Raw genomic sequence first — 72089 nt, 5'->3', positions numbered from 1 at the left:
GAAAGTGAAGAGGAACTAAAAAGCCTCTTGATGAAAGTGAAAGTGGAGAGTGAAAAAGTTGGCTTAAAGCTCAACATTCAGAAAACTAAGATCATGGCATCTGGTCCCATCACTTCATGGGAAATAGATGGGGAAAGAGTGGAAACAGTGGCTGACTTTATTTTTTTTTTTGCTCCAAAATCACTGCAGATGGTGATTGCAGCCATGAAATTAAAAGACTCTTACTCCTTGGAAGAAAAGTTATGACCAACCTAGACAGCATGTTGAAAAGCAGAGACAGGAGACACAGATTCTATTCTGGATCCAGGAAGATCCCACATGCCTCAGAGCAAGTAAGCTCATGTGGCACAACTGTTAAGCCTGTGCTCTAGTTCCCGGGAGCCACAACTACTGAGCCCTTGCGCTGCAACTAATGAAGGCTTCGTGCCCTAGAGAGAAGCCGCACTTCTCTCTAGTTTTCTGTTGTGCCCTTCCACAACAGGAGAAGCCACCACAACGAGAAGCCCGTGCACTGCAGCTGCAGAGTCGCCCCTGCTCACTCAACTAGAGAAAAGCTCATGCAGCAATGAAGACACAGCATAACCAAAAATAAACAAATAAAAATATTTTTTTAAAAGATAAAAAGAGTGCAATTGAACTATATTAAGTAGACTGATATGCAAATGGGATAATAAAGAGGTAAGGGAGGATGTACAGTTGGTGCTCCTGTGTGAGCTTCGTGGATCTCTTTGGTTTCAGCCAGAGGACTTTGGGAATCTACCTGGAAGGAAGAAAATGGTAACCATGCATGGAAACCCAAAGAACCACTTCTTAATTCCAGGAAAGATACTCTCTAGGGACCCCTAGAGGAATCTGAAAGGGCTGGACTCATAGATGTGCTTTTTGGGTTATGTGTAACAAAACCAGATTTTTACCCTTAACTGCTGTGGTTATATAAGCAAGGAGCAGACAATCTTTATGCAAGTTTATGATCTATTTTCTCCATAATGCCATAATCCTGTTGCTTTTTTCAACCAGGCAATAAAATAGTTTTAATGAAACCAATAAAAAATTATTCCCCCTGCAAACATCTGGTAATCCTCAGCTCATGACCCAAGGCCCCGCAGTTCTGGGTTACTGAGTAAGGGAATTCATTCGTGTTATGTTAAATGCAAAGGGGATTCCCCAGTGTACTCTGATGGCGACAGAAGCATATTAAGAACAAATAAAAATAGCAGCATAATTAAAACATAATGTAAAAGTTAAGAAGTTCAAACCTCAGCTTGTTCTGTTGTTTATCCTGAGGTCTCATGAGGGGAGAAGTGTCAAACATTTTGCTTTTTGAAGAAATCTCATTTTAATGTTTTAAATTAAATGCAGGCTATTTTTGTGGAATTAGTAAAATTTTGAAGTAATTAGAATTATGCTACTTCGATTTGCTTCTTCCCTGAAGATTTTTAAAAAATAATCTGACATATCCACATTACATTACTGGTGCCAGGTCATTCACCCAGTGCCAGGGTTTGGGGTAATTGAAGGGGGCACAGAGGCCCCCATGTGTATCACATGAGGTGTTTTTGCAACCTATAGAGTGTCTACCATTCTGTGGACTCTGGTCAGGACTCTGGTTCAGGATTACCATGCAAATTTCACAGGGGTTTACTAGCCTCAATATTAGAAGATCTTCATTATTTGCTTTTTTGTTTCACTTACTTTTTATCATCATTGCCACACACATAACTAACAGGGCAAGAGGAGGCAATCTTGATGCTTACCTGGTTCAGGAGATTTGTCTTGTTTGGTATATCATGATATACCAGTAAGTTCAGCATTCTGCATTTCTGCCCACGTTTTTTTAAACTGAGGCATAAAACACATAGAATGAGGCAAATTGAAGTGTATGTTTAAATGAGTGTGTGTATATGCATACACTTGTGTAAACACTACAGAGATTTAGTGTAGGGCATTTCCTGATGCCCCTTGCTGGTTAATGCTATCATCCCAGAAGTAACTATTTTCTGATTTCTCTACATACAGAACATATACCTTTGTATTTGACTTTCTTCTCTCAATACCAGGTTTGTGACATTTATCCAAGTTGTTTCATTCATGAACAGTTTGATTTTTTTTAATTTTCCATGCCATATTCCACTGGGTGAATCCACCACATTTGTTTATTCTCAGTTGATAGATTGCTTCCAGTTTATGACTTTATGAAAAAACCTACTCTGAAGACTCATGTATATATATCTTTTAGTGGATGGACATAAGCATTCACTTCTCTTCAGTATTTAACCAAGACTAGGATTGCTAGGGTGTAGGTAGTTATAGGTTTAGTTTACTAATTAACATTTGCAAAGTGCAACTTTTAATTGGTCTTTGTTCTCGCTAATATTTAGTATTTTCCTTAAGTTACAGGAAGCTATAAAAATTGTACAGAGGGGTTCTGCCTATCCTTTAACCAGTTTCCCTTGGTATTTACATGTTATGTAACCATAGAACAATATCACAACCAGGAGACAGATGTTAGTTTCATATAGAGACAGATATATAGTTTCATATAATTTTTAAAATTTTTATTTATTTATTTGGCTGTACCGCTCTTAGTTGCAGCACACTGATCTTTCAGTTGAGGCCTGCAAACTTTTAGCTGTAGTATGTGAGATCTAGTTCCATGACCAGGGATGGAATCTGGGCCCCCTGCATTGGGAGTGTGGAGTCTCAGCCACTGAACCAGTAGGGAAGTCCCCATATCATTTTAATTACATATGTATATTTGTGTAGCCAACACCCCAGTTAAGATGCAGAACTATTCCAACACCACAAAGATCTCCCTTCTGCTATTCCTTTACAGCCACAACCAACCCTTTTCCAATTCTTGGTACCCACTAGTCTGTCATCCATTTCTATGGTTTTGTCATTTTAAGAATGTAAGATGAATGGAATCCTACAGCAGTGACTTTTTAGATTGGCCTTTATCAGTCAGGATAACATCCTTGAGATCCATCCAATTTACTGCGTGTATCTATGGTAGTTCCTTTTTACTGTGGAATAGCATTCTGGGACAGGACATGACCTCAGGTTCTAAGGTACTAGTCTAACAGAGGAGAGAAGCTGTAGTTGCAAATGGTAAATGTAATCTGACTTGGATAATTTTCATCAAAACTCATAGAAGTCATGAAAAATAAGCAAAAGATGATGGTGATGATGGCAATGACAATCAGAAACGTTCGACTGAAAAAAAATCTGTTACAAACCCCTACTGAGTTGTTACCAATGTCCACAGCAAAACCAATACAATATTGTAAAGTTAAAAAAAAAGTCCCTTTAACCTATGTTCTTGACATTTCCTAGAGATAAAATTAAAGAATGAGAAATGGAGAGAGATTCTAAATGTAATGTCAGATTTGAGGATGCTCTCTAGCTTACATTAGATGGCTGGCAAGGTTTATTAAGTAAAAACAATATGGCAATGACAGATTTATTTATTGGTTTGATGAAACCTATTCTGTTACAAAGATGCTTTAGATATTTTATTTCCCTTTTATCAGTAAGCCAATTAGGAAGATGTTATGATTGTTGAAGCTTAAAAATGAGGAAATTGAAGCACCACAGGTTAAATAATTCACTCCAGGAACATAGTAAGTGGTGGTGTTAGATTAAACTATACATGGTGTTAGCTGAGGCTATGATTATCTGGGCTTACTTACAGGTCCTCCAGTCTATGCCAGCTTTGACTAGGAGCTTGCTGGGATTGTCAGTCAGGGTATCTCAATTTTCCTCCATATACCTGCTTCATGGGGCTTGAGATTCTAACAGCATGGTGCCAAAGGAAATATTTCAAGCATGAATGCAAAAGATGCAGGTATCTTAAGGTTCAGCCACTGAAATTAGATAGCATTACTTCCACTGCATTTCACTGGTGATAACTGCCACAGGGCCAACCGAGATTCAAAAGAAAGGCATACTGACAGTATGGACAAAGAATTTGTGCCTGCTTTTAGTCTACTCTAAGTATTGGCTAATTCAAACAAGAAAATGATCTGAGGCAACTGTTGCTTTAATAATTCAGGACTGTTTCTTAAAATATTTTAAAAATTTTTAAATTGGAGGAGAGTTGCTTGATAATGTTGTGTTGGTTTCTGCTGTACAACAATGTCCATAAGCTATAATTACTGTATTGGATCCTTGCATCTGATCTGATATTTGCTATCACTTCATTTTATCTTAGCCAACCAAGTCTGATATTTAAAAATAGAGATTTAATTATTCAGTAGAATTTCATGAATAGAATTAAGATTTCAAAATACATTATTGTCTAAGGTGCAGATGGTGACTGCAGCCGTGAAATTAAAAGATGCTTACTCCTTGGAAGAAAAGTTATGACCAACCTAGATAGCATATTGAAAAGCAGAGACATTACTTTGCCAACAAAGGTCCGTCTAGTCAAGGCTATGGTTTTTCCTGTGGTCATGTTTGGATGTGAGAGTTGGACTGTGAAGAAAGCTGAGCGCCAAAGAATTGATGCTTTTGAACTGTGGTGTTGGAGAAGAGTCTTGAGAGTCCTTTGGACTGCGAGGAGATCCAACCAGTCCATTCTAAAGGAGATCAGCCCTGGGTGTTCTTTGGAAGGAATGATGCTAAAGCTGAAACTCCAGTACTTTGGCTACCTCATGCAAAGAGTTAACTCATTGAAAAAGACTCTGATGCTGGGAGGGATTGGGGGCAGGAGGAAAAGGGGACGACAGAGGATGAGATGGCTGGATGGCATCACCAACTCGATGGATGTGAATTTGAGTGGCCTCCGGGTGTTGATGATGGACAGGGAGGCCTGGCGTGCTGCGATTCATGGGGTTGCAAAGAGTCAGACACGACTGAGCGACTGAACTGAACTGAACTGACCTGAAGGTGAATTTTAGAATAATCATAGCTTCACAACGGCATCAGGTATGGACTTCTCATCAGTTAATCCTCTACTCCCTAATACCCCTAAAGGGATATGGGGGTCCTTGAAGGACCTTGTGATGTTTGAAGCAGGGCTACTAAGTATTGGAACTGATTTTTGAAAAACATAGTCAGAATTTAGTCATGCAAATAGTGCTGTTCCTATGTAAATAATTTTCTTGGAACTTCAAAATTATTCTAATAATACTGCCTTATTAAAAAAGAATTTCTGAAACAATTATTCTGGAACTGATATGAGAGTTTATAACACTCACTTTGAAAATCCTTGCCTGTTATTTTTTTTCTTTTTTCCTTTTGTGTGACTAATTTTGTAAGTGCTATGAGCCAAACAGACCTGTCTGATGAATGTGATGTGGGGTCAAACTAGGACTGCTGGTTTTGATGCTAAACAAACTAATGACAAACATTAGGAATGTCATGACATTTCTAATGACAAACTAGGAATGATGTTCTTGTTGCTTATAAATTGGCTTCTGATAAGCAGTTCCAAGAAAAACATCAAACATGTTTTAAGTAGTATCTCCCTATTAAATTAGTGTGCCTTTCAGGGAGTCCATTTTGAAAAAAGCAGCACACATTTGGATGTGTAAATTCTGGTATACTTATTCAAAAAAGCAGATAGGTTACTTTATCTTTATCTTATGCCTATCCCCTCCAGTATTCTTGCCTGGAGAATTCCAAGATCAGAGGAACCTCGTGGTCTACAGATCACGGGGTTGAAAAGAGTCAGACATGACTGAGCAACTAACCCTTTCACTTTCTTATATCACTTACAGTCTGATATTATGTTTTTCTCATGTATATAATATCAAATTTTATACATATATAGTGATTTTAACTTTTAAAAAACTTTAAAATCTTCACAAGGAAGTCACAAACATATTATTTCATGACTATCTTATTCAGTTTAGAAATGAGGAAATCAAGTTACAGGCTATTTAAAAGCCTTTTTTTAAAAAAGAAGTAATAGAGTTGAGCTGTAGGAGTTGCTTGTATATTTTTGAGATTAGTTGTTTGTCCATTGCTTCATTTGCTATTTTTTTCTCCCATTCTGAAGGCTGCCTTTTCACCTTGCTAATAGTTTCCTTTGTTGTGCAGAAGCTTTTAAGTTTAATTAGGTCCCATTTGTTTATTTTTGCTTTTATTTCCAATATTCTGGGAGGTGGGTCATAGAGGATCCTGCTGTGATGTATGTTGGAGAGTGTTTTGCCTATGTTCTCCTCTAGGAGTTTTATAGTTTCTGGTCTTACGTTTAGATCTTTAATCCATTTTGAGTTTATTTTTGTGTAAGGTGTTAGAAAGTGTTCTAGTTTCATTCTTTTACAAGTGGTTGACCAGTTTTCCCAGCACCACTTGTTAAAGAGATTGTTTTTAATCCATTGTATTTTCTTGCCTCCTTTGTCAAATATAAGGTGTCCATAGGTGTGTGGATTTATCTCTAGGCTTTCTATTTTGTTCCATTGATCTATATTTCTGTCTTTGTGCCAGTACCATACTGTCTTGATGACTGTGGCTTTGTAGTAGAGCCTGACATCAGGCAGGTTGATTCGTCCAGTTCCATTCTTCTTTCTCAAGATAGCTTTGGCTATTCGAGGTTTTTTGTATTTCCATACAAATTGTGAAATTATTTGTTCTAGCTCTGTGAAGAATACCATTGGTAGCTTGATAGGGATTGCATTGAATCTATAAATTGCCAAAGAACTAAATAGACATTTCTCCAAAGAAGACATACAGATGGCTAACAAACACATGAAAAGATGCTCAACATCACTCATTATCAGAGAAATGCAAATCAAAACCACTATGAGGTACCATTTCACGCCAGTCAGAATGGCTGCGATCCAAAAGTCTACAAGCAATAAATGCTGGAGAGGGTGTGGAGAAAAGGGAACCCTCTTACACTGTTGGTAGGAATGCAAACTAGTACAGCCACTATGGAGAACAATGTGGAGATTCCTTAAAAAACTGGAAATAGAACTGCCTTATGATCCAGCAATCCCACTGCTGGGCATACACACTGAGGAAACCAGAAGGGAAAGAGACACATGTACCCCAGTGTTCATCGCAGCACTGTTTATAATAGCCAGGACATGGAAGCAACCTAGATGTCCATCAGCAGATGAATGGATAAGAAAGCTGTGGTACATATACACAATGGAGTATTACTCAGCCGTTAAAAAGAATACATTTGAATCAGTTCTAATGAGATGGATGAAACTGGAACCTATTATACAGAGTGAAGTAAGCCAGAAAGAAAAACACCAATACAGTACACTAAAGCATATATATGGAATTTAGAAAGATGGTAACAATAACCCTGTGTACGAGACAGCAAAAGAGACACTGATGTATAGATCAGTCTTATGGACTCTGTGGGAGAGGGAGAGGGTGGGGAGATTTGGGAGAATAGCATTGAAACATGTATAATATCATGTATGAAACGAGTCGCCAGTCCGGGTTCGATGCACGATACTGGATGCTTGGGGCTGGTGTACTGAGACGACCCAGAGGGAGGGTAGGGGAGGGAGTGGGAGGAGGGTTCACGATGGGGAACGTGGGTATACCTGTGGCAGATTCATTTCGATATTTGGCAAAACTAATACAATTATGTAAAGTTTAAAAATAAAATAAAATTTAAAAAAAAAAAAAAAAAAGAAGTAATAGATGATAAAGGCCAGAACCATAATAAAATCAGCATTTTTTCCTTCATATTGCAGCATTAGTTCTTTTTATGACATGGTATCTGAAACAGTGGAAGAAGGCAGCTATTTCATAAAGATGTTTGGATCTTAAAGAATAAATTAAAATAAATATTTTTTTAAGAGAAGCATTAAAAAAGTATTTGCAAGGTTGATCTGAACCATTAACTAATTTTTCTCACAAGAATCTCAGTTAATTCAGTAAATTATTCCATTTCCATCACCTTAGGTTCAAAGGATTTTCTCCTTGTTTCTAATTAGAGTATTCTAAACAAGATGCTTTTGTGGCCCTTTAAAGGAGGGCATTGTATTTTTCTAAGCACTACACCCAGGGTCAATGGTACCTGCACTCTATGTCAATCTGCAAATTCGCTGCTGTTCAATTAATGACTGTGAAAAAGAAATCCACATGCCTGACAGAATCTCCAGGAACAAATCTCTTCCTGAGGAGGAGAAATGACCTGTGAGCATGAATGGCTGGGCCACTGTGTTTTACAGTCCCCTGACCTGTCCTAAGTACTTCAGCAACTTCCCACTGACCTCTGCATGTTTATCAGCAGAGTAGAAAACACAGTTCATTGTGATAAGCCCTAGGACAGAAGATGTTCCTACAATCATGAATGAAGCTCTTGTCCAGGCATTGCCTGCAATTCTGGTTTAAATAAAGGATGAAAGCTTCTGAAGAACATTAGCCTACAAGAACTGCAACCGGGGGTCTTCCCTAGTGGTCAAGTGGTTAAGAATCTACCTGCTAATGCAGGGACACAAGGTCCATCCCTGGTCCCAGAAGATCCCACATCCTGCGGGGCAACAAACCCCTGCGCCACAGCTACTGAAGTCCATGTGCCTTAGAGTCCATGTTTGGTGACAAGAGAAGCCATCGCAATGAGAAGCCTGCACACTGCAACTAGAGAGTAACCTTCTTGATCACCGCAACTAGAGAAAGCCCATGTGCAGCAATGAAGACCCAGCACATTAAGAAAAACATATAAATAGATAACATAAACTAGAAAGATTTGCAACTGGAGAACTTCAAATCTTTTTTCTTCTCTCTTTAAGTGCATGTTCAGCTGTCTATCACCCTTATGGGTAATCCAAGACAGAGGCCTCAGAATTCTGCTAGACCTTGCTCTTCCATATGGCATGACTGAATAATTTCTGTTGTCCATCCTGTCTTCCCAGATAGCAGTCTGTCTTCCTGTTCCATTCAGCAAGGTTGGAGTTTCAGGTACAGTAAAGGAGGATAAAATGAAGCAGGTGGTCTTTTTCCTCCGTGAAAGTGTTCCAAAGATGGGAAATTTGGCAAAATTGCTCTCCTTTTTCTTTTTTAAATAGAGTGAAATTCTTATGACAAATTCTGGTTTCTAGATTGTAAACAGTAGGAGGAAATGTCTCAGGTTGTCTGTTGGCAGAGACATGTGCAGGTTTCTTCTATATGAAGAAAAGAGCAGACAGGTTCCAAAAAAACATAGAAAAAATGGCTGTAGACTGTGCCAAACTGAGTTCCAAAATTCTGTTCCTAAGCCCCTTGAAAGGTCAGAGCTCTAAAATCTGTTGTTCAGTTAAATCAAGACTTGGAGGAGCCAGAAATTCTAATATGGAATTTGTGTAACATGTAGATCAGAGGGTATAGTCACTCCAAAAATGGAAACACATATCTACATGTGGGTATATCTAGGGCATGTGGACAAGGATTCAGAAAGGCAGATTATCAAAATGCAACAATTTCTTCTAAGCCCTCAGTGGATCAGTTAAAGATTAGATTAGTGTGGGACTTAGGTATTATAAAAAACCAAACCACAAAATAAGTCCTATAATCCTGAAATCCAGGTGAATAAGAACTCTTTTCACATGTATGCAGGTTCTTTATCCAAACAAAATGTTGTTTTTAAGAGAAACTTTCTTTTTAAATTAAAAAAAATTGGTTTTTGTTTTTTAATTTTTACAGTGTTGTGTTGGTTCTGCCATACAGCAACACAAATTGGCCATAATTATATATACATCCCTTCCCTCTTGAGCATCCTTCCCCTTCCCCCACCCCATCCCTCTAGGTCATCACAGAGCACCAGACTGGGCTCCCTGTGGAAGGCAGACAGTGGGACAAATGGAGAAAGGATCATCAAAATATATACACTATCGGGTGTAAGATGGATAGCTGGTGAGACGCGTTTCTGTTTCTTAAGAAGTATGCTGAGAACAGAGTGGATAAATATGAGAACTGAGAAACAGAAGAGTGAGGATCCAAGCTTCTATGGTTGTATTAACTTTATTTTTCAAATAAAAAAAATTTTTTTAAAAAGGAGAGATTAAATTAGTAAGGACTGGAACATTTACATGTATTAAGTAGGAGGAAGATAGGAGACAAGGAAAAAGACAGGAAGAGGTCCTGCTCCTGTCACCTACTCAGTGATAATTAGCCATTTTTCTGTACTAAGACCGCAGTCCTTTCCAAGCGGGAAACCATGGCCTCAGTAATTGCAAACATGCCTGTCACTGAAGCTGCTGATAAAAGTTCCCGGCATTCAGCAGCACAGAATTCTTTTACATTTATTTATTTATTTTTGGCTACACTGGGTCTTTGTAGCTGTGCAGGCTTTCTCTAGTTGTGGCAAATGGAGGCTACTCTTCATTGCGGTGCTTGGGCTGTTCGTTGTGGTGGCTTCTCTCATCGTACAGCGCAGGCTCTAGGGTGCTTGGGCTTCAGCAGTTGCGGCTCCTGGGCCCTAAAGCACAAGCTCAGTAGCTGTGGTGCATGGGCTTAGTTGCTCCACGGCCTATGGGATCTTCCTGGATCAAGGAAGAATCTGTGTCTTCTGCATTGGCAGGAGGATTCTTTACCACTGAGCCACCAGGGAAGCCCCAGAGAATTCTTCTTTTTTTTTTTTTTAGGAAGAGCCAGTAATCAGGCTGGGCTAATTTTTCTAATTTAGTTCTCTTGTTTCTGTTGTTGTTTAGTCCCTAAGTCATGTCTGACTCTTTGTGACTCCATGGACTGCAGCCCGCCAGGCTCCTCTGTCCATGGAATTTCCTAAGCAGTAATATTGGAGTGGGTTGCCGTTTCCTTCCTGATGGAATCTTCTCCATCCAGGGGTTGAACCTGTGTCTCTTCCTCGGCAGGCAGATTATTTACCACTGAGTCACCCAGGAAGAAAATTTAGTTCTATTACATCATGCCTAATGAGAGAAAAAAAAGATGAGTAGGGCCATGGTGTTTGTCCTTAAGGGACTCTTATGGCACCACACTTTACTTCATTTTTTAAAACTAGTTTTAAAATTTAGGTTTTTATATATGGCTCAAAAATTACAGAAACTTAGAGGAAAATACCATGAAATACTCTCTAAACACTGGGCAGTGGTGGAAGTGACGGTTGTCTTGGTCTCATTTTTTTCCTCCGCTTCATTCTTCCCTATTCTCATCCTTACTGGGGGAAGGATTTTTGGCGTAACACACTGCAGGATTTGCCTGATAACACCTCAAATGACTATGACTTGACATCTACAGACTGTGGGGCAACAAACCCTTGTTATAGGTCTGAGGTTCTCACTTCAGGCGGATACGTGGACCAGGGTATGTACGTAGGTGTGGAGAGATGCAAAGGATCCAAGAGGACAGCATGGCTTGCACAGCTGAAGCTCTGTGATCATGTGGCCCATTGTACAACCCCGAGACTGATGGTGTGCATTTGGCTTCACTGGGGTGGTCTTCTGCACATTTCAGGCTAGACTCCGTGCCAAACTGTTCTAGTCTTATACATACATAAGCTCTGTTGTATATAGCTTTGGCCTTGAAGGGGACAAGTTGAACTTCCACAAGTCTGATTTGGTGTTCAGTTATACCCATAGATCTTGCCTTCCAGAATTCCTTCTTTGTACTTTCAATAAATTAACCTTATGTGATTTAGCCAAGGTTCTGTGTCTGTCATCAATCTAATCCTGCTCCTGACAGTTGTCAATATGCTGATAACCTGTGCATCTGGATTTCTCTAAAATAGGCAACAAACACTAGCAAGAGAGAGGTGGCTTGTCTTGTTGGTACTCTGCTTTGAAGAATGTGGGGCTCCACATTCTTTTTCAGGAAAAAGCCAGGACTACAGTGCCCTAGCCAGGGTCATATCAGGAAATAGGTCCCCTGGACTATAAAAATGAAGAGTAATATGGAGAAGAAACTCTGAAAGGAAGCTTGAGCTGTGAAATAGCAGAGGGATAGCAAGGTCAACAGCAGAGAATTCTAGGTTTCCAGCGGAGGCTGACTCTGTGAATTGAATTCATCCTGATGGAAATGGGAAGACAATATTTTGCATCATCCAGAAACCCCTAGACTTGTTCATGTCGAACTATAGGTTACCCTTCTAGTCACTGAGCCAATATTTTCTTCAAGATATTGGAGAAAAAATTAAATTAGAAAACATGAATCAGTTCTGTGTATTCTATCTTTTATCTCATTTAGCAATTTTACTAGAATAAACTTTTCACTTTGTTGATCCTTATTTTCTATTTCATTAATTTCTGCTCATCTAGCATGTGGTTTTCCTCTTTATATACACGCTTTTAGGTGGTTGTTTCCCTTTTCACATCATGACTTGTCCAGATCTCTGGGACTCATCCAGTCCTCTGGTACAAGGCAGTACCCAGCTCTAATTTGCCACATGCTCTTCAGTATGTTAAGGTATCCAACCCTTTTGTAGAAACACATGTTGCTGTCACTTGGAATGGTTCTCAATGAACAGATTCCACAAGGTTTTTGCTGGGATGATAGTACTGCTCAAAATACAGTATTTTTTGACAGTGCCCAAAATGTGGAGCCCAAAGACTGTCCTTCCATGATATGTTAGAATTATTTTTTTCATCAGAAGGGATATGGGGGTAGACTCTAATTAAAATAAATAAATTTAAATAAAAAAAAAATAAAGTGTTACCACCAGTCTGACAAGTTTGGAGGATCTCTGCAGTGGAGGCAGCAAGTATTTCTTCTGAAGCTCGTACTTGAGGTGGTTCCCAGGGTACCACCTCCTCTCTCATCAGTTCAGTTCAGTTCAGTCACTCAGTCGTGTCTGATTCTTTGCAACCCCATGAATTGCAGCACACCAGGCCTCCCTGTCCATCACCAACTCCCGGAGGTCACCCAAACTCATGTCCATTGAGTCGGTGATGCCATCCAGCCATCTCATCCTTTGTCATCCCCTTCTCCTCTTGCCCCCAATCCCTCCCAGCATCAGAGTCTTTTCCAATGAGTCAACTCTTCCCACGAGGTGGCCAAAGTACTGCAGTTTCAGCTTTAGCATCATTCCTTCCAAAGAACACCCAGGACTGATCTCCTTTATAATGGACTGGTTGGATCTCTTGCAGTCCAAGAGACTCTCAAGAGTCTTCTCCAACACCACAGTTCAAAAGCATCAATTCTTTGGCGCTCAGCTTTCTTCACAGTCCAACTCTCACATCCATACATGACCAGTGGAAAAACCATAGCCTTGACTAGACAGACCTTTGTTGGCAAAGTAATGTCTCTGCCTTTGAATATGCTGTCTAGGTTGGTCATAACTTTCCTTCCAAGGAGTAAGCGTCTTTTAATTTCATGGCTGCAATCACCATCTGCAGTGATTTTGGAGCCCAGAAAAATAAAGTCTGACATCGTTTCCACTGTTTCCTCATCTATTTCCCATGAAGTGATGGGACGAGTTGCCATGATCTTAGTTTTCTGAATGTTGAGCTTTAATCCAACTTTTTCACTCTCCTCTTTCACTTTCATCAGGAGATTTTTTAGTTCCTCTTCATTTTCTGCCATAAGGGTGGTGTCCTCTGCATATCTAAAGTTATTGATATTTCTCCCAGCAATCTTGATTCCAGCTTGTGCTTCTTCCAGCCCAGCGTTTCTCATGATGTACTCTGCATAGAAGTTAAATAAGCAGGGTGAAAATATTTAGCCTTGACGTACTCCTTTTCCTATTTGGAACCAGTCTGTTCTTCCATGTCCACTTCTAACTGTTGCCTCCTGATCTGCATATAGGTTTCTCAAGAGGCAGGTCAGGTCTCTCATATACATACTTTAAAGCTGCCTCCATGAAGTGATGAGGAAATTCTTGATTATTCCCAATTTTCTCATTGTTCTTCAGGCTATTTGTATCACTTTGGTATAAAATTCTCTGTGTTACTTTTGAGAGCAAGAAAGATAAACTAGTTGTAAATCCCCAGTTTCCCAGAGAGATGGACACCAAAGTCAATTCATTTTCTGTTATTACTATGTGCAATGCACAGAGGCCATGGGGTTATGAAAGAATAAGTACATATTATAAGCATATACTATCCTTAAAAACTCTTAGTCTGATGAGAAATAGTTATGTAGATGACATTAAAAGTGTCAAAAAGCATAAACAAATTGCTGGGGGGAAACCTCCATGAATTGTGTGCATGTGTGTGTGCATGTGTACACATATATGCATAACTGTACTCCTGTCCTGAGGGTAGGGCTATTGATATGACATGGCAGGGAAGGATTTAAGCTCTTCTGAAGGATGGGTATGCTTTTTAATATGTTGTCTAGGTTGGTCAAAGCTTTTCTTCCAAAGAGCAAGCGTTTTTTTAATTTCATGGCTGTAGTCACCATCTGCAATGATTAGGAGCCCCCCAAAACTGGAATTCCAGTTGAGCTATTTCAAATCCTAAAAGATGATGCTGTGAAAGTGCTGCACTCAATATGCCAGCAAATTTGGAAAACTCAGCAGTAGCCACAGGACTGGAAAAGGTCAGTTTTCATTCCAGTCCCAAAGAAAGGCAATGCCAAAGTTCAAGTTGGCTTTAGAAAAGGCAGAGGAATCAGAGATCAAATTGCCAACATCTGTTAAGTCATAGAAAAAGTAAGAGAGTTCCAGGAAAAAAAAAAAAAAAAAACCAACTTCTGCTTTATTGACTATGCCAAAACCTTTGACTGTGTGGATCACAATAAACTGTGGAAAATTCTGAAAGAGATGGGAATACCAGACCACCTGACCTGCCTCCTGAAAAACCTGTATGCAGGTCAAGAAGCAACAGTTAGAACTGGACATGGAACAACTGACTGGTTTCACCTAGGGAAAGGAGTATGTCAAGGTTGTATATTGTCACCCAGCTTATTTAACTTATATGCACACTATACCATGTGAAATGCTGGGCTGGATGAAGCACAAGCTGGAATCAGGATTGCCAGGAGAAATATCAATAACCTCAGATATACATATGACCCCACTCTTATGGCAGAAAGCAAAGAGCAACTAAAGGGCCTCTTGGTGAAAGTAAAAGAGGAAAATGAAAAAGCTGGCTTAAAATTCAACATTCAAAAAATTAAGATCATGGCATCCAGTCCCATCAGTTCATGGCAAATAGATGGGGAAACAATGTAAACAGTGACAGACTTTATTTTGGGGGCTCCAAAATCACTGCAGATGGTGACTGCAGCCATGAAATTAAAAGTCGCTTGCTCCTTGGAAGGAAAGTTATGACCAACCTACACAGCATATTAAAAAACAGAGACATTACTTTGCCAACAAAGGTCCATCTAGTCAATGCTATGGTTTATCCAGTAGTCATGTATGGATGTGAGAGTTGGACTATAAAGAAAGCTGAGCACCAAAGAATTGATGCTTTTGAACTGTGGTGTTGGAGAAGACTCTTGAGAGTCCCTTGGACTTCAGGGAGATCCAACCAGTCAATCCTAAAGGAAATACATCCTGAATATTCATTGGAAGGACTGATGTTGAAGCTGAAACTCCAATACTTTGGCTACCTGATGTGAAGAACTGACTCATTGGAAAAGACCCTGATGCTGGAAAAGACTGAAGGCGGGAGGAGAAGGGGACAACAGAGGATGAGATGGTTGGATAGCATCGCCGACTGTATGGACATGAGTTGAGTAAATTCCAGGAGTTGTGATAGACAGGGAAGCCTGGTGTGCTTCAGTTCATGGGGTCATAAACAGTTGGACATGATTGAGTGATTGGCCTGAACTTAAGGATGGATAATATTCATCAGATGAAGCTGGAGGGATAGGGCTTTCCAGATGGAGAGTATAGGGAGCTAAAGCCAGGAATGGGAGAAATATGGTTTTAGAAACTGTATTTTGTTTATCCTCAAGATGTTTCAGGGCTTCCCTGGTGGCTCAGATGTTAAAGCATCTGCCTGCAATGTGGGAGACCTGGGTTCAATCCCTGGGTCAGGAAGAGACCCTAGAGAAAAAAATGGCAACCTCCTCCAGTATTCTTGCCTGGAAAATTCCATGGACAGAGGATTCTGGTAGGTACAGTCCATGGGGTTGTAAAGAGTTGTACACGACTGAGCAACTAACACTTTCACTTCACTTTCAGGATGTTTAACATAACAGCCTGAGTACAGACTGCAACACAGATTAAACATACTCACCAAACACACATGAGAAAGCTGAGGAAGTGGAAATCAGTTCTTCCAATGCTTATGTTACCTTCCTATTCATTTTCTAAGGAAATGATGTGTGTGTTCTGTCACTACAAAAATCTGGAGGAGGTATTAAGCCCAAATACTGTGCTCTCTGGGGACCAACTGTGGTCCAGAGTAAAGGAAAAAGAGAAATGAAGTAATACTTATGGAGCAGCTTTCCATTAGATCTAGATACTTGCTGACATACTTCTGTTTAATGAGCATAATGATTTATTTTATTGGCATCAGGGCTGTGATTCAAAGATTAACTTTAAAGATTTATTTATTTTTGGCTGCACTGGGTCTTTGATGTTACATAGGAGTTCTCTCTAGTTTCAATGAGTGGGGCTTACTCTTCACTGTGGTGCTCGGGTTTCTCATTGCTGTGGCTTCTCTCCTTGTGGAACATAGACTCTAGGGTGCATGGGCTTCTGTAGTTGTGGCTCCTGGACTCTAGAGCACAAGCCCAATAGTTGTGGCTCATGAGCTTAGTCACTCCACTGAATGTGGAATCGTCCCAGACCAGGGATTAAACCTATTTCCCCTGTATTGGCAGGCACATCCTTTACCACTGAGCCACCGGGGAAACCTCCAAAATTAAATTTATGCTATGCTGGTCCCTACAAAAAATCCACCAAATAAAGATAAATAAGCTTAATTTTTTTCATTTCAGTTGAGCATTAAAGGGTCAAGTGGCTTCTCCTAGGCAAAGAGACAGGGAAAAAATGCTCAGGCCAAGGAAACTAACTGGAAGACACAATGTGACTGGAGAGGCGTGATGAAGTCAGATAGCTAAGACCCTATCATTCATTCATTTATCAATTCATTCATTGCATAAGTATTTGTTGAGCTCTTACAATGTGTAAGACACATTGCCTTGTGGACTCAGGATATAAGAGGAACCAGATAAACCAGATTCCTCTACTTACACACCTTACATTGTGGGTGAGTGAGTGAATTCGCTCAGTCGTGTCCGACTCTTTGCGACCCCATGGCCTGTAGCCTACCAGGCTCCTCCATCCGTAGGATTTTCCAGGCAAGAATACTGGAGTGGATTGCTATGCAAGCAAATCAAAAGCCAGTGAATAAGAAAGGAAAGTGTTACATAGTGGTGAAAAGTGCTGCACAGAACTATAAAAGACTAATCAGTAAAGCTAGATGGCTACTTTAGATTGCATTGAGTGATTGGATGATCAAGGAAGATAATACACATAAGCTGAGACTTGAAGGCAAAATCAAAACAAAATGCCAACATAAACAACCACAAACCTCTGGCTATAAGAAAGTCAGGATAAATAGAATTCTGGTTGCAATGTCCCTGAACTTAGACTCCTATTGATGTGCTCAAGGAACACAGAGAAGCTAGGGTGGTCAGAGCATAGTGGGAAAAGGGAGAATGATATGAACTGAGGCCAGGTGAGCAAGCAGGAGGCAGACTATTTACAACTGCAAGAGAAGTTTCTATTTTAGTCTATGGGTAATGGGAAATCACTGAAGAGACTTTAATTAGGATTGATTTCATATTACATTTTAAAAAAATAAAAGAAATTTGAAACCTCTTTGTTGTGTAGAGAGTGAACCTAGAGAAGCTCAAGAATGACACGAGACCACTGGGAGATTACTGCATCATACGAGAGACAGAATTGTCTGGAAGGGATAAGGTTGCTTAAGAGCCTGTAAGAAGAGCATGGGTTCAGAACCGAATCATTCATGCCAGTGAAGACTTCTGTAAAAATCTTCAAGACATGATGGTATAAAGAGTGCATGCGTGCTCACTTGTGTTTGATTCTTTGTGATCCCATGGGCTATAGCCCACCAGGCTTCTCTGTTCATGGGATTTTCCAGGCAAGAATACCACAGTGGGTTGCCATTTCCTATTCCAGGGGATCTTCCCAACCCAGGGATCAAACCCACGTCTCTTGCATCTCCTGCACTGGCAGGTGGATTCCTTACCATTGGTACCACCTGGGAAGTCTGGTATAAAGAGCCATGAGCTGCCAATCACTTGGAAGACAAGCTTTGTGCAGCAAGATGTTTCCTGCTTTCTGGCAAAGACCTTCTTTTTACTCCCCACCTTTTAAAAGACATTGATAGCCTTTGAAGTTTCTGAAAAGTGCTCATAAAATTGAAAATTTTCTTGGGTGGTATCAATGGCAAATAATGATTGAAAACTAGGCCTCCATAGACAGAGCAGAGTTTCATCTGGATCCATGTGAAGAGAAATTGTGTAACAGCCAATTTCTCCATGACATGCCACAAAATATTAGAAGAAATGTAAGCAACTATGAGATTTTTATGGACTTCATAATGTCACTTGACAGAGGCATAGCTTCAATTTTCCTCTGCTGCTCTCACAAAGCCATGGAGCATTGGAATGACTGCAAGGCACATTCAGCAAGGAAGCAAATTAATGGAAAGCTAAACCTCATTTTATTTTCTTTTTTTTGTTGAAATCTTTTATTTTAAGGTAATGTAAGCTTGATATAAATCAAGATGGCTATTATAACAACAACATACATTTTCCTTAATCACCATCAGTTAAAAGTAATGTTACACTTTAAAACCTGAAGGAGACAGGAATTGCGTTTTACTTGTGTACAGTAGGTTTTGATGTCTTCTCACAAACTTTTGCAGTGAAAGAATATCTAATTCAGACTTGCATAATATTTTATGAAGACATTTTTTTTAAGCTTCAAATAAGCTTCTAACATATTTTCAAAGTCTTTATTGAATTTGTTATAGTATTGCTTCTGTTTTATGTTTTGACTTTTTGGCCACAGGGTATGTGGAATCTTAGTTCCCCAACCAGGGATGGAGCCCACATCCCTTGCATTGGAAGGTGGAGGTCCAGTAGATAAGACTCCACACAGCCAATGCAGGGGACAAAGCATTCAATCCCTGGTCAGGGAACTGAGATCCCACATGCCACATGGCATGGCCCAAAAAAAAAAAAAAAAGAAAAAATAGAGATGAAAGCCCACTGTGAAGAGACAAAACAATGAACAAATATAGACTTAGAGGTAATCTATCTATTGAAATTAGATGGGGATTTTAAAAGAAGTATGATTAATATGTTAAATGCTCCAATATGGAAAAGGTAAAAACATGGTATAACAGGTTGGGTTTTTAATCAAGAGATGGAAAGTATAAAAAAGAGTCAAATGCTAGAAATAAAAAGAATACAGAGATGTACAATGGCTTCAGCAGGCTTATCAATAGTTTCCATACAGCTGAAACAAGAATTAGTAAATTTGAAGAAATTGCTCAAACTGAAATTCAAATAAAAGTGAAATGAAAACAAGCATAGCTCAAGATATTACAGTTTTGGTTCCAGACCGCTGCAATATGGTGAATATGGCAATAATGGGTGTCACAAGAATTTCCTGGTTTCTCAGTGCACCTAAGAGTTATGTTCATGCAAAAATAAACAAATGGGGTGCAATTAAACTTAAAAGTTTTTGCACAGTGAAGGAAACTATAAGCAAGGTGAAAAGGCAGCCTTCAGAATGGGAGAAAATAATAGCAAATGAAATAACTGACAAAGAATTCATCTTCAAAATACACAAGCAGCTCATGAAGCACAATACCAGAAAAATGAAAGACCCAATCAAGAAGTGGGCCGAAGAACTGAACAGAGAGTTCTCCAGAGAAGACATATAGATGGCTAATAAACACAAATAAGATGCTCAACATTACTCATTAACACAGAAATGCAAATCAAAACCACAATGAGATACCATCTCAAGCCAGTCAGAATGGCCACCATCAAAATGTCTATAAACAATAAATGCTGGAGAGGGTGTGGACAAAAGGGAACCCTCTTACACTGTTGGTGGGAATGCAAATTAGTACAACCACTATGGAGAACAGTGTGGAGATTCCTTAAAAAACTGGAAATAGAACTGCCATATGACCCAGCAATCCCACTGCTGGACATACACACCAAAGAAACCAGAATTGAAAAAGACACATGCACCCCAATGTTCATTGCAGCACTGCTCACAATAGCTAGGACACAGAAGTAACCTAGATGTCCGTCGGCAGACAAATGGATAAAAAAGTTGTGGAAGGAATGTGAAAGGAAGTTGTGTACATATACACAATGGAATATTATTCAGCTATAAAAAAAGAACAAATTTGAGTCAGTTCTAATGAAGTGGATGAAACTGTAGCCTATTATACACAGTGAAGTAAGTCAGGAAAAGAAACACCAATACAGTATATTAATGCATATATATGGAATTTAGAAAGATGGTAATGATGACCCTATATGCAAGACAGCAAAAGAGACACAGATGTAAAGAACAGACTTTTGGACTCTGTGGGATAAGGTAAGGGTGGGATGACTTGAGAGAATAGCATTGAAACATGTATATTACCATATGTGAAATAGATGACCAGTGCAAGTTTGATGCATGAAGCAGAGCACTCAAACCCGGAGAGATGGGATGGGGAGGGAGGCAGGAGGGGTTCAGGATGTGGGGAAACATGTGCACCCATGGCTGATTTATGTTGATGTATGGCAAAAACCACAATATTGTAAAGTAATTAGCCTCTAATTAAATTAAATACATTAATTTTAAAAAGAGTTATGTTTATGCTATACTGTAGTTTATGAAGTATACAATAGCATTATGTCTAAAAAGCAATGCACATACCTTAATAGAAAATACTTTATTGCTGGGTCTTCCCTGGTGATTCAGTGGTCAAGACTCTGTGCTTCTATTGCAGGCATGTGTGTGCGTGCTCAGTCACTTCAGTCGTGCCTGACTCTTTGTGATTCCATGAACTATAGCCTGCCAGGCTCCTTTGTTTGTCCAAGGCATTCTCCAGGCTAGACTACTGGAGTGGGTTACCATGCTTTTCTCTAGTGGATATCCCTGCCCCATGGATCAAACCTGCATCTCTTATGTCTCCTGCATTGGCAGGCAGGTTCTTTACCACAAGTGCCATCTGGGAAGCTCTCTACCGCAGAGGGCACTGCCAAAACAAACAAACAAAAAAAGGTCTGGCTGAAGACTTGATAGCTCCTGCAAAGGCTGAGTAAGATTCCTTCACAGGGAACTATCTTTCTCTCCTTTTCTCTGGAGACCAGCCTTGTCTCTCTGTCTGAAGAAAACAGGACAGCCTTTTGAATAAACTGAAATGGTGCTGCTGAAAAAATCAATTTTCACAGATAACTGTTATTTCTTTCTAATTCACTGCTGCTTTCTTTTGAAGGCTATAAGGGGAATTTCCCCCCTTTTTTTCCAGTTCATATATTTTTTGTTGTTTTTGTATATATGTAGGTATGGAGATATAATTGACAGATAACATTTAGTTTAAGATGTACAACTGAAGGTTTGATACACTTCAGTTCAGTTCAGTTCAGTCGCTCAGTCGTGTCCAACTCTCTGTGACCCCATGAATTGCAGCATGCCAGGCCTCCCTGTCCCTCACCAACTCCCGGAGTTCACCCAGACTCACGTCCATCGAGTCAGTGATGCCATCCAGCCATCTCATCCTCTGTCGTCCCCTTCTCCTCTTGCCCCCAATCCCTCCCAGCATCAGAGTCTTTTCCAATGAGTCAACTCTTTGCATGAGGTGGCCAAAGTACTGGAGTGTCAGCTTTAGCATCATTCCCTCCAAAGAAATCCCAGGGCTGATCTCCTTCAGAATGGACTGGTTGGATCTCCTTGCAGTCCAAGGGACTCTCAAGAGTCTTCTCCAACACCACATCTCAAAAGCATCAATTCTTCGGCGCTCAGCCTTCTTCACAGTCCAACTCTCACATCCATATATGACCACAGGAAAAACCACAGCCTTGACTAGACATACTGCAATATGATTACCACTCTAGCTTTATCTAATATCTCTATCATGTTACATAAGTATCTTTTGTGTGTGTGTGTGTGTGGTGAGAACAATTAAGAACTAGTCTCCTAGCAACTATTAAGCTTACCATACAGTATGGTAAACTTATGTTTACTCCAATGCAGGCAACATAAGAAACATAGGTTCGATCCCTCAGTCTAGAAGATCCCTTGGAGGAGGAAATGGCAACCCACTCCAGTATTCTTGCCTGGAAAATTCCATAGACAGAGGAGCCTGGAGGGCTATATAGTCCATAGGGTCACGACTGAAGCGACTTAGCACACATTGTTGTTTATAATCACTGTGCTGGGCATTAGCTCTCCAGAACTTTTTTATCTATTAGTTTTAAGTCCATACCCTTAAATAACATCCCTCTAATCCCCCACCCTATAGTCCTTAGTGACCACCATTCTACTCTCTGCTTTCACAAGTTAGGCTTTTTTAGATTTCACACGTAAGTGATATCATATAGTATTTGTCTTTCTCTGTCTGACCTATCTTACCTAGCACAATGCCCTCAAGGCTGATAAATGGCAAGATATCCTTCTTTTGAGTGGCTGAATAATATTCTAATGTGTGTTTGTGTAAAAATAAAAAATCTGATTCTATAAAGAAAGGCAAAGAACTAGAATATGGGGTTGACTAAAGGATATATGAATGAATCAACAACATAGAATCCAGAAAATGACCTATATGTGGTAAATCGATTTTAAGCAAAGGTAATTTGAAGGCACTCCACAAAAGAGTACAGTTGACCTGTGAACAACATGGTTTTGAACTGCACACGTTCACTTACCCATGGATGTTTTTCAAGAATAAATACTACAGTACTACAGAATCCATAGCTGTTTGAATCTGTGGCTGTGGAATCAAGGATATGGGGGGCAGCTGTAAAGTTACATGTGGATTTTTGACTGTGGGGTAGGGCATCCCTAACCTTGTATTTTCAAGACTCAACTGTATATCCAAACAGTTAGTGAACATATGGAAGGTGCTCATTCTTTTTACTTATTAGGGAAATGAAAATCATAAAAAATATGTGTGTGTGTAACTGAATCACTTTGCTGTACACCTGAAACTAACACAATATTGTAAATCAATTATGAAAAGTGAAAGTGCTAGTTGCTCACTCTTGTCTGACACTATGTGACCCTATGAACTGTAGCCCGTCAGGCTCCTCCAGGGAGGACTGTCCATGGGACTCTCCAGGCAAGAATACTGGAGTGGGTAGTCATTCCCTTCTCCAGGGGATCTTCCCCACCCAGGATTGAACCTGGGTCTCCTTTGCTGGCAGCTTTTTTACTGTCTGAGCCAAAAAGCAATTATACTCTAAAAGACAACTAGAAACACAAAACAAAAACAAAATAAGATAGCATTACTCAGTCTTCCAAAGGGTTAGAATTAAAGAGTGAGAAAAACAATTGCCAATGATGGTGTAACTGGAACTCTACCCTGTTGGGAGAATAACCTAGTACAATAATTTTGGAGAACTATTTATTTCTACTAAAACTGAATATTGGCATACCCATGACATAGCCAGTCCACTTCTGGAAATATCCCAAGAAAAATGCATGCCTCAGTACCCTAAAATACACGTTCAAGAATGTGCATAGCAATATTATTTCCCACAATGGGAAAAGCTGCAAACGGTCATTAGTAAAATGAATGAATATATTAGAATATTCACACATGAAATATTATATAGCAATGAATAAGAACAAACCACTGCTACTTATTGTGGGATGGATGAATTTCACAAAAGTAATGTTGTTGAAGCCATATTTAAAAGAATATATACTATATGACTCTATTAACATAATATTTAAAACAAGAAATCTATGATATTTGAAATCAGATAGTTGGCTACATCTGAAATAAGAGAAGAATGGCTGGTTGGCATGGGGGACAAGCAGATACTTTTGAGATACTAGTAATATTTCATTTCTTAACTTGAGTGCTTGCTGCATTTACTTTGTGAAAATACTTCAGCTTGTATGATTTTGATTTGAACACTTTTCTCCATGTCTTTCTTTAATAAGAAATTTATTAAAAAAATAAATACACATTTGGTTTTATCTCTTTTGATCTTAAAATGGAATCAGACTATACATATTTTTATAATATTTGCTTTTTCAGTTAGCATTTTTATTTTGCATTTGTATGTTAATTATTTACTTTATAGGTCGATACACACAACTATAGTTCAGAACACTATATGATCATAATTGTGTTTTAGAAAATCACTTCTGGTTTTGTATACTGAATGGATTTGAGAAGGAAAAAGCAGTGGCAGGGAGACAAGTTAGGAGCTGTCAACATTTTGGAGAAATTTGGGTGGCCAGATCAAAGGCAAAGGAAATAACCATGATAATGGGGCCTGAAATTTAAGAAATGTTCTTCTGGCATCCCCATAAGATCTGGTGACTAAACGAATATTGGCAGTAGCAGAAAGTATTGGCAGTAGCAGAAAGGTATAATGTAAATTCCAGGTTTCTTTTTACGAGCACAATAGGCTGGTATTCCAATCCACAGGTGTTTTCTAACCCTGGCTACACATTAGAATCACTTAAAGGGCTTTTAAAAAATGATACTGTGCTTTCCCCTTCAATGAATATCAATTAAATTGGATTATCTAAGGATGGGGACCATATTTTGGTGCCTTTTTAAACCTTGATGGTGGGGTGTCTTTTGGTGGTGCTGGGGCTCTGTATCATGGAGTTTAACGAGTTCCTGGCCAGGACCCAGAGAAGCTAAGAAGGAGCCAGCAGGGCCATGAGCCATGTGGGCACTGTGACCCAGCTGCTGCCCCACCCCCTCCAGGGGACCCTGCATTCAAGCAACACTGTGAGATGGAACACTACCTCTTGTTCTGCACCGAGCTTCCAGCTATAAAATGAAAAGATGGCTCCTGCTTCACCTCCACCTCCTACATCCTTCCTAATGCCTCTTGCAACACAGACTAATCCAGAACTATGCAGAGAAGGGAATCCTGGGAAATGTAGTTGTGTTCTAGCTATCTCAATGCAGTGCAGATATATCTGCATGTCCATTGGTTTTGTTGTTCAATTGACTCTTTGAGACCCCATGGACTGCAGGACCCCTGTCCTTCACCATCTCTTGGAGTTTGCTTAAATTCATATCCATTGAGTCAATGATGCCATCCAACCATCTCATCCTCTTCTGTCCCCTTCTCCTCCTGCCTTCAATCTTTCCCAGCATAAGGGTCTTTTCTAATGAGTCAGCTTTTTGCATCAGTGGCCACTGTATTGGAGCTTCAGCATCAGTCCTTCGAATGATTATTCAGGGTTGATTTTCTTTAGGATTGACTGGTTTGATCTCCTTAGTCATGAGACATTAACAGTGGCCCTGTGAACAAGTGAAGACAAATATATATATTGTACTAAAGAGGAAGGACATCACGGCTCCAAAAAGTCATGCGACTGCCAAGATCCAGGTAATGAGAGGAGAGAGGAACTAAGGCCAAGCACACATCTCCTGATTTCTGACCCTGTCTGCCTCCAATGCTTCTGCTGCCTGTAGAGATAGGAGTCATGACAAGATTATATTGCTCCTAAGTTGTATGTATGTAGATTTGATATATGATTTTTTTCTGATCTTCCATAAATGAAATTCATGCCAAAATCGTTCAGCCCTTTGCTCCAGTAAGTCCAGGAGGACTAGATAATGAAGTGGTCCTCAAAGAGGAAACACAAAGCTTTGAAAGAACTGATCTAAAATTTAAAACACTTGATTTTTCTTTCCTCTATTCTCTTTTCCTCCTTTCTCAGATTTTCTTCTCTGATAATTGCAAGGAGAGGGAGACCTATTTCAGGAATAGTTTGTATTGCCTGAGTGGACTGTTTTCTGGATTGAGTTCTGGGACTCCGTCTCCACAACACAGACTCATTTCACTGCTGCTGGAAAACAAGGTACTATTACTTCCAAAGGTCAAAGTCTCCAACTTCTCTAGAGATTACATTGCGAGTAGAAGCTAGAAAGGAGGGGTTGAGAGTAGTGGGTGTATCTAACAAGTTAATCCTCAGTAATTGAGAGATAAAGCTGCACAGATGGTCTAATAAGAATTCATTTTCATTGTTGAAAAATGTTAACATCCAAGGCATAAATTTTTATAGCTGAAAGTGAGGCTTAATTTGATATCAGTTACTGATATTCAGTGGAAAGTTAAATAAAAATCATTTAACTTCTCTTTAGCTCTGCTTCCTTTCATATAAAACGAGACTAATTTTTTTGCCTACTACTTCCTGCAAAGATATAAACTAAAAATTAATAGTAATATTTCAGTTTGGCGGAAATGACAAGCTATGACTCTGTAAATGCAATCTTATATTTAATCTTGGCTTCCAATCAAGATTTCTGATTCTGATGAAATTTCCTCAAAGCATTGAAAATCAGCTGTAATCTCAACTCCAGCAATCTCACTTACTACAACCACTTCAAATCACTTTTTATTTCTTTTTAGCTATATAATCAATAACTCACGAAAAAAGCAGCCCATTAAATGATACTCTTTTCCAAGTTTTTTAAAATTAGCATTTTGGCTTGTCATATGTCTAATTCACCCTACAAGAACTCTGCTTTCTGGAAAATCTCTAGCACAGTGACTAAAACATAGAGTATTTTATAAATATTAGTTTTCTTTTCTCTTCATCAATCTGAAAAATATATCTGTACTTTTCTCTAGAATCTTCATTTTATCCCAGGTGAACTCATAGAGGTTTTTTGTTTTGTTTTATTTTTAGGTTGGAAGCATCATATTGTTAAAACTAAGCTTTGTCCTAATTTCATAATTGAAGAGTTATCAACATTGTTTTATTTTATTTTTATTTTGTGGATGGATTTGGGGAACTGATACACTAGTGTTCAGCAAGGGACATCAAGAAAGAGAAATACTTTATGCTCGCATATTTTGGGGTTGTATTTTCAAAGAGTTATGTTCTTGTATTCTAATGCTTCTGAAAATTTGATTGGAGATTTTGTTCTGCATCCAACTTTTCAGGGACAGAGTGTCCATCTTTGTTGTTCCCCTCATTCCCCTCATTTAGTAGATACACCTGGTTCTGAGTGTCAAGGGTACAGGAGTCTCATGAAAGGTAAAATGTGTTTGCATACTCCTTCTTGGTATGTGGATACAAAGCCAAAAACTTCAATAGCTACCTAAGGACTCATTTCACTGTCTAGAGAAGCAACCTAACTTTTCCACACTTTTGTTTCTGATTTGGACAAAAACATTCTTCTTAAGGAAGGGAGGAAAGGAAGCTAAGGCTTCAGGATGTATTGGGGACTTGCATCATTAAAATAGACGATCCGGGTCAGGGGTGAGAGAAAGACAAACAGGTTAATTTTTAGGCATGGGATTCTCTGGCCTGGTGAGCAGACAATTCTATCATCAGATTTTTATTTAAGCAAACAAACAAACACAAAACAAACAAACAAGAAACCTCTTCCTCATTTGGTAGAAATGACAGAACTAAAGAAAACCTGAAGAAGTTTCAAAGGGGTTAAGGGTGCAGTGAAACCAAGGGGGATGTGAGCAAGCAGAGAAAGGTGTATCTCCCACGTATAACTGTATTTGAGCTGGATAGTGTAATGTGGCTTTGGGAAATGCATGCTGAGGGACCATTACAAGGGAAGGACAACCATAGAGTGAAGAGCAGGGATTCACTGAGAGAAAGCAATGTCATCCTAGTTTTGGAAGAGACATTGAGCAGAGAAAGCTGACTAGGGTTGGTGAGTGTGGGCCTTTTAGTTACTTGTATCTCTAGATCTTGTTTAGTCTACAGATTAACTCTCCCTTTGTAGTTGAACACTGGGTCGGGCTCCAACATGCAAAACAATGTTTGTTTTCCTCTTTCTGTCACTTAACCAGTTCTCCCTAACTTTTTTCATAAACACCATGAGGCCAGGGCTTTGTCTCTCTTGTTCTCAGTAAAATGGCTGGCACGTAGAAGAGTGAAACCACTTATTAATATCCACTGGATAACTTCATGGTATCACAAAGCTCCCTTCCAGTTACCCACACAAAGCTAAGGAATGGTCTCTGATGTGCGTCATTGATCAACCCTTTCCCGAACATTCCTGCTTCCTATGCCCTCCCCTCCCCTGGTTTCAAATGCCTTTACTATCTCGTGCATGCTAAGTTGCTTCAGTCATGTCCGACTCTTTGGGACCCTATATACTGTGGCCTGCCAGGCTCCTCTGTCCATGGAGATTCTCCAGGTAAGAATACTGGAGTGGATTGCCATGCTCTCCTCCAGGGGATCTTCCCAACCCAGGGATGGAACCCATGTCTCTTATGTCTCTTGCACTGGCAGGTGGGTTCTTTACCACTAGCACCACTTGGGAAGATCCTTTACTACCTCACCTTTGGGCTGGGCCATCCTTAGCTTCTCAGTCATGTCTGACTCTTTGCGACCCCATGGACTGTAGCCTGTCAGGCTCCTCTGTCCGTGGGGATTCTCCAGGCAAGAATACTGGAGTAGGTTGCCATGCCCTCCTCCAGGGGATCCTCCCAAATCAGGAATCGAACCTAGGTATCTTACACTGAAAGTTAGTCACACAGTCATGTCCGACTCTTTGTGATTCTATGGACTGCACCCTGTCCTGCTCCTCTGTCCATGGAATTCTCCAGGCAAGAGTACTGGAGTGGGTTGCTGTGTCCTTCTCCAGGGGATCTTCCCGGCTGGGGATCGAACCCAGGTCTCCCACACTGCAAGCAGATTCTTTACCAGCTGAGGCACAAGGGAAACCCCTCTCACACTGAGGGCAGATTCTTTAGCATCTGAGCCACTGATTATTGCTATTGTTTTTAGCTATTCCTCCTCCTTCTGATCTTTTCAAGCAAATCAATTTTTTTGTCTGTGTGTGCAAATTGATGTTTTATTGCCTTAGTAATTTTTCCTAAGCACTTTTTAAGTCATAATACTTCCCTGCACAAAGAGTGACTCCTCGTCACTTATTTCTTATCATCTAAAACTGACTTAACCACTTAATTGGGCTGAATTCCCTCATTTACTGGAGGAATTAAATGAGATCATCTACAAAAACCTAACTCTGTGTTAACACCCACATAGTTCTATTTCACTTTATGATTTTTTGTTTTGTTTTGTTTTTCAGAAGGAGGAGGTTTGGGGCCCTTGAAAGTCTGGTTGATCATCTTGAGTGAGAGAATTGGGGCACGTGGTCTGATGCATTTCTCTGTGAAAAGGCCTGGGTCATTGGGGAATAAGAGAACAGATGCAGAAGCATCTGTGGTTTTGACCCAGTGGGCCCCGCTAGAAGAGCACAGGAAGCTCCCCAGGGCAGTGGTGGCCCTATGGAGGTGGCAGATGGCACTCACAGGCGTGGGTGTCAACAAGCATCTGAGGGAAACCAGCCTGCTTTAGCCTCTGGCTGAGAAAGGATACAGTTAGCCACTATTTAATTAACAAGACTCACAATTTGAGCACTGCATTATAATTTTGAATAGCTATAATTTGCCTTTTATAAACAGGGAGTAAGTAGTCTTCATTCATCCCTATGGAATTGGCTAAATAATTTTTTTTTAATTACAGAAAAGTGTATACGAGAATATGAAATAGATAAAGTTTTCTGTGATGTATATTTGAGGTAAATTTGATACAGCCATGCTAATGCCATGCCACACAGTTTCCAGTGAAGGAAAAAGAGCACAGGGACTTCCCCGGCAGTCCAGTGTCTAATACTCCAAACTCCCAAAGCAGGGGGCCCAAGTTCAATCCCTGGTCAGGGAGCTAAGGGTCCACATGCCACAACTTAAGATCCCACATGCCACAATGAAGATAGACCATCCCACCAACTGCAACTAGAGACCATGCACAACCAAATAAACATATAAATACACCGAAGAGAGAGAGAGATAAAGAAAGAGAGAGCACAGTGGAATTTAGACTCTAAAGGACACTACATGGTTCATCTTGAAGTATTACCCACTCAAAATGGGAGACAGAATGGCCAATCTTTCAGTCCCTATATTATAGTGGTCCTCAAAACCCCTCATTTTTGGGGGTTTCATCTTGAGGTTCCCAAAGCTAATTTCATCTGGGGAACTGGGATTCAGAAATCAAACACGCCTGGCCTCCAACCAGCAGCACTATATTTCTGTGAATTGCTTTCCCTGGAATCATCTATATGAAGTGTCTGTCCCAGCTCGACTGAACTTCTCAATGAACCCTCTGTTTCCTTTAGCCGAAATAGCAGACTGAATATAAAGATGATTCAGCAATAGAACAGTGGGATAGAGAGTCAGAAAGAAATCTCACTGACCTGGTAGGTGGCCAAACATCTACTCTACACTAGCATCATCATCTTGTGCAAGTCAATTATCCCCCATAAGCCTCAAATTCCTCACTTGTCAAATGTGGACATTAGTCCGGATAGTCACCGATCTTAAGGGTTGCATGACAATGTACAGGCAAGTTCTTTATACACTTTAGAGTAGAGACATGGCTCTGAGCAGTTAATTCCATCTTGCGTTGTTCACTGATTTCAAGTGTTTCTCCAGGGAAGAAGCCTCATCTTCTCATTTTGTCCTCCCTGACACGTCTTTCATTCTATAGGTGCTGTGGGGCAGAGAGCAGAAATTACATATCTAAACTGTCATACACATCCAGATTGCTGCTAAAATCTAAATTTGGTGTCCTCTCATCTCTTAATTCCCCACAAAGCTTGCTGCAGTCAGTTGCCACAGCTGACAACTGAAAAGTCTTATTTTGAGAACTTTTGGCTAATTGGAAATGCTTTGAAAGTAGGACTATTGAGCTGTAGGGAGATTTAGAAAAGACAGATTTTTCTGATGCAGGATTTAGTTCCAGACACACAGCAGATACTCTTTTTCATTGAGAGCCTTAGATATTTTGCTTTATTTGGTCACTCGTATATAGCTGCTCAGCTTCCCCAGGCTCAGTGGTAAAGAATCCACCTGCCAATGCAGAAGACGCAAGTTTGATCCCTGGGTCAGGAAGATGCCCTGGAGAAGGAAATGGCAACCCATGCCAATATTCTTACCTGGAGAATCCCATGGACAGAGGAGCCTGGCAGGCTACTGTCCATGGGGTCGCAAGAGTCAGACATGATTGAGCAACTAAAAAACAACAAACAAACAAAATGCAACTGCTCAGGAGACAATTCTCTTTAGAGGTAAACACAGCAGAAGGATTTAATATAATCTTCAGAAAACAGCCTTGAGACAAAACCTCAGGAGATTATGTCAGTTTTTGCCTCTTAATAATTGAGCAACATTATGATCATCCCTTGTTATCTAAGGGGCGTTGGTTTCAGGATTTCTACAGATACCAAATCCACTGATGCTTGAGTCTCTCATGTAAAGTGGAGTAATACAGTTGGCCCCCCACACCCGCAGATTCAACCAAAGGCAAATGTGTTGAATCCACAGATTCAGAACTGCAGACAGGGAGGGCTAACTGTATATAATTTGTCATGTTTGTACCCTACCTATTTTTAACCCATATAACATTTTTAAGTGTACATTAGTGTTGACTATAGGTACAAGGTTGGGCAGCTGATCTCTAGAACTTATTTTTCTTGCTTAAGAAAGAAAGCTTTCTTTCTTTCCAACCGATTTTTCCATCGATTAGTAACTTCTCATTTCTCCTTTACTTCAGTTGGAATGGCAACCACCATTCCACTCTTTGATTCCATTAATTTAACTATTCTTGAAACCCCATATAAATGGAAAAAGGCAGAATTTATCCTTCTGCTTTTGGCTTATTTCACTTAAAAAAAAATCTTCCAGCTTCATCCACATTGGTACATGTTGCAGAATTTCTTCCTTTTTAAAGATGACTAATATTTCATTGTATGTATATATCCAATTTTCAATATCCATTTATCCACTGATGGATATTTGGACTGTTTCCATATCTTGGCTATTGTGACTAGTGCTGCAATGAACATAAAAGTGCTATTAACTCTTCAAGATCCTGATTTCAGGTTTTTTGATAAACACGCAGAAGTGAGGTTGCTCTATTATGTGGTTGGTAGTTCTATTTTTAATGTTTTGAAGAAATTGAGTATTCCTTTTCATAGTAGCTACACCATTTTGCTTCCTCATCAACAGCTCTATAGTTGACCCTTGAACAACATGGGGGTTGGGACCCACTCTCATTGAAAATCTACCTGTAACTTTACAGTTGACCATCCTATCTGTGGTTCACATCCATGGATTTAACCAACCTCAGATCATGTACTACTGCAGTATGTATTTACTGAGAAAAAAAATCATATATTAGCGTATCTATGCAGTTCAAATTTCTGTTGTTCATGGATTAACTGCACCCTGTATGTTAAAGGCTATTATGTTCACCTGGTTCAAAAGTGTTTTGCCTTTGCTACCCCACGACCAAGGTCAGGGGCGGTGGCCGGGAGGAGCTACCCCACCCCCAAGGTCTGTGTATTCTTGCCACCTCTTCTTAATATCTTCTGCTTCTGTTAGGTCCATACCATTTGTATCCTTTAATGAGCCCATCTTTGCATGAAATGTTCCCTTGGTGTCTCTAATTTTCTTGAAGAGGTCTCTAGTCTTTCCCATTCTATTGTTTTCCTCTATTTCTTTGTACTGATCACTAAAGAAGGCTTTCTTATCTCTCCTTGCTATTCTTTGGAACTCTGCATTCAAATGGGTATATCTTTCCTTTTCTTCTTTGCTTTTCCCTTCTCTTCTTTTCACAGCTATTTGTAAGGCCTCCCCAGACAACCATTTTGCTTTTTTGCATTTATTTTCCATGGGGATGGTCTTGATCCCTGTCTCCTGTACAATGTCACAAAACTCTGTCCATAGTTCATCAGGCCCTCTGTCTATCAGATCTAGTCCCTTAAATCTATTTCTCACTTCCACTGTATAATCATAAGGGATTTGATTTAGGTCATACCTGAATGGTCTAATGGTTTTCCCTGCTTTCTTCAATTTAAGTCTGAATTTAGCAATAAAGAATTCATGATCTGAGCCACAGTCAGCTCCAGGTCTTGTTTTTGCTGACTATATAGAGCTTCTCTATCTTTGGCTGCAAAGAATATAATGAATCTGATTTTGGTTTTGACAATCTGGTGATGTCCCCGTGTAGAGTCTTATCTTGTGTTGTTGGAAGAGGGTGTTTGCTATGACTCTATTAGCCTTTTCCCTGCTTCATTCTGTACTCCAATGCCAAATTTTCCTGTTACTCCAGGTGTTTCTTGACTTCCTACTTTTGCATTCCAGTCCCCTATAATGAAAAGGACATCTTTTTTGGGTATAGTTCTAGAAGGTCTTGTAGGTCTTCATAGAACTGTTCAACTTCAGTTTCTTCAGTGCTACTGATTGGGGCACAGACTTGGATTACTGTGATATTGAATGGTTTGCCTTGGAAACGAACAGAGATAATTCTGTCGTTTTTGAGATTGCATCCAAGTACTGCATTTCAGACTCTTCTGTTGACTATGATGGCTACTCCATTTCTTCTAAGGGATTCTTGCCCACAGTAGTAGATATAATGGTCATCTGAGTTAAATTCACCCATTCCAGTCTGTCTTAGTTTTTTGATTTCTAGAATTATCTCTGTTCGTTTCCAAGGCAAACTATTCAATATCACAGTAATCCAAGTCTGTGCCCCAACCAGTAGCACTGAAGAAGCTGAAGTTGAATGGTTCTATGAAGACCTACAAGACATTTTAGAACTAACCCCCACAAAAGTTGTCCTTTTCATTATAGGGGACTGGAATGCAAAAGTAGGAAGTCAAGAAACACCTGGAGTAACAGGCAAATTTGACCTTGGAGTACGGAATGAAGCAGGGCAAAGGCTAATAGAGTTTTGCCAAGAGAACACACTGGTCATAGCAAACACCCTCCTCCAACAACACAAGAGAAGACTCTATACATGGACATCACCAGATGGTCAAAACCAAAATCAGATTGATTATATTCTTTGCAGCCAAAGATGGAGAAGCTCTATACAGTCAGCAAAAACAAGACTGGGAGCTGACTGTGGCTTGGATCATGAAATCCTTATTGCCAAATTCAGACTTAAATTGAAGAAAGCAGGGAAAACCACTAGACCATTCAGGTATGACCTAAATCAAATCCCTTATGATTATACAGTGGAAGTGAGAAATAGATTTAAGGGACTAGATCTGATAGACAGAGGGCCTGATGAACTATGAACAGAGGTTCATGACATTGTACAGGAGACAGGGATCAAGACCGTCCCCATGGAAAAGAGTGCTCAAACTACCACACAATTGCACTCATCTCACACGCTAGTAAAGTAATGCTCAAATTCTCCAAGCCAGGCTTCAACAATACGTGAACCGTGAACTTCCAGATGTTCAAGCTGGTTTTAGAAAAGGCAGAGGAACCAGAGATCAAATTGCCAACATCCGCTGGATCATGGAAAAAGCAAGAGAGTTCCAGAAAAACATCTATTTCTGCTTTATTGACTATGCCAAAGCCTTTGACTGTGTGGATCACAATACAATGTGGAAAATTCTGAAAGCGATGGGAATACCAGGCCACCTGACCTGACTCCTGAGAAATCTGTTTGCAGGTCAGGAAGCAACAGTTAGAATTGGACATGGAAAAACAGACTGGTTCCAAATAGGAAAAGGAGTACGTCAAGGCTGTATATTGCCACCCTACTTATTTAATTTATATGGGGAGTACATCATGAGAAACACTGGGCTGGATGAAGCAAAAGCTAGAACCAAGATTTCCAAGAGAAATATCAATAACCTCAGATATGCAGATGACACCACCCTTATGGCAGAAAGTGAAGAAGAACTAAAGAGCCTTTTGATGAAAGTGAAAGTGGAGATTGAAAAAGTTGGCTTAAAGCTCAACATTCAGAAATCTAAGATCACGGCATGCAGTCCCATCACTTCATGGGAAATAGATGGGGAAACAGTGGAAACAGTGTCAGACTTTATTTTTCTGGGCTCCAAAATCACTGCTGATGGTGACTGCAGCCATGAAATTAAAAGACGCTTACTCCTTGGAAGGAAAGTTATGACCAACCTAGATAGCATATTCAAAAGCAGAGACATTACTTTGCCAACAAAGGTCCCTCTAGTCAAGGCTATGGTTTTTCCAGTAGTCAGGTATGGATATTAGAGTTGGACTCTAAAGAAAGCTGAGCGCTGAAGAATTTATGCTTTTGAACTGTGGTGTTGGAGAAGACTCTTGAGAGTCCCTTGGACTTCAAGGAGATCCAACCAGTCCATCCTAAAGGAGATCAGTACTGGGTGTTCTTTGGAAGGACTGATGTTGAAGCTGAAACTCCAATAGTTTGGCCACCTAATGCGAAGAGCTGACTCATTGGAAAAAACTCTGATGCTGGGAAAGATTGAGGGCAGGAAGAGAAAGGGATGACAGAGGATGAGATGGTTGGATGGCATCACTGACTCGATGGACATGGGTTTGGGTGGACTCCGGGAGTTGGTGATGGACAGGGAGGCCTGGTGTTTTGAGGTTCATGAGGTCACAAAGAGTTGGACACGACTGAGCGACTGAACTGAACTGAACTGAACTGAAATGAATTATCTTCCAAAAGGAGGTACCAGAAATTACCTCTAAATGTACTTATAACTTCATACTTATAAGCTTCTTCTTTTCCTTTTCCTGTGGTTACAGACTCAGCCAGAACCACAATTTACTAAGAAAAAAACTTCAGCAAGAATGAATTAATATGAGTCTCTGATCAAACCTGCTTAATATTAATTAAAATTGGATGGTCACATAATTTTAAAAGATGAAGTTTGTTTTAGATTTTTTTTGATGCAGATCATTTTAAAATTCTTTACTGAATTTGTTACAATATTGCTTCTGTTTCATGGGGTTTTTTTTGTTTTTTTTTGTTTTTTTGGCCATGAGGCATGTGGGATCTTAGCTCCCCAATGAGGGACTGAATCCACAGCCTCTGCATTAGAAGGTGAAGTCTTAACAACCACTAAACTGCCAGGGGAAGCCCCAAAAGACAAACTTTTTAAGAGCTTTGAGTGTAGGACATCTCATCTTACTCTTTTCTTAAACTCCGTGGTAGATAGACAATTTAAGCAGAGGGAAGAAAGACTCACAATGGTAAAACTAGCACTTAGCATTAGCAAGGTACTAGTAGTTCTCCATATATATGAACTCAACCCAGTTGTTTTGTCAACATCCTTCAAGGTAGCTACAATTATGATCTGTATTTTAAAGAAGCTGATTAATTGAGAAGAGAAGAAGCATACAAAGTAAATTGCAAAGCTAGACTTTCTACCCAGGCCTGTCTCCATTGTTGATGCTCAGAACCACTGCTTCGTCTCCTCCATAATAGGTACGCAGATCTGCCACGAAGGCAGTTAGAGGAGCTCTCTTGCTCTCATTAACTTGGGTAACTAAGGACGTCTTTTCAGACTCAGACCCATATGACAACTGAGTCAGTCCTGAAGAGTGCAAGAAGCCCATTAGCAACGCAGCTGCAGTAGGTGAATCCAGAATTATTTTTGCTGGCACAGACCAAAAGCCCTGCAGTGAATCCTGACTGTCCCCTGCCATCAGTCACCATTTGAGCTTTTCCCAGTCTTTTCTCTCTTAGCCCCAATAGTTGGATGAGGCTTCAGCTCATTTCTCCAACCTGAATTTTATATCCCCAAGATGGACTGCTCTGAATTCCAACCAACTTCTTTGCAGCTCTGGGTTTGACCTAATTTTTGCAAGTTCTTCACAGGATGGAAGGTAAGAAAAACTAGACATCTTTCTCTCAGTGCCCTTAGCCATTGACTAGGATTTGCCGTGAATAGTTTGGAACTTTGGCACCAGTGTTTGCCTTTTATTACCCTGGCTGCTCACAATCCACCATAGCCATTTGGCCTTATTGATTGATCAGTTAACTTGCTCTGACAATGTCTAACAAATGAATGTTATTGTAGGAGGAGCTCTTATAGCTGAGGTTAGATTTTTCAGTACACTTCCTACTGTTCATCCCCCCACTCCTTCTTATTGCTTTTCTCACAGCATGTCTCAGGCTCTGACCTGTTTGACTTAGGATACTTCCCTTTATACAGATCCTCAGGGCAGAAGTACTGTTAGTTCTATGCAGCTACTTAAGTTCCACGACCATGGCCAGCCTGGAAGATTGTGAAGTCAGTTGTTCTGGGCATCACTTGGCCTATTTTGAAAACTTACTTTGAGTCAGGTGCCCTCACATTGCACTCTCACTCTCTCACCCTTTCCTTATCTCTTCTTTCTCATATTTAACAGCTCAGCTGCTAATAGTTGCTGAGTCATGTCTTTGCGACTCTTTTGTGACCCCACGGACTGTAGCTCGCCAAGCTCCTCTGTCCATGGGATTTCCCAGGCAAGAATACTGAAGTAGATTGTCATTTCCTTCTCCAGGGGATCTTTCCAACCCAAGGATCAAACCTGCATCTTGTGGATTGCAGGCAGATTCTTTGTGTATTTTGACCACTTTCATCACCAAAGGTATTGTATTATTATTGACTGTATTCCCCACATGTACACTTCATATCCATAACTCATTTATTTTGCACCTGGAAGTTTGTACCTCTTAATCTCCCTCACCTATTTCACTCATCCCCTCACCCTCTCTCCTCCGGCAACCACTGCTTTGCTTTCTGTAGCTATGACTCTTTTCTGTTCTGTTACGTTTGTTCATTTGTTTTTTAGATTCCACATATGAGTGAAATCATATGGTATTTTTTTAGTCTGACTTACTTAACTTAGCACGATAACCTCTAAGTCCATCCTGGCTGTTGCAAATGGCAAGATTTCATTCTTTTTTTATGACTGAGTAAAATTCCATCATATATATATGTATATATGTATGTGTGTGTATATATATATATATATATATATATGAAAACCTATGTAAAATATGTCTCACATCTTTATCTGTTCATTTATCTGTGGAAACTTAGGTTGTTTCCATATCTTGGCCATGGTAAATAAAGCTGCAATGAACATAAGAGTGAATGTATCTTTTCAAATTAATGCTTTTGTCTTTTTCGGATAAGTACCCAGTAAAATTGCTGGAACATATGGTAGTTCTATTTTTAATTTTTTGAGGAACCTGCATACTGTTTTCCATTGGTAGCTGCACCAATTTACATCGCCACCAACAGCACTAGAGGGTTCTATTTTCTTAACATCCTGACCGGTACTTATTATTCCTTGCCATTTTGGTGTGGTTTGTTATGCACCAAAGCTGATGGATGAATGCATGTTGTCTCATTTGATCTTCATTGTTGGGCTGCAGTGAGACAGGTTACGTGACTTGACTAAGATGCTTAACTTGTAAGTGGCAGAGCTGGGACTGGGACCTGGGCAGCTCTAGCACCTGTCTTTTCCAGTGCACCCTCTCTGCTTCTCTGTCTGCCAGAGGAGCATCTGATGAGATCGAATGGAATAGTGAAACACTGGAGAGGAAAGAGCCTTAGGGACAACTTAGTACTTCTCTCTTCCCACACACTTGAGGCACCCGAGGCCCGGGAGTGTTTGTCTTGGTTCTCAAAGCTTGGAAGATATGTAGCAGGGATGCTGAGCCCAGGCTTTCTCTTCTTTTTCTCATGTTGTCTGCTTCAGAGTTCTCTGCTCTGCCTTCAGGCCCCCCAAAATTCAGTTTTTTAAGGTGAGATGCTGACAGTAAGGTGGTGTGGTGGTGGGGATAGCATTTTAGGCATGAGGAAAGCATGCCTTATGTGTTTGTGTGCTTGGTGTGGGTGGCTTCTTTTAGATTTCTGAAATTAACAAGAGGTGGTCAGCTGCTTCTTTGCCTGCCTAAAATTTGCCTTCAGTGATGGACTCCCCTTCTTAGAGAGAGCAGATGGCCTTCTAGAAACAGATACTTTCTCCCTATTGTTTTAGGCACAGGAGATGTGCCTAAAAGCCTGATGTGAAGGAACCTCTGGAAAAGAGCAGCCTCTGTGCAGAAAAAGACAGAGAAATAGACCCTGATCTTAGACAAGTCATACACAGGGGCAGACAGAAGAACAGAACTTAATTCTACTGTGGCCTCTAGGCAAAGGGCTGCCACTGCCACATCTCTATTTCTTTCCATTCCCATAAAGCTCTTTCTTAAGGCCTATCTGTATGTATTCAGACAGCCATCCACCAACCTTTGGGGTGCAACTGTAGCACTTCAATCTTGCCCCCACCTCACCCCAAGCCTAAACAGAGGCCTGAGAATGGAGTCAGGCCTCCTAGTGGGAGTGCCAGTACAAAGCAGTATTTTCCCTCTGTTAGTGTTGATGTCCAACCCTTCCTTTCAGTTCTACTACTTTGGGTATGTTGTTTCTACTCTGTGAAATGTCTCTTTTTAGAGAATCTTTCCAAAGAAGATAATTAGGTAGGTAGCCATAAATAGGATGTGCAGTAATGAGAGTAGGTTGTACAATCTGGGAAAATTTTTCATGCCTGTAATGGGGAGAGGGCACTGGTAAGAATGCTGGTCTTCAGTAAAGCGAGAGGTATAATTGCATCCTTTTCCTTATCAAATTATGACCCCCTTGTTATTCCATTTCCTGACTTCGAATTCTTCCTTCTATAAAGTCATATACTAACTGGAGAAATGAAACATCTTATCATTGCCATATAAAATATATAGAATAGGGAAAATGTACTTGAATCTTTATACATTTTTTTAAATTTTATTTATTTATTTTAGTATAGTTGAATCTTAATGGCTTGTATTTTTTTAGAGCATTTCTTTTGTGGTTCTTCTTTCTGAGTCTTAGGTGGCTTATTTGTGTATCAGAAGCACAGCAAGAGGGAGAAGAGGAAGGGCAATCTAAGGTCATGACCCTGAGGATTCAGGCAGCAAGATAAAAGCTCCTTTCCTGCCCCCACCAAGAGAGGAAAGCAGAAGTGATGGGAATGTCCTGACTTTAGCTCTACAGAAGCCTTTGAATTATTTGGTTGTAAGAGATGAATTCTTTCAAAAAAATTTTAAAAGAGTAATAACAAAAAAGGCATTATACACACCTCTTAGACAAGATACCACTAATTTGGCTAAATATTAGATGAGGAGAGTTGACGGTCCCAGGGAAAATTCAAGTGCCTGCTTTCATCCAAATCTTCTCCATGTGGACAATAGCTCTCATTGTCATATTAGGAAAATTGAGGAGAGAAAATAGATGTAATTTTCTATTCTTCTCACTACATTCCTCAGAGTCCATGAGTAGTTTCTGAGTTTTACTCTAAACATCAGATGAAAACTTCTAGCCCTGGCCTTCAAAACTGCACACTAGGCTTGTCTTTCTTGTTTGCTCTCATCCCCAGTATCCATCAGGAAGTCTCTTCTGCAGCACAGACTGCCTCCCTGTAGGATCCTGAGGTCAGATTTTTCAATCTCCCTGTTCATCAAGTGCAAAGCCTGGGCTGGTGCTCAACCAGCCGCAGAGATTCTACCTGGGTTCCTTGCATACACTGGAGTCTCCAGATTTTTCACCTCGTCTACTCCTATCCAGGATCAGGTTAGTGTTTTGAGAAGATCATCCTGACAATTGTTTTGAGAAGGAAAGGCTGAGTAGAAGGACATGGGTGGGAAACGAGCACCAGAGATGCTTCTATACCCACTAAGAAGCTAGAGGAAAGATGATTTGAGTGCCCAATTCAATGTAAAAAGTGAAGAAGGAAAAGGGATATGATTATTTGATTCTAGGCATTTTCATTTACTCTAACCACTGATTATCTAGATTTACCATTAATTGAAATATTTTATCTCCTTACTATGATCACAATTATTTAAGAGACAAGTTATATGAAGTTACCAGAATTTCATTTATCTCACAGGTGTTGTCTTCAGATCACATTTAGCTCCTCATCTAAGGATATGGTCATACCATGAAAATGAAAATTACTTGCAGACTTTAAATATAAAATACGAGCAATTCACAAAGTTGCTATAAGAATTTTCTCCCTACAGTTTCAATGCCTTAGGTTTCTCAGAAAGTTCCCAATACCTTTTTTCTAAATCATGCATCCTGTTGGTTCTGTAGAGAATGAAAAAGAGAAAGTGAGTAAGACTTATAGTATATTTTAGGGCCAGACTTGATATTTCTGACTCAAATTCCTAAAATAAACACTAAACAATTGTGTCACAAAATAATACAATCTTGTAAATATCTGGAAAGTATAAACTTTATAAGGGAAAAAAATTAAAATCAGTCATAATCCTATTGTTCAAGGAAACCCACTGAATTTTATGAATTTTTTAGTCTTCAGAAAGACTAGATTGTAGCTGTATGTATCAACTGCATAGATGTAACTGTATGTATCCACATTAATTAGGACCATAGTGTATATTCTAATTTATATTCTTTTCTCATTTAATACTATATCTTGAGCATTTTCCATTGATATTAGAATTTTTACAAAAGCAGAATTCAGTGAATATATGACATTTTAACTTGTAGAGGTGTCATAGTTTAACAGTTTTTGCTACTGATAATGTTGTGGCAGAGACTGGATAGATGGAAGGTCATTGAGAGAATGTGACCTCCAGTTGACCTCAGAGCTGGACTCTGACAATGGAAGGCTTCTCACTCCCTCCCCTGTCCTTGGAATGTGTGCTCTGTTCAATATTCCCATAGTTAAGAGCTGTTTCCAAGAATGCAGCCTTGAATGAGCAATGTTTTGTTGAAACCATCTGGATGGTATACATGACTGAGCCTGATTAACTTTAACTACATAAACTTTGAGGTTTTGTAGGTAAGTGCAGAGGTCCACTCATCCTTTGGCCACCCAAGATGAGCCTCCTAAGTTTCCTTACCACCTGCCCATCTGGAATGGTTTGTCCCTTTCTTTGGTCTCTTCTTTCCTCTGTGCATGGGGATGGGGTAGTTTCAGATGTTTTTTCCAGGAAATTCTCGAGGTTTCAAACCAACAACATCAACCCCATTTCCTCCTTCAAGGAATACAGGAAGATTATACTGTCCAGCCTCTCTTGCAGCTAGGTTGGGGCCATATGACTGGCTTCTGGCCGGGAATTTGAATCAGAAATATCAAGTCTGACCCTAAAATATAGTTTTAAGTTTTCCTTACTTTCTCTCTTTCATTCTCTACAGAACCAAAAGGACTCATGGCAGATGTAAAGGAAGGCACATTTTAGAGTTGTCACTCAAAGGAATAGTCATGCAAGAAAGCACCTCAGCCTTCATCAAACTCTGGTATGAGTGAGAAAGAAATGTTATCATGTCAAGTATCTGGGAATTAAAGCATTTTTTTCCCCCCAGCAGCTACCATTATTTATGTTGAGTTTTTCTGATTTTATTCAATTTATTAATATACCAAAATGTCTATCTTTATACACATACAATTTGTCCTCTTAAGACAGATTTCTTAAGATCAATCTGGGTGGGATTTTTGGCTTCCATTGAGGATGTAGAAAGCTAGAAAGGCAACATCCCTATTCTAGCAATAAAAAACCTGGATAATCTACAAAATAATAATTTTTCTTAACACCATCCTAGAGGTGAATTCACCTAAAATATAGGGAAAATTTTAGAATCTAAAATTTAAGGGAAATTAAGGCAAGGCAGTCACCTCCACAGAGAGACAGAACATAAGCAGTGTCCTACCTATCAAGGCAGCAAAAGGAAGATGGGGCTTCCATAAAAGGATGGGTAAAGATGCCTTCAGCTAAGATTTGTATCAGGTTACTAAAGGAAGAGAGTGGGCTGGCATGAGCATATAGATCTCCTGGGAGTCACAGACAGAATGGGTGTTTTGCAACCTCTTCTTGGATATTGTCAGATGCTCAGAGAAAGAATGGGGTATATGGCAGCTGGAGAAAGGCTCTCTTGGAGATGTTGGCCTAAGAATGAGGTTGGCTACCCTTGTAGGAAAAGCATGACATCTCACTTGTTCCCATCTTCCTGTGGGAAGCATAAACATTTCAATTAGTCAATCAGCAGTCACTGTATAGGCCAGGACTGTATAGGGCCACCTCCAAAGACACCCATGTCTTATTCCCTGGAATCTGTGAATTTGTTGCCTTTCATGGCAAAAAGGACTTTACAGATATGATTAAGTTAAGGTTCTTAAGATGGGAAGATTGTTTTGAGTCATCAGGGGCCTAAAGTATAGAGAAGCAAGACTGTCAAATTTAGAAAGGCGTATATAATGACAGAAACAGAGATTGGAATGATTTGCTTTGGTGAAAGCAGAGGGCCATGAACCAAGGGGTGCAAGTGGCCTCTGAAGCTAGAAAAGACAAGGAGACAGAACTTCCCTGAAGCTTTCAAAAGGAACACAGGATAGGTGACACTTTAGCCTTCTAAGGCTCATTTTGGATTTCTGACCTCCAGAAGTGTAAGATAATAAATTTGTGCTGTTTTAAACCCCTCAGTCTGTGGCAGCTTGTTCCAATAGAAATAGGAAACCTAGATATCTAACCATGTCCCAGTGGCCACCCAACCTTTACAAGGGAAAGCTGAAAGACCTAGCTTTTAATGGGCACTCTGGCATCTTGTCTTAGTCCACTCAGGCTGCTGTAACAACATGCCACAGACTGGTGGCTTATAAACAACAGATATGTATTTCTCATGATTCTGGAGGCAGGAAGTCCAAGGCGAGAGTGTCAGCATATTCAAGTTCTGGCAAAGGCTCTTTTCTATGTTGCAAACTGCTGACCTCTTGATGTATCCTTACACAGTGGAGGAAGGGGTATGGGATCCTTCTGGCACCTCTTTTATAAGGGCACTACTCTCATTCATGAAGGCTCTGCACTCATGACCTAATCACTTCCCAGAGGCTCTACCTCCTAATACCATCACTTTGCAGGGTTAGAACTTCAGCATATTAATATGGAGAGACAAAAGCTTATATACCATACCACACTTCCAATAAAATTAGAGTTCTATTAAAGCCAGAATTGTTAGTTTAAAATGAGCAATCTCTTCCACAACAAATTTGTTTTAGTTCTTCACTATCCTAATTACTATTTTAAAGATTTTATGTATTTGTTGTTTTGATGGATGGTGTGTGGGGTCCTATTTCTCCCACCAGGGATGAAACCCACCCCCCCCCCTCATTTGAAGCAGAGAGTCAACCACTACACCATGAGGGAAGTTCCATTATCCTAATTATTACAGCTATCATGAGGTGTTTTAATATCTAGTGAGTCTATTCTCTTTCACTTTTTTCTTTTTTGAATTTCTTGAATATTCCTGCTTGTTTATTTTGCCATGTGTACTTTACAGTCAATTTGTCTAATGAAAAATATCCTGTTGGTATTGTGTTAATTTATAGATTAACTTTTAGAGAATATTGACATCTTTATGAGGCTGAGTTCTTCTGCCTAACTGCATGGTATGGGTCTCTATTTGTGCTAGCCCAGTAAGACTCCTTTTGTACTTCTGACCTCTGGAGCTGTAAGCTTTGCTTCTTTCTCTATGTAGATTTTAACTTGTTGCATGAAAAAGGTTAATTCTATTTGTTGTAGGGTATACAAGAGTGATTTTTCAAATGCTGAAGTGAAAAACATGTGACAGTAGTATTATATTGAATTCCTTCTCTTAGGAGGTCATTTGTATAGAAGTATCACTGGATATAAAATCACAAACAGCTTTGTTCACTGCTCACTATTTGAAGATACGCTATAGCTCCTTGTAGACAATAACTGCTGAAAGTTGTTCATAGTCAATGATTATATTGTCAAATATGTGAAATGTTTCTTGACATGTAAATTACTGCATATGAAAACTTTATTAGAACTGAGGTTCAAACAGCCCCATCAAATTCTGAAGAGTGAGATCAGAGCAAACTGAAAGGAGGAAAAATGCTGATGTGTGAAACAGACAACTCACCATGCCAGGCTAAGAATGCAAAGGGAGAGCTATGAATGTGTCCAGACCTCACTGACCCTTGATATCGATCATCCAAAATACCTTTCAAATTCTTATGCTACTAGACTAAAATACCAGTATATTAGCATGACTCCAATTCTTTAGTAGTATCTAGTACTAGCTGAGAAATTCTGTATAAGAAGAGTTACTTCCTAGCCATCATATATAATCAACCATAAACTGGCTTAAGTAAAATAGTCAGAAGTTGTATTCATTTATCCTGTCTCACCTGAATCTATTAAAAAAAAAATCTAAAATGTTGATTAGGGCTTTTAAAAAAGATTTTGTGTGTGTGTGCGAACCATTTTCAAAATCTTTATTGAATTTGTTAACAATATTGTTTCTGTTCTATGTTTTGGTTTTTTGGCCATGAAATACATGGGATCTTAGCTCCCCAACCAAGGATCGAACATGTACCCCCTGAATTGGAAGGTAAAGTCTTAACCACTAGACTGCCATGGAGGTCCCTCAATTAGGACTATTAAGCAAGGGTTTTACCTCTTTGGGTGCTCAGCTATTTCTTGAGGGGATTAGCTGTATAGAATTTCAAGGCATCACTCAGATGTAAACATAAACAACAAATGGAATAGGGAGATCCTTTACATGATTCACAGCTTGGAGGAGAATGTCCTGTAAATTGAATGTTTTAATTAGCTTCAACAAATGGGAGAGACAAACTGGAATAGAACCAAGGGAAGATGCTTAGATTAACATGCCAGCTCTAGTTGTTTGCATCAAAAGAGCTACACTGCCATGACAATTTGTCCAGTTGAATTCAAAGAAGAAGTAGAACATGCACAAAATAGGAAAATACAGATTGAAAAAGTTAGAGTGTTAATCTGCATTAATATTCAGGTAAACCAAATTTTATAACTTCATGAAGGGATGTAAGCATTAAGGGAAAGAGATCCCTGGCTTATAGCCACTGTTCCTCTCAGACTTGACTGCCTGCCGTTACTTAGAAGCAGGCACTGGGCTAAAAAAAGACCCAGAATATTACAGACCCAACTTTGGAAGGTATGTTAAATGTCCTCTGGAGTGATCCATCTCCTTTCCTGTGTTGATTCCTTTCTGTAGAAGCCTCACAAAGTCCTCACTAAATCAGCTTGTACACTGCCTTCCAAAGCAGTCTACTCAATCCTTGGGGAGCTCTGGCTGTTATATTCTCCTGTATGTTGATCCAAAAGCTGCATAGTTTTAGTTTCTACCCATTGCTTTTAGTTCTGTTCCTTGAGGAACAAAATGAATCTTGGAACTGTACAACAGTTTTTCAGCTCTCGAAAACTGGCTATCATCTCCACAACGTACTGTCTTTAGCTGACTAACTAGCTCTTAATTTTTTAACTGCTCTGAACAGGACAAGAGGTCAAATTTCCTCATCATCCTTGTCTCTCTTTTACAAGCTTGTGTTTCTCTTTGTCATCGTAGACAATGCTGAACAGAGCATACTTCTTTTGTTTTAAATCTTTGCTATCAAAGTGTGTTCTTCCAACTCACAGGAACTTCTTAAAAGTGAAAACTCCACAGACCCACCTCAAACTCCTGAATCAGAGTTTGGATTTTGTTAAGATCCCCGTGACTCACATGAACTTTAAAATTTGAAAAACACTGTTCTAGATAAGTGGTTCTCAAACTTGACACCACATTGGAATACAGGTCCTTGAGTCCATTCTGAGCGATGACTGAAAAAATGTTTTTTCCCAAAAGCGACAATACTACCTATTTTTCTATACAAATGTTGAAATATAGGGGCAGTTGAAGGGCAGAGAGCAAAATAAGCATGTCATGAGTCAAGAGTACTAACAAACCCAACAAAAGAAAAGTCCGTTTCCATGTGCTGTGTGGTGGTGCTATCCAGTCTTGGTTCTACTATTTGAAATATGACATAATACTCATCGGAAATTATAGTGGCTTTACTTCCTATTGATACAAGAATCTGGATAACAAAACATAAAAAAACAATAAATTTAGAAATCACAATCTCTAGGATGTCAAATTTTATAGCTTATGAGGGCCTGCCGTTTAATGTTAAAACAGTAATTTTGTATTTACTTGATTATACCACATGGTAGCTCAGACAGTAAAGAATCTGCCTGCAATGTGGGAGAGCTGGATTCAATCCCTGGTTCAGGAAGATCCCCTGGAGATGGGATTGGCAACCCACTCCAGTATTCTTGCCTGGAGAATCCCATGGATAGCGGAACCTGGCAGGCTACCGTCCAAGGGGTCACAAAGAGTTGAACGTGACTGAGCAATTGATATATATGATGAATGGAGACTCACATGCCAATAATGCTAATGTCTTGTCCACTACATGGCAGCCTGAAGGCATACTCAGGTCCTTTTGTGTTGTATATTTTGGAGTCAGTGTTTTATAAATCATTCATCTATCATTTTAAAGGCAACAGTAAAGTAAACTCACTTTCATCAAGAGAAAATTTAAGCTTTTTGTGCCGTGACTAAAGAAGTTAGATTAAAATCTACTAACTCAGTGGTCCCCAAACTCTGGTATCTAATGCCTGATAATCTGAGGTGGAGCTGATGTAATAATAATAGAAATAAAGTGCACAATGAATTTAATGTGTTTGAACCATCCCAAAACTATCCCCTCTCCCTGACCTGTCAAAAAATTGTCGTCCACAAAACTGATCACTGGTGCTCAAAAGGTTTGGGACCGTAAATCATTGGGAATAGAAACAGTATTCAATACAAAGTAGAAACAAGAAAGATTTTAGAAAGATTCTCTTGAGAACAAAGAGAAGAGAGTCAGAGAGGAAAGGGTTTAATCTCACAGGTCTGCTGTGAGAATATCCATTTTATCTACGTAGAATGAATAAGTTGACTTATTTTATTGCATCCCACAAGGCAAATTCTCTCAGCTTCATTATAAAAAACAACAAACAAAATGGATGCAATATTTTTAGCACATCAGCATGTAAAAGCTTTGCATTGTGTTGTAGGAAAAAAAAAATACATGTAGACCACGTGTCATGTTCCGTTCAATGTTTCTGGCTGTCTACACTTGTCGAGTGCTTCTCACTTCTTACACAGAAACTGCCACAGCACATGGTAAAAAATGCACCAAACTATCACAATTATGCATAAAAATATTCCCTAAGAATACAAAACACTAGGGACTGACCCCAAAATACTCCCTAGTATACAAGTTCTAGGGACCATATTTTTTTTCTGAAATCTCATTTTTTCCTGTGAAGTGGCAGAAGAGAATTGTGGTAATTTTAATCTCTAACAGAAGGATCTTTAAGGAGAAGGCTGAAAAGTTGAATGGGCTTCCTGGGTCTCTCAGTGGTAAACAGTTCACCTGCAATGCAGGAAACGGTTTCAATGCCTGGGTCGGGAAGATTCCCCTGGAGAAGAAAGTGAAAATCCACTCCAGTATTCTTGCCTGGGAAATCCCATGGACAGAGGAGCCTGGAGGGTTACAGTCCAAGAAGTTGCAAAAGAGTTGGACATGATTTAGCAACTAAACAACAACAAAAGATTGAACACTCTTTCTGGGCATCTGGATAAAACAGCAGTTGAGATGAGAACTATAAGTTAGAGGACAGGCTCAGCAAAACAGCATTTCAATGCCTTCCATCTGCCTTCTCTTCTCTTCATTGCATTCCTCAGCCATGCACTCAGTTTGTTGTTTCTTTCCTCCTTATTCATGCATCAGTTCCAAAAATAACTGCTGAACACTTACTGCATGCCCAGCAATGTGCTGACTTCTAAGGATACAGCAGAAAGCAAGACAAAAGATCTACTTTTGTGAAGCTTAGTATTAAGCAGAGAAGACATGCTGTTAACTAACAAAATTACAATAAAGTGTTTGACTGTGTTTACCCCATCTCATTGTCATTTACCTCCAATGTCTGCATCTTTTCCCCTCTGTCTGGGCATATGGAAACTAGGGGCAATCAGGGAGACCAGAAACAGAGGAGGTGACTTTGCCCCTATATTCTCTGAATCTTGTAGTTTTGGGGACAGAGTACTCACTTTTCAACTTAATGTTAAATATTTATTTTCTATTTCCAAACTGGAGTTACATTTCACATCATAGTATTATCTTACAAATATAACAGTGTGTAGCACTTTATTATTTTTAAAAAAATATTTATTATTTGGCTGTGCTGGGTCTTAATTTTGGCACTCAGGATCTTCAGTTGTGGCATATGGGACCTAGTTCCCTGGCCAGAGTTGGTCGAACCCAGACCCCCTGCATTGGAAGCACAGAGTCTCAGCCACTGGACCACCAGGAAAGTCCCTGTGCAGCACTTTAGAGTTTGAAAGTCCTTTCACAGTCATTACTACCTTAGACTCAAAACAAGACTGTGGGATGAATGATCCACTTTATGGAGGAGAAAACCAAGGCTCCTGGTTTTAAGCTTGGCTCATTAGCAGCAGAGCCTAAACTTGAACTTTTTTGCCTGATTTAATTGGTTACAGGCTCATACTAGATTTAAACCTGTCTTTGCCTCAGTGATGCTTCATGGACTATCTACTGTGCTAGAAGAATGTTAAAAACATAGTTTGTGTTACTTCAGTGAATGATTACAGACAGTGATTAGATTTTACGTTAGCTGTTTGCAGGAATTACACTGCAGGTGGCAGTGTGATATTCAGACCCAGGGATGCATTTGCCAAGCGGTTTCCTAGGAGCTGCCTGTTTTGTTTATTTGTTTTACCATTTATTTATTTTTTAATTTCTTTGGCTGTGCTGAGTCTTCCTTTTTGTGTGGACTTTTCTCTTGTTGAGGTGAGGGGAGGCCGCTGTCTAGTTGCAGTGCACGAGCTTCTCATTGTCATGGCCTCTCTTATTGCAGAGCATAAGCTCTAGAGCTCACAGGCTTCAGTAGTTGTGGCTCCCAAGCTCTAGAGCACAGACTCAGCAGTTGTGGCACATGAGTTTAGCTGCTCCGAGGCATCGGGGTCCTCCCGGACCTGGGACCAAACATGTTGTCTCCTGCACTGGCAGGCAGATTCTTCACCACTGAGCCACCAGGGAGGTCCACGGCCTATTTTTGGTTCCCTTGCCAACACTAGTTGTGGCTGGAGCTCTGCAAGTGGAGACAGGACAAGAGACTATTAGGAGACTGCTGGAGCAGGAACCCTGACATATCTGCATAGGTCAGAGTTCTATGAGTAAAGTGGGTTAAATTTGGGAAGACAGTACAAGAAGATGTCAAGAATCTCAGAGCTGGTTACAATGAGAGTTAAGCAGCAGGATGATGAACACCAACAGGTTAGGCCTCAGGCTGGCTTCACAGGCCTGTGACCTGTACAGGGTTTAATGTTCTGTTGTTGCCATCTTGAAATTCTTAATAAGTATGTTTTTGTATATTTAGTACAATGGGGCAATGACAATGAACAGAAAGAAGGAAATCTGTGAAATATGCATGTGGTCGATCATTTCCCTCCTCACTTACACATAGCACTCACCATGCTCTGTGAGCATGTGATAAGTGGGCAAAGGGTGTCTGTGAAAACAGGTGTCCATTATCACAGGGTGATCCATGAGCACAGGGATGTCCATGAACATTCTAAACATCTGTCCAGAAATAAGGATTTCTATCACATTCTTTCCCACTGTTGTACCTCCCTGCATTAGCTGACCTCTTAAACGGAAATGATGACATAGAAGAAAAGGGAAAGATGGAGCAACTCAGAGTTTCTGATGATTTCAGTCCTTCTTTTCTCATCAGCAAGTCAAAAAGAGAGTTAGGTGGTATATGCGTATATTAATAAGTAAAATAAAGCCAGGTGGTTCTGTGACATTTTTCTCCACTCTTCTGGTTAGAACAACATGCGTATGCTTGTTTCAGTTCTGATATACAAATTGTGTAATTTTGGTGATTCTGTATATGAGTTAAGTGCTCTTGTATTTTCATTTAAAATTGGCATTTTACAATATCAAAATGAATGGGAAAATTCAGGTTATACATTCAAATTTAAAAATTTTTGTTTGTAATAACATTAAATATTGGTTTAAAAAATTCTATGATGAGTGAAGAGAGAAGCCACAGAGGAAAGAAGAGGAAAGAAAAAGTTTATATCCAAGCACATTTAAGGCATGTTTTCTTTTGCTTTGGGAACAGAGTTCCTGCATTTTCATTCTGCACTGGACCCTACAAATGATGTGGCCCGGTCTCCTCCTCCCAGGTAGGGTAAAGAAACCTTCAGCACCCTGGAAGGCCTGAAAAGATCAGTAAGAGCTTGAAACTTGGTGACTTTTAGGAATTTGGGTCAGACAAACTAGAGGATGTTCACCAAAGGAGCCCCAGACAGGTATATCTAGAGTCTGGGGGACAGTCAAGGTCACCTGGAAATAGACCCTAACTAGCAACAGAAGAGTGTGGTCCCTGGTGAGGCTTACTAATCATTTTCTGGCCTTGGGTGGCTTCTGTGAGCACCCTGGAGAGAATGGGCCCTGGAAGAGGAATAGCAGATGCCAGCAGCAACAAGAACCAGGTGGCTGTGAGGTGCCAGTGTCTAAGTCAAGGTGTTTCTCATATCCTGTCAATGCCTCCTACCTTTATTGCTGCATTGGAGCTCCAAATGCTTGAGCTCAGTCAAATCGAGTTCTGTTAGTTTTCAAGTTGCCTAGGGAAACTAATCTCGTTGCATCAGATGTCTAAGCAATAGACATCATGAACACTTTGACTCTGTGGACCCCAGGATACACAGATGCAGTGAGACAGGAAAGCAAAGATGTCACTGGAGGACTGGATCTGAGCCCCGTGTGGGCAACAGGTGGCAAGCATGAACACTAAAAACATCTAAATCTCACAGTTTTCTCTGCTCTCATCTGACAAATAGGGCAAAACTCATAGGCTTTCCTAGACAGAAAGCTCCCTGCTTCCCACCTTCAGCTTCTAACTTGGAGCCTGGCCCCATAGCACACCTTCCCTCCTTCCTTCCTGCTGTCACATCACCAACAGGGAGGGGATGAGTGTTCATGCAAAACCAACCATGATGGCAAATGGTCCTTAACATCCTTTGACTCTTATTAAGCTTTGCCAATAAGGCTAACTGCCTACAGTAATAAATACATGCCATATAAGGATTTTCACCAAATATAAATAAGAACTCAAAAAGTCTCAGCACTTCTCCCCACACTTATTTGTACCCACACATTGGCTACTGCTTCTGAAAGATATAAAGATTCTATGTAAACCTTGTGAGTAGCCAAGGCGATAGTGTGCTAAACAGGAAATACACGCATTTAGTATCAGAACTTGCCAGTGGGGCACTGGCAAAAGTTATTTTATATCAGTGAGCCTCCTCTGTTAACTGATTAAAGAAGTTCTCTTCCTCTGTAGACAGTGTGGGTAATGGCTTTGTTCATGGTGGTGTCTGTGCAAGTGTTAGTTATCTTTAAGACAGTCAGTACTTCAATTTCTGTTGAATTGTTGAATCCTCAAGGAAATCTGGTGAAGTCCCCTGAGTAGTTAGTCTGATTATCCTAACCTCTGCTTGGCATTGGATGTCCCAAAGGGAAAAAAAAATGACCAAGGAGAAAGGATAAGGGCCAATGGCTGTAATATCCTGGCTAGTTCTCAAAGCAAATTTGACATACTTAAGATGGATAAAGGCAAGATTGATTAAGAGGTCTGTTGGGACATATTGTTCAGTCTCTAAGTTGTGTCTGACTCTTTGTGATCCCATGAACTGTAGCATGCCAGGCTTCCCTGTCCTTCACTATCTTCTAGAGTCTGCTCAAACTCATGTCCATTGAGTCAGTGATGCCATCCAATCATCTCATTCTCTGTTGCCCCCTTCTCCTTATGCCCTTGATCTTTCCCAGTATCAGGGTCTTTTCCAATGACTCAGCTCTTCACATCTGGTGGCCAAAGGACTGGAGCTTCAGCTTCAGCATCAGTCCTTCTAATGAATATTCGGGGTTGATTTCCTTTAGGATTGACTGGTTTGATCTCCTTGCTATCAAAGGAAATCTCCAGAGTCTTCTCTAGAGCCACAATTCAAAAGTATCAGTTCTTTGATGCTCATCCTTCTTTCTAGTCCAACTCTCACATCCATACGTGACTACTGGAAAAACCATAGTTTTGACTATCCAGAACTTTGTTGGCAAAGTGATGTCTCTACTTTTTAATATGCTGTTTAGGTTTGTCATAGCTTTTCTTCCAAGTGTTGAGACATGGCCAACTGCAAAAGAGAAATATTAAAGATAACTTTACAGTTCCAAGAACTCTCTTCACCTTATATAGTTCACATGTGTTCATTTAGAATTGGAAATACTTTTAAAATCAGTTTGTTTTCATTTTGTAAGTGGCACAAAATTCTATTGAATTTCATAGCAAAATATTTGACAAACTAATTGTTTGAAAGAGGTAGCAATAATTAATGTTTGTAACATATCTTAATCTTTACAAAGTACTTCTTTAATCATGATGCATTTGCTCCTCACAGAAACCTTTTGAGAGTAGTAACTATTGTTTATTTGTTTTATAAGTAACAATACTGGACTTAGTATCTTTTCAGGAAAAACTAGAAATTAGTTGGACTCCAACTTGAATCTAGGCCCACTGACTCCAACATCCATAACGTTTATCAAAATGTATAACTGATAGTCAGATACTCTGATTAGAGACGGAATTAGCCCAGCACTTGGGAAATGTGGATTCTGGTTCCAACTCTGTCATCATCTGGAGTCACCTCAGTCCTTCCCTTTCACCAGGTCTGTTTCTTCATCAGCAAAATGAAGAGGCTCTGTGGAGCATCTCCAAGTTGTCTCCCATTCCTTAATCCCTCGATTGATATGAAGAAAAGAATTGCAATGGAATCATATTGAACAGAAATTACTCCAAGGCTATCTATTTTAGAAAATGTTTTCTCTTTGGCTTACGGGAGGAGGGCAAGTACGAACAGCCAAGCAAGTAATAGAACTAATCCAGGCGAGTTTTCTCACCCAGCATAACTCCCACAAGAAAATAAATTCCACCTGGCACCGTGCAGACCCCACCCCCAACCCCGCCCCCGCCCGCAGGAATTCAGGATGGATCGCAGAGGAAGCCAGAGCGCCTGGCACACTCTCCTGTCTTTGAGCTTGAAGATAGGAGGAGGCTCCATCAGGAGGGTGGGAGTTGGTCCCCAACAGATAAATGAGGGTTTCAGAGGCGCTGAACCTGCTCCACAGGCATCGTGCCTTTCCCAGAGGAACTCATACTCGTTAGTCATAAATAAGTCCTGTGAAATGCCTCCCACGTCCCATGTGAATATTTCAAACATCATGCTTAGCCAAGAAAAAAAAAAGAACAAAAAAGAGAGATTTACCTTTTAAGCTTTAATATTTGTTTGTTTATTTATTACCAGATTTAATGTCCTGAAAAAAAAGTTTTGGTATGACATCTTTAAAATTGTTCCTCTCTGACATTTCCCTGTGAGGCGCAAATATTCAGGCAAAGACTGGGGCTTTGGGGTCCCGTCTAATTTTTATACTCCTTCTTATTCTAGCTACTGGAGGTCTTCCCATTCTGGAGACCAGGCAAAGTGCTATGAGAGAAATCTGTGGTGGGGAAGCAGGTTTCCCTAGAGTCAGGTGTCAGGCACTGGTCCTACACTTTAGTGGGAAGATGAATAAGATACAGTTTAACTAGTGGTTACCAGTGGGGAGAGAGTGGGGGATGGGCAAAACAGGGGAAGGGGATTAAGAGATACAACTACTAGGTATAAAATGGATAAGATACAGTGATGTAATGCACAGCACAGGGAATATAGCCAATATTTTATAATAACTTTAAATGGAGTATAGTCTAAAAATATCAAGTCACTGTGTTATATGTCTGAAACTAAAGTAACATTGTAGATCAATTCTATTTCAATTTAAAAAAGACACAGCTTAACTCTGGGAACCCTCAGTTTTAGTGAGAGAGACAGTCAGGTCAGGTAGAGGAATCGAAGGAAACATTTGTGAGATGTGAGCTTGGAGAACAGAGTTTGGCTTAGGCATACAGGGGAGGACCGAAGGCTATCTGAGAGCAGAAGAGAATTCAGAAACACCTCAGAGAGCAGATGACATTAGAACTGGGTTTTAAGGGAGGTGTTTCACAAGAGAAGGAGTAGGGGAGGAGAAAAATCTTCGTGAGAGAAATTAAGGCATGTGCAAGGCAGGGAGGTGAGAGAACGGGGTCTCTTCCGGAAGCCTGACCCTCCTTTGTATGACAGGCGCCCAGGACTTGTATGTGGAAGTGGGGCAGTATCAGCTTGGAAGTTGGAGCATCAGCCAGAAGGTGAGGGGGACTTGTTAGCTTTTTTTTTTCTCAAGGCAATATGAACTTGGTTTTTGGATTATCATTCTGGCAGAAATAGAAAGGATGGATTAGAGGGAGAAGAGGCTAGAGGAATTTCTTCTTATTATTATTTTAAATTTTTGGCTGCATCCTGTATCATGTGGGACCTTAGTTCTCTGACCAGGGATCGAACTCTCATCCCCTGCATTGGAAGGCAGAATCTTAACCACTGGACCTCCAGAGAAGTTCCCAGGCTAGAGAAACTTAAACCAGCCATATAGAGGCAAGAGAGGGGAGACGTGAGAGAGATAGAGGAGGATGAATTGGTAGGACTTGATTGGGTCACAAAGAGTCGGACATGACTGAGCCATTTCACCATCTGTAACTATTTTCTGGAGAAGGAAATGTCAACCCACTCCAGTACTCTCGCCTGAAAAATCCCATGGACAGGAGGAGCTTGGTAGTCTACAGTCCATGGGGTCACAAAGAATTGGACATGGCTGAGCCACTTCACTGTCTGTCTGTCTGTCTGATGGCCCGCTACACAGACCCAGTAAGCAACACAGTCATGGGGCTAGGGAATGCCACTTAATCATGATAGGAGATGAGCATTGCCTGCCCTTGATGGATGGGCTAACAAACACTAACTGAGCTATTTGTTGGTATTATGGTTGGGGTGAGGGATGAGCCAAAAAGTGGATACAGTAGTGGTAAAGCTTCTTCCCTCTCTATAAGATCTTGTCCTCTGCTTCACTGTTCAAGGAATGGTCTGAGGTCCATGGACCAGCAGCATCGGCATCACCTGGCACCTTGTGCAGCATCCTGAGGCCCCCAGGTTTACTAAATCAGATTCTGCTTTCTAATAAGGTCCCCAAGTCAGTTATATGCAGTCAGTTATATTAAAGTTTGAGAAGCACTGGCCAAGGGTAACTCTGAACTTTTTCCATTGGCAGGAGGATTGTAGAGGGAGTAACCACAGAGAAACAGCATAAAGCATAAAACAAAAGTGCCAAAGATTCAAATTGTTAATCAAAAAATTGTGGAGTCAGACACTGATGTTTCTTTGTCCTGAAGTTTATACCTAATGGTAACTATGCCTAACTATGATCTTGACTCTCTGATCTTTCTTCCACTTCATATTTCTACTGCTATTCTTTAGATATTTGATTTTGATTCTGCGTGCATGCACAGTTGTTTCTGACTCTTTGCAACCCCATGGACTGTAGCCCACACCAAGCTCCTCTATCCCTGGAATTTTCCAGGCAAGAATACTGGAGTGGGCTGCCATCTCCTACTCCCGAGGATCTTCCTGACTCAGAGATCAAACCCTCATCTTTTGCATCTCCTGCATTTGATGGTGGATTCTTTACCACTGTACCACCTGGGATAATCTTTTATTTATCTGTGACACTTAAAGATACTTAAAAGGTTGTAAAATGAGTAAAGCTATTTTGAGAACAATTAAGACAACAAAATAAACAAAAATTAACAAATCTGTTTACATATCTCTGGCATCTTTAGCAACTCATTATTCCTGAGTTATAAGGAGATGTTGAGTATGATTTAATAAAGGCTAAGCTAATATTCTCCAACTTCTAGATCAGAGAAGAGACTCAGAAAATCAGGGTCACTTGGAACCAGGGCTCTGTTGGCAGCCAGGCAGCTTCAGGCAAGGAGCAAGAGTCTAAGTCATTGTGACATCTCCATTAAGCCTCAGGAACTGTTCATTGCTCCAGACAGGAGCTTTGATCATTGTGGCTCTTGCCTTTTCAGCCTCTCATTCATTCAGTTAGGATGGATTTACTGGCATGAAAATTTGATATGGATCTAGAACTCTATGAACAAATAATAATAACATTTGATGGAGGTCATAAAGATGACTCAGTCCCATAAAAGAAAAGGGCTCTGCAAAACACCAAAGGCACGCCAAGATAAAAAAGCAGAATATGCTACCTTTTCACAAGCTTAAAATGGCATTCACCTCTAGAAACAGGCTTAATCTAAGCTTTGATGTGTGCCATCAAACTCAAGATTTCCAAAGTCTGATGATGTATTAGTTGCACAAAGAGTATGAGAGCAGGTAGACCACATTCATTTGCCTGGACTGGAATGACTATGTGTTGGAGCAGAGAAGTGACAGAAGAATGCATGAACTTCAGAAGCACTTACAGTGATGAAGTCTAGACAAATCACAGATGACTTTAGTGGCAATGTGAAATTGCTTTTCAAGTACATAATAAATGATGGGATATTCTCTTCTGAACTACTCTTGTTTCTATGAACCACAACTGTGAAGAGAATGTGTTTCTTAGGAATTGAACAAAGCCTTTGAAACAGTCCACAGCTACTCTGAAGGAATGGCTAGTTTCCATTATGGAAGTCACTTTGGGGTGGTATTTAATGGCACTGTCCTAAGGGAGGGGCACTTTGCACTTAGGCACTTCACTCAGTTTTCTCATCTATAAGATGTGATGCATCCTAAAGCAGACTGATTGAATGGATCCATCAGACCAGCAAGTGGTTATTTCTTCAGTTCCTGGGTATACAGTAAGTAATGATGCTCCTAGTTTCTCTCCTTAAAGTGTGGAGTTTAGGATACTGTGGTAGTGAGAGTGGAATGAAAGTCCCCTCTCACCACCCTCCCGTACCAAAATTACAAAGACGTGGGAGGAATGTGGAGGGGTGGTGAATGCCATCACATTTTCATTTTACCCACCTGGTTGACCTGTGCAGAAGATGTAGGATTAACAATGAATTATTCCAATTGTAATTAACTGGTGGCTTGAATTATAGTTGCTCCTCTAGATATGATATCTTCTCCAATATAAATGAACAAATTCTTTGATGCCTGTTTTGTAGCTCCATATCTGACCACCTCCAAACTCCTATTGAACCTAATAGCACATTTCAGAGAATAGAATCTAACTTTAAGGCCAAAGAGAAAGGCTGAATGTTACAGACTCCAAGTAGGAGGGATCTAATTCCTCATGGTGAAAACTTTGACCAATGGGGGATATTTGACAAGAGAGACTTCAATAAGACTTCAAGAAGAATTTCCCATGTCTTCTAAGAAACACACCTATAGAGTAAGGGTGCAAAATCTCCATGAGAATTCAAGGGTATATGTTATCTGTTTCCTTTAGGAAAGGAAGGCTGTAAATGGAGGATAGACTTCCAGATGAGACCTTAAATGTATTTAATCCATATTGCAGCTACTCTGAGAGATCTGAAGGGGCTGGAGATTAGCTGGGTGTCAAGAGAAGACTCTATACATGGACATCACCAGATGGTCAAAACCAAAATCAGATTGATTATATTCTTTGCAGCCAAAGATGGAGAAGCTCTATATAGTCAGCAAAAACAAGACCAGGAGCTGACTGTGGCTCAGACCATGAACTCCTAATTGCCAAATTCAGACTGAAATAGAAGAAAGTAGGAAAAACCACTAGACCATTCAGGTATGACCTAAATCAAATCCCTTATGATTATACAGTGGAAGTGAGAAATAGATTTAAGAGCCTAGATCTGATAGAGTGCCTGATGAACTATGGACTGAGATTCATGACATTGTACAGGAGACAGGGATCAAGACCATTCCCATAGAAAAGAAATGGAAAAAAGCAAAATGGCTGTCTGGGGAGGGCTTACAAACAGCTGTGAAAAGAAGAGAAGCGAAAAGCAAAGGAGAAAAGGAAAGATATAAACATCGGAATGCAGAATTCCAAAGAATAGCAAGAAGAGATAAGAAAGCCTTCCTCAGCGATCAATGCAAAGAAATAGAGGAAAACAACAGAATGGGAAAGACTAGAGATCTCTTCAAGAAAATCAGAGATATCAAAGGAACATTTCATGCAAAGATGAGCTCGATAAAGGACAGAAATGGTATGGACCTAACAGAAGCAGAAGATATTAAGAAGAGGTGGCAAGAATACACAGAAGAACTGTACAAAAAAGATCTTCACGACCAAGATAATCACGATGGTGTGATCACTCACCTAGAGCCAGACATCCTGGAATATGAAGTCAAGTGGGCCTTAGAAAGCATCACTACGAACAAAGCTAGTGGAGGTGATGGAATTCCAGTGGAGCTATTTCAAATCCTGAAAGGTGATGCTGTGAAAGTGCTGCACTCAATATGCCAGCAAATTTGGAAAACTCAACAGTGGCCACAGGACTAGAAAAGGTCAGTTTTCATTCCAATCCCAAAGAAAGGCAATGCCCAAGAATGCTCAAACTACTGCACAATTGCACTCATCTCACATGCTAGTAAAGTAATGCTCAAAATTCTCCAAGCCAGGCTTCAGCAATATGTGAACCGTGAACTTCCTGATGTTCAAGCTGGTTTTAGAAAAGGCAGAGGAACCAAAGATCAAATTGCCAACATCTGCTGGATCATAGAAAAAGCAAAAGAGTTCCAGAAAAACATCTATTTCTGTTTTATTGACTATGCCAAAGCCTTTGACTGCATGGATCACAATAAACTGTGGAAAATTCTGAAAGAGATGGGAATACCAGACCACCTGATCTGCCTCTTGAGAAACCTATATGCAGGTCAGGAAGCAACAGTTAGAACTGGACATGGAACAACAGACTGGTTCCAGATAGGAAAAGGAGTTCGTCAAGGCTGTATATTGTCACCCTGTTTATTTAACTTATATGCAGAGTACATCATGAGAAACGCTGGACTGGAAGAAACACAAACTGGAATCAAGATTGCCGGGAGAAATATCAATAATCCCAGATATGCAGATGACACCACCCTTATGGCAGAAAGTGAAGAGGAACTCAAAAGCCTCTTGATGAAAGTGAAAGTGGAGAGTGAAAAAGTTGGCTTGCAGCTCAACGTTCAGAAAACTAAGATCATGGCATCCGGTCCCATCACATCATGGGAAATAGATGGGGAAACAGTGGAAACAGTGTCAGACTTTATTTTTCTGGGCTCCAAAATCACTGCTGATGGTGACTGCAGCCATGAAATTAAAAGACGCTTACTCCTTGGAAGGAAAGTTATGACCAACCTAGATAGCATATTCAAAAGCAGAGACATTACTTTGCCAACAAAGGTTCGTCTAGTCAAGGCTATGGTTTTTCCTGTGGTCATGTATGGATGTGAGAGTTGGACTGTGAAGAAGGCTGAGTGCCGAAGAACTGATGCTTTTGAACTGTGGTGTTGGAGAAGACTCTTGAGAGTCCCTTGGACTGCAAGGAGATCCAACCCGTCCATTCTGAAGGAGATCGGCCCTGGGATTTCTTTGGAAGGAATGATGCTAAAGCTGAAACTCCAGTACTTTGGCCACCTCATGCAAAGAGTTGACTCATTGGAAAAGACTCCGATGCTGGGAGGGATTGGGGGGCAGGAGGAGAAGGGGACGACAGAGGATGAGATGGCTGGATGGCATCACTGACTCGATGGACGTGAGTCTGAGTGAACTCTGGGAGTTGGTGATGGACAGGGAGCCCTGGTGTGCTGCGATTCATGGGGTTGCAGAGAGTCGGACACGACTGAGCGACTGATCTGATCTGATCTGATCTGAAGCCTGAGGTCCCTAGGAAGACCCTGGAGCCCCTGGGCTATATGTTCTCTTCCAGGCCTGACAGCCAAAGCTGGGAGCACTGGGAGTGGGAGGAGGTGGAAAGGATGCTCAGGCTGGTGGTAGAAGAGGGTGTGGATTGGGAGATGGACAGACAAGCATCTGTCACTCCCTGTGAAAGCTCACTGGGCAGAAGAGAATCCTCAGTGGTCAGTTTATTGCTAGTGAAGACCCAGTAAAACAGATGCTTGATTTGCCCTCAAACAGAAAGGAGGATGGGAAGGAGGTATCTCAAAGTAAGGAAAGCAGTGAAGTGGTGGGTTTTTTCTTTTCTTCTCTTTTTTTCTTTGTTTCATAATATACTTATCTCAATTTGACATTATTTTTAAACAGACCACGTCTGTGCTGGGAAAGGAGAGTGTCTGATAGGTAAATTTGGACCATGAAATGAGTAGAAAGGAAGGTCATTTTCATTCACCTCAAATTTTTAAGTTCTTAGTTTTGTTTTTATTTGAAAAGTCATGATACTTTTCCTGGAGGGACTTATTACCTGCAGAAAAAGACACGATGCAGGACACTTGGAATTTGGAAGGTAGAATATTGAATACATAAATGCAAGCTGAGAAAGTACATGCCTACATATATATGCATGTGTGCTCAGTCACTAAGTCATGCCCAGCTCTTTGTGACCTTGTGGACTGTAGTCTACCAGGCTCATCTTTCCATGGGATTTCCCAGACAAGAATACTGGAGTTGGTTGCCATTTCCTCCTCCAGGGGTTCTTCCCTACCCAGGGATTAAACATGCATCTCCTGGATTGGCAGGCAAGTTCTTTACCACTGAGCCACCTGGGAATTATATATATATATATATATATATATATATATATATATATATATATATATATATAACTTTAGGTAAGTATCAAAAACAATGCTTTGGTTTTCTTTCTTTACCTTTCATAGTGCATTCTTATTAGGTTTTTCTGTAAGATTAAATAACAAAGGAATGGGCAAGGTAAACACAGGGCTTGAAAATTACTTTTTGTTGGAAAAAATTACAATGACTTAACCCTAACCTTCACTTGAACCAAGGCAGCATGCAGCCACAGAACTTAACATCACAGACTGTATCCTGTGGCCCCTGATGTTCGTAACAGCCATTTCTTATGGCCAACACATATTTAAACTTCTCAAAGCTTTTTAATTACAAAGATGTTTCTATTTTATCTAGCAAGACAGCCTCCACTTGAGAAAATATGATGCCCAGATAAGAAGTATTTCTTCTTTCCCTTTATTGTTCTGATAAATACTCCAGAAGAGTATCTCAAAAATCAGTGGCAGCTGCCTGTCAAGAAGACATTTTGTCAAATTAGACAATTTAATGATTTTGCAGTGTGACTTGAAATTCCTATTTTTAATAGAATTGTCACAAAGGTTCATCACCAACTACAGACAGGTACGTGATTTAGCTGTGAGTCACCAAAGTTAGCACCAGCTAGAGAATTTATCTGAGGTACCAGACTTAGTAAGAAGAGAGAGACACTTGTGGTTTTGATAGAATGCCCATGTGGGTTCTGTTTATACAGAACTAGAGTGACTTTGTTGAAACTCTGTTGTTTCTATTGGTGTTTTACATATATCTTAGCTTTGCTAGAATCTCTTAAGGCTATCAATTCATGTTCTTTTGCCAAGAATCAATATCAAGCAATGTTTTGTAGTTCTCAGGAGATTTGATAACCTATAAAAGCCTTTCTATGAAGAAGTGTCCTTAGAATAACAAGCTTGTTTAAATCTTTGGCAGTAATTTTCCATCATACACTCTCTCATAAATGCAGACTCCTGTCCATTCTCATTTATTTCCTCATTGACTTATTAGTATAATTTTCAAGTTCAATATGATAAAAATTATCTTTAAATTCTTATGTTTATCATTATTATAATCATTAAATTCACATTATTTCAAATGTCATAAATAATTCATAACAGTGGAAATAATCATTTAATGCTATTCAGTTTCACAGCATCTCAAATTTCACATGGTTTTGCTACTGTTAAATCACACTTAAGCACCACTTTTATATTGTTATGGTAATATGACATCAACCTGCATTTACTTTTATGTCATAAAGCTCTCATAACTAAAATATGGCAACTGAAACTGACTTCTCCCTGGATTCATGGTTCCTAGGAAAGTCAAAATCTTATATGAAACCAACTCTCTGCTTCCTCTGTTCCTAGGAGAAAAACACTTAGGTAGTTCAGGTTGGGTCTTATCTGTCAATTCATTATCACAGTTGGAGCAGTACTTATTACCCATGTTTAGTTTCCATGAAGAGAGGTATTTCCCTTAACCTCCGTAACTCTGCCCTACCCAGGGCAAGTGACTAGAGTTTTCTGATTTGAGAGTTTGGAGATAAAATCTGAGATCCCTGCTCAGTCCTTTCCCTTTCTTACTGCAGTGCATGCAGCTGCAGAAAACACCCCTTCTGGTCTGTTCCTCCAAGCTGTCTACATTTCAGGGGCAGGCTCAACCCTGGTGAGGAGATGGGGAACACAGGTGAACTTTTCCTGAGCCCAACATCTGGTACATGGGCTGATGATCTTGAGAAATCAACCAGGAGTAGAATTTTAGGAGAAAAGTAACACTCACAGACCCTGAGACATTGAAATGGGTCAGGCCATATTTTTGTTGTGTTGACTTTGGCATCTGCAGGTATCTGTATTGTGTGATGCTGTTAGTTTTTACTATGGTAGAGGTGAGCATTAGTGAGACTGGCTTTTAACTTGCATAGCCAGAACAAGCTAGTTTGGGTTTTAAAGCATGAGCTAGGTCTCATTGGCTTGATAGTGTATGAAGGCTGGGATGGGATTAGATCTTTCAGGTGCTGGTTAAACAAAAAACGTTTGCTGCATCAATAATATTTTTCAGCCAGGTTGATAGGCAGGAGCTTTAGCTTTCATGAGATCTGAGTTCTGCACACTTTACAGAGCACTTGTGGGGCTTAAGATTTCAGTTTTTCCTGCGAGGTCTAAAATCAGCTTAAATTCCATTTTGTACTGTAGCCCAAGAGAAGACAAAGGAGACTATAGACTAAGTTTGGGTTAAGTGGCTTATTCATAACCTTGGGTTTTTCTCTACTGTGTTATTTCAAATTGACTCTGGATTTCTTAATGACAGGATCTCTATCCTTGGCTTTGGTTTTTAGAGACCCATGCTGTAAGTCCATCCATAGAACTGTGGTAGATTTTATTAATCAAATAATAAAAAGGGGTGGAAGGTCTTATTATAATAAAAATATGCCATATTTTAAAGGGATATAAATAAATTAATAAAGTTACCATGGACCCAAAAGTTAGAAAGATAACAAAAAGGTCATTACCAGGTATTCTCTGTTTCCAAAGCTCAGATTTGCTTCTTGACTAAGAAGGAGCTGAAGAGATCTGAAAATCATACCTCAAATAGAAAAAGACCCATTTAGTCCTACTAAAGGGCTTCCCTGGTGGCTCAGCAGTAAAGACTCTGCCTGCAATGCAGGTGCCCCAGGAGACCCGGGTTTGATCCCTGAGTTGGGAAGATCCCCTGGAGGAGGGCATGGCAACTCACCTCAGTATTCTTGTCTGGAGAATCCTATGGACAGAGGAACCTGGTGAGCTACACTCCATGGGGTCACAAAGAGTCAGACATGACTGAGATGACTTAGCATGCATGCAATACAACAAAAGTAATGGAAGAAATAGAATTAAATAAAAAAATCTGAAACCTGTTGAAAAAGAAGAGAAAGAAAGAACTTTAAGTGGCAGCTGTGAAGGGAAAGATGAGACTTTGACAACTGGAAGGTCAGACCTGATGTGTGTTAAGGAGAATGGGATGTACCCAAGTCTAATGACTCTTAAAGGAACTGTTTGTAAAAGAGGACTTGTTTTTCATGGTAACTAGATCAGAAAAGCTAACACAGACCCCAAACAATTTAACAGAGGAAGAGGAGAAACATTGTTAGCACAGACTAGAATTGTTGTCTGAGGGAGCCAGTCCCCAGGATATCCTGAGGAAGACTTCTTAAAGGTTCACTTGTATAGTCTATACCCTGACCAGTTGGGGAACCACTTGCTGACTGTCTGGGCAAGTCTTCCAAGGTTGCATATTATCTTAATCCCAAATTCAGGCCACTCACTATCCTGTAAAGAGGAGAGGATAAAATGTGGGTATATAAAACTCTTCTAACAGAGTCTCCTAATTTTCTAGGAATCACTAAGGAGATTTCTCAAGAGGATCTCCAAGATGACAAAAATTAAGTTCCCAATGTGATTGTCTGACATCTGTAGAACATAGTGGGTGTAAGCAGGAGAAATATTGATACAATTTATTTGACTACCTGATGAGCATTTTGTTGTTTTAAAATCCTTTGACACACATCATCTCCTTTGAGTCTCACTGTGCCCTGTGACAGAGGGTGGTATACTTCAGGAATCATTAGCAATGGGACTGCAGCTCAGCCGGTGGGTACTTGCTAAAAGACATCCACATATTGCTGAAGCCTGGATTGGAGAATTTTGAGCATTACTTTACTAGCATGTGAGATGAGTGCAATTGTGTGGTAATTTGAGCATTCTTTGGCATTGCCTTTCTTTGGGATTGGAATGAAAACTGACCTTTTCTAGTCCTGTGGCCACTGCTGAGTTTTCCAAATTTTCTGGCATATTGAGTGCAGCACTTTCACAGCATCATCTTTCAGGATTTGAAATAGCTCCACTGGAATTCCATTACCTCCACTAGCTTTGTTCGTAGTGATGCTTTCTAAGGCCCACTTGACTTCACATTCCAGGATGTCTGGCTGTAGGTGAGTGATCACACCATCATGATTATCTTGGTCATGAAGATCGTTTTTGTACAGTTCTTCTGTGTATTCTTGCCACCTCCTCTTAATATCTTCTGCTTCTGTTAGGTCCATACCATTTCTGTCCTTTATTGAGCCCATCTTTGCATGAAATGTTCCCTTGGAATCTCTAATTTTCTTGAAGAGATCTCTAGTCTTTCCCATTCTGTTGTTTTCCTCTATTTCTTTGCATTTATTGCTGAGGAAGGCTTTCTTATCTCTCCTTCCTATTCTTTGGAACTCTGCATTCAGATGCTTATATCTTTCCTTTTCTCCTTTGCTTTTCACTTCTCTTCTTTTCACAGCTATTTGTAAGGCCGCCTCAGACAGCCATTTTGCTTTTTTGCATTTCTTTTCCATGGGGATGGTCTTGATACCTGTCTCCTGTACAATGTCACAAACTTCCGTCCATAGTTCATCAGGCACTCTGTCTATCAGATCTAGTCCCTTAAATCTATTTCTCACTTCCACTGTATAATCATAAAGGATTTGATTTAGGTAATACCTGAATGGTCTAGTGGTTTTCCCTACTTTCTTCAATTTAAGTCTGAATTTGGCAATAAGGAGTTCATGATCTGAGCCACAGTCAGCTCCCGGTCTTGTTTTTGCTGACTATATAGAGCTTCTCCATCTTTGGCTGCAAATAATATAATCAAACTGATTTTGGTTTTGACCATCTGGTGATGTCCATGTGTAGAGTCTTCTCTTCTGTTGTTGGAATAGGGTGTTTGCTATGACCAGTGCATTCTCTTGGCAAAATTCTATTAGCCTTTGCCCTGCTTCATTCCATATTCCAAGGCCAAATTTTCCTGTTACTCCAGGTGTTTCTTGACTTTCTACTTTTGCATTCTAGTCCCCTCTAATGAAAAGGACATCTTTTGGGGTGTTAGTTCTAAAAGGTCTTGTAGGTCTTCATAGCAGAGAAGGCAATGGCACCCCCACTCCAGTACTCTTGCCTGGAAAATCCCATGGACGGAGGAGCCTGGTAGGCTGCAGTCCATGGGGTCGGGAAGAGTTGGACACGTCTGAGTGACTTCACTTTCACTTTTCACTTTCATGCATTGGAGAAGGAAATGGCAACCCACTCCAGTGTTCTTGCCTGGAGAACCCCAGGGAAAGGGGAGCCTGGCGGGCTGCTGTCTATGGAGTTGCACAGAGTCAGACACGACTGAAGTGACTTAGCAGCAGCAGCAGCAGGTCTTCATAGAACCATTCTTCAGCATTACTGGTCAGGGCATAGGCTTGGATCACCGTGATATTGAATGGTTTGCCTTGGAAATGAACAGAGATCATTCTTTCATTTTGAGATTGCATCCAAATACTGCATTTCGGACTCTTTTGTTGACTATGATGGCTACTCCATTTCTTCTAAGGGATTCCTGCCCACAGTAGTAGATATAATGGTCATCTGAGTTAAATTCAGCCATTCCAGTCCATTTTAGTTTGCTGACTCCTAGAATGTCGATGTTCACTCTTGTTATCTCCTGTTTGACCACTTCCAATTTGCCTTGATTCATGTAAAAGCAATATTGCTCTTTACAGCATCAAACCTTGCTTCTATCACCAGTCACATCCACAACTGGGCATTGTTTTTGCTTTGGCTCCATCCCTTCATTCTTTCTGGAGTTATTTCTCCACTGATCTCCAGTAGCATATTGGGCACCTACCTACCTGGGGAGTACCTCTTTCAGTATTCTATCATTTTGCCTTTTCATACTGTTCTTCCAGATGAACTTCCAGATGTTCAAGCTTGTTTTAGAAAAGGCAGAGGAACCAGAGATCAAATTGCCAACATCTGCTGGATCATGGAAAAAGCAAGAGAGTTCCAGAAAAACATCTATTTCTGCTTTACTGACTATGCCAAAGCCTTTGACTATGTGGATCACAATAAACTGTGGAAAATTCTGCACCTGACCTGCTTATTGAGAAACCTGTATGCAGGTCAGAAAGCAACAGTTCAAACTGGACATGGAACAACAGACTGGTTCCAAATAGGAAAAAAGTACATCAAGGCTGTATATTGTCACCCTGCTTATTTAACTTATATGCAGAGTACATCATGGAAACACTGGGCTGGAAGAAGCACAAGCTGGAATCATGATTGCTGGGAGAAATATCAATAACCTCAGATATGCAGATGACACCACCCTTATGGCAGAAAGTGAAGAGGAACTCAAAAGCCTCTTGATGAAAGTGAAAGTGGAGAGTGAAAAAGTTGGCTTAAAGCTCAACATTCAGAAAACGAAGATCATGGCATCCGGTCCCATCACTTCATGGGAAATAGACAGAAACAGTGGAAATAGTGTCAGACTTTATTTTGGGGGGCTCCAAAATCAGTGCTGATGGTGACTGCAGCCATGAAATTAAAAGATGCTTACTCCTTGGAAAGAAAGTTATGACCAACCTAGATAGCATATTAAAAAGCAGAGATACTACTTTGCCAACAAAGGTCCCTCTAGTCAAGGCTATGGTTTTTCCAGTGGTCATGTATGGATGTGAGGAAGCTGAGCACCAAAGAGTTAATGCTTTTGAACTGTGGTGTTGGAGAAGACTCTTGAGAGTCCCTTGGACAGCAAGGAGTTCCAACCAGTCCATTCTAAAGGAGATCAGTCCTGGGTGTTCCTTGGAAGGAAAGATGCTGAGGCTGAAACTCTAAAACTTTGGCCACCTCATGCAAAGAGTTGACTCATTGGAAAATGAGTCTGATGCTGGGAGGGATTGGGGGCAGGAGGAGAAGGGGGTGACAGAGGATGAGATAGCTGGATGGCATCACCAACTCTATGGACATGAGTTTGAGTGAACTTCAGGAGTTGGTGATGGACAGGGAGGCCTGGCCTGCTGCAATTCATGGATTCGCAAAGAGTTCGACATGACTGAGTGACTGAACTGAACTGAAAGGACATTCAACTAGTGATTGAGTCATAATCCAGATCGCTGAGTTGTGCTGTCTACTCCATTCTCCTGAACCACACTGTTCTTCCCACCCCTAACAGGGGTTGCTCAGCCTGAAGAATGAGCAACAGTGATAAAGGGTCTGGGTAGTCTCAGAAGATATAATTATCTGGAAAACTAATATTGTGAATTGCCGGATTCTTTTTAAAGTTAATTAATTTTTGGCCGTTCGTCATTGCTCTGCATGTGCTTTCTCTAGTTGAGCGAGTGACTCTCTAGTTCCTATTTGCTGGCTCCTCATTGTCGTGGCTTTTCTTGTTGTGGAGCATGGGCTCTAGCTGTGCAGGCTTCAGTAGTTGTGGCCCCTGTCTTAATTGCCCGGCAGCATGTGGTATCTTCATTCTCCAGCCAGGGATCAAGCCCATGCCCCCTGCTTTGGGAGCACAGAGTTTTGTTTTTGGCTTTTTTTCTTAATTTATTTTTAATGGAAGGGTAATTGCTATATGGTATTGTGTTGAGTTCTGCCATGCATCAATATGAATCAACTGTAGGTATACATATGTCCCCACCCTCTTGAGCCTCCCTCCCACCTCCCACCCCATCTCACCCCTCTAGGTTGTCACAGAGCCCCTGTTTGAGTTCCCTGAGTCATACAGCAAATTCCCCCCGGCTGTCTATTTTACATATGGTAGTGTATATGTTCCCAAGCTTCTCTCTCCATTCATCCCACCCCCTCCTCCCCTCCTCCCCTCATGTCTGTAAATCTGATCTCTATGTCAGTGTCTCCATTGGGGAGCACAGAGTTTTAACCACTGGACCACCAGGGAAGTCCCTGAGTGGGACTATACTGTGAAATAGGGCAGGTAATCAAATCAATGCCAAATCTGATAGTATGGCCTTTTAAGAAATTTTTGAAGAGTGACTCCATTTGGTTTGAAGGAAAAGCTGTCTTTTAAAGTGAAGGTTTTAAACATATTTGAGCAGATTTAGAAAATTTTTGCACATAAGGGAAAACACCCCTCCTCCAGTCAGTCTGCACAGTTATTATTATGAATAATTTATATTTCTCTCGGGGATTTTGCTATTTATTGCTCTTAATTATTTGCTTTTCAATTGCCACTATAGGTTCCCTGGGGAAATCCTTGAGAGAAGGAAGTTGTCAAGCTGGGGAAAGCATCAGCCTAATGACTCACCAGTACTGAAGCTGTTGGTCTGCGGGTGACAGCAATTACCATTCATTAGCTCAGCATAACTGGTGGAGCAAAGTTCTTCTAAATGGGCACTTGACATGTGTATTAACTTAATCTTTTCCAAAGAAAAACTTCTTTGGGGGAGGATAGATGAAAATGGAAATGAAATGTTGGAAAGAGAGTTTCCAGCTGTTCATTTTTGTTCTTTCTGCTAAATCAAATATTCTATTAAATAGTCTTAGGACAATGTGAGCACTGAAAAGAAAAAGTTTGGGATCCAGACATCAGGGTTCTGTTATAGGGGTGTCATTAACCCACTGGGATTTTTGTGCCTTGGGTTTTTCATTTGCAAAATAGTGTGGGAAATGGTAATGGGGAATTATTAGACCAAATAAAAGAAGCCTTAGTTCAATATAGGGAGCTGGGACTGCTCAAAAGACAGGCTAACTACAGAAAAAGAAATACCCTGAAGCAGTTTACTCAGGCAACCTAGGTTAAATCCATAATCTCTTTACTTACTCTTTAGCATCCAGGAAAAACTGGTCAGAATTAAAGTTTGCTAGGTCCATGTGTGTGTGTGTGTGTTCAGTCACTGAGTCATGTCTGAGTCTTTGCAACCCCATGAACTCCACCCACCAGGCTCCTCTGTCCATGGAGTTCTCCAGGCAAAAATACTGGAGTGGGTTGCCATTCCTTCTCCTGGGTATCTTCCCAGATCAGGGATGGAACCTGTTTCTCCTGCATTGGCAGGCAGATTCTTTACCGCTGAGACACTAGGGAAGCCCTCTCTAGGTCCATAGGAACTAAGAATAGTGAGCTTCTCAGTATTATTCTATTGAATACTCATAAATCACTGTTCCAAAGAACAGGAAGAGTCAAGCTAATGGTTTTTAAAAGGGGACATGATTTGGATACAAAGCCAGCAACATGCTTCTCTGCACAAATCCAGTATAAGGATACCTGCAGGTGGATCTGGTGTGCTGCTGTTGCTGCTGCTGTTGTGTCACTTCAGTCCTGTCCGACTCTGTGTGACCCCAAAGATGGCAGCCCACAAGGCTCCCCGTTCCTGAGATTCTCCAGGCAAGAACACTGGAGTGGGTTGCCATTTCCTTCTCCAATGCAGGAAAGTGAAAAGTGAAAGTGAAATCACTCAGTCATGTCCAACTCTTTGAGACCCCATGGACTGCAGCCCACCAGGCTCCTCCGCCTTTGGGATTTTCCAGGCAAGAGTACTGGAGTGGGGTGCCATTGCCTTCTCCGGTATCTGATATACCCATCCCTTAAAATAAACAGAATTAGCTAATATGCTAACAGGTTGCTTTATAAGAAGCACAACATAATACTATGGCTGGGAAAGGGGTAGGAAAAAGAGCTAATCATTTAAAATGTGGATAATAATACAGTTTTAATATAACAAGAGTTGGCAATAATACATGATGTTTTGGGCCTTGGTCTATTGTGGAGGTGAATCTCCATCTGGGGAATTTTTACTGTCATTGTTGGCAGATAAAATCGTTTAAAGATGGAGAAGAGGGAGGGTTAGTACTCAACCTTTCCCCAACTCCCTCCTGCATTTCCCTATTACTACTTTTTGCTTGGAGTACTTGAAAATGAACTAGTCTTGCTGCCTTCAGTTTCACTTCTCTGAACCTGTTTTTGTTTGTAGCCTGGGAAAACTTGCTAATGCTCACATCTGATCATATCACTGTACTTTGTAGACCATGGCAAAGGCTCCCTTGAACAAAAGATGAGGTTTGAGTAGTTCAGCATAGTTAAAAGGTTCTGCATACACTGGGCCTCTCTCCCTTGCAGCCTCCCATGGTTGTGCTTGTCACTCCTGTCAAACCAAACCTCCCCACCCCAGGACCACACACATTCCTACTCATGAAATACCTGCTTCCTTCTTCAGCCCATCTGTACCTTAAATTCTGAGCATCCTACAATCCCCTTAAACAACACATCCTCTGGGGAACCTTTCCTGGCAACCAAGATTAGGACAGGTTCTCCTAGGGCCTTTCACATCCTGGTGTCCCTTCTATTACCATGTTTATTGTACTGTCTCTGAGTTTCACAAAGTGTGTATAGAGGGGTCCTCGGATGCTTCAACAAATTCACAGGATATTTTAAAATTTTGAAATTTAGACCCAATGAGCCATAAGACAACACATGGACCATTGTCTTAAGTTACTTGAATCTAGCTACTTCAGAAATCAAACTGTTAGGTATTTCTTTTAACCAAGGAGCACATGAAAATGTTAATTAGACATAAAAGGCAAAGGTTGGCAACTTTGCCCTATTGCAATTGCCTCTTCTTGTCTGGGTGTCTCAGTAGGACATTTTTGTTATAAAACTCTTGGGGAATCCATGGAAAGTTTTTGTTCCATCTTCTAGAAAAAAATTGCATATGCTTCTGCATCTGAGAGATTCATGGGCCTTTGCAGCCCATTGGTGAACCCCCTATAGAAATAAAATCTAGTACAGGGTTTTATATAGACTGAGTTGAATGAATGAATGAGAGGCTTAACCTGTCTGGTTTCACAGATGCAGATTAGTCAAAGGAAATTAGA

This window comes from Bos mutus, chromosome 9 (assembly GCF_027580195.1).
Source record: "Bos mutus isolate GX-2022 chromosome 9, NWIPB_WYAK_1.1, whole genome shotgun sequence".
Taxonomy (NCBI): Eukaryota; Metazoa; Chordata; class Mammalia; order Artiodactyla; family Bovidae; genus Bos; species Bos mutus.
Note: the sequence above shows the minus strand (reverse complement) of the source record.